A 72,089-nucleotide genomic window follows, 5' to 3' on the forward strand; every position below is an offset into this window, starting at 1 on the left:
ATGCTAAGTTCTCCAAGTGTGAGTTCTGGTTGCGCGAGGTGCAGTTTCTTAGGCACCTTGTCAACCAGAACGGGATTTCGGTAGATCCGGCCAAGGTAGAGGCCGTGATGAATTGGGAGGTTCCGAGGTCTCCATCTAAGATTCGGAGCTTTCTAGGATTGGTAGGCTACTATCGGAGATTCATTCAGAACTTCTCCAAGATAGCAGTTCCGCTCACCCGACTAACTAAGAAGTCGGTGGTGTATCGCTGGGGGCCTGAGCAGCAAGCCGCATTTGAGACGCTGAGACAGAGATTGTGCGAGGCGCCAATCTTAGCCCTGCCAGAGGGCATGGAAGATTTTGTTGTGTACTGCGATGCATCCATCGCAGGTTTCGGAGCGGTATTGATGCAGAGAGGGCATGTCATCGCCTACGCGTCGAGGCAGCTGAAGCCTCATGAGGCGAACTACCCGACGCATGATTTGGAGCTGGGGGCTATTCTGTTCGCCCTCAAGATTTGGCGTCATTACCTCTATGGGGTTCATTGTACGATTTACACGGACCATAAGAGTTTGATGTATCTCATGGACCAACCAAATCTAAATATGAGGCAGCGTCGGTGGCTTGATGTGGTGAAGGATTATGATTGTGAGATCCTCTACCATCCGGGGAAGGCCAATGTCGTGGCCGATGCGCATAGCCGCAAGGCAGCGCGATCAGGGATATCTGTCTAAGGATGACAGTGATGACTCCGCTTCTGGAGCAGATCCGGGAGGCTCAGCAGGAGGCTATGAAGGAGGAACATCGGAAGAGTGAGCGGATTGTGGGGCAGGTTTCCTCTTTCGACTATGATAGCCAAGGGTTATTGACTCTTCACCGTAGGGTGTGGGTCCCTTATCATGGAGGAGCGCGCCAGGTCCAGATGGAGGAGGTGCACAAATCCCGATTCTCCATTCATCCCGGGGCGACGAAGATGTATAAGGATCTTCGTATGGACTATTGGTGGCCCTGCATGAAGCGGGATGTGGCATGGTACGTGGAGCGGTGCTTGACCTACAGGAAGGTCAAGGTCGAGCATCAGAGACCTCATGGCAAGATGCAGCCATTGGATATCCCGTTGTGGAAATGGGAGGATATTACGATGGATTTTATCACGAAGCTTCCCAGGACCGCGCGGGGGATGGATTCGATATGGGTCATCGTGGATCGATTAACCAAGAGCGCCCACTTCATTTCGATTCAGGAAAGCATCTCGGCCGAGAAATTGGCCGATATCTATATCAGGGAGGTGGTGGCGTGGCACGGAGTGCCAGTTTCGGTGATTTCGGACAGAGACGTGCGGTTTACTTTCAGGTTTTGGAAGAGGTTTCATGACGAGCTGGGTACTCGTCTGCATTTTAGCACCGCTTTTCACCCGCAGACGGATGGCCAGAGCAAACGGACCATCCAGACTCTGGAGGATATGATGTGGGCATGCGTTTTAGATTTCGGAGGTAGTTGGGATACCTACCTCCTATTGGCGTTGTTCTCGTATAATAACAGCTATCATGCGAGTATCGATCGTCCTCCCTTCGAGATGTTGTATGGGAGGAGGTGTAGGACCCCGATATGTTGGGGCGAGGTTGCCCAGAGAGTCATGGGGAGCACCGAAGTAGTGCTCAAGACGACAGGGAAGATTCAGCAGGTCTGGAGCAGGCTTCAGACTGCTCAGAGTCGGCAGAAAAGTTACACCGATAAGCGTCGATCAGACCTGGAATTCCAGGTCGGGGATATGGTTCTCCTGAAGGTGTTGCCATGGAAGGGCGTCATCCGATTCAGGAAGCGGGGCAAGTTGGGCCCAACGATATCGAACCGTTCAGGGTTGTAGCCCGGGAGGGCAAGGTGGCGTACCGGCTGGATCTGCCAGCCGAACTCAGTCAGATCCACAACACTTTCCACGTCTCTCAGCTGTAGAAGTGCCTAGTAGACGATACGGCGGTGGTACCCTTGGAGGACATTCAGGTTGATGGCAGCCTGAATTACATCGAGCGGCCTGTGGCGATCCTTGACCGGAAGTCGAAGGATCTGAGGAACAAAAGAATAGAACTCGTGAAGGTGCAGTGGCAGCACTGGAAGGGGTCAGAGTGGACTTGGGAGCCGGTGAGTGAGATGATGGAGCACTACCCCGAGTTGTTTCAGGATCGAGCGGCAGACTTCGAGGACGAAGTCTAAAATAAGTGGGGGAGATTTGTAGCACCTGGTTCTTGGTATGTATTTTGTTATTAAATCTTCATTTATTTTTGCGTTTTAGGCCTTGGACTCGGCGAGTCGAAGGACTGACTCGCCGAGTAGAAGCGGGATAAGGCGCGGGGTTTAAGCTGCGGACTCGGCGAGTCGAGTCCCGGACTCAGCGAGTAGCCGCTGTTTGGACAAAAATCCTAATCCAGGGGTTTGCACCCTATTTAAACGACCTTATGCAACCTCCTTTCCCTTTTTATGCTCCCAAACACTCCTCATAGCAAACCCTAGCCGTTTTGTGAAGATCTAAGGCTTTTTGAGTGATTCTTGTGAGTTTTGGTCTCAATGAAGAAGGAAGAGCATAGAAGGATCAATAGGGGACTGAAGGATTCGAGTATGGTTCATCATTTGCAGTCTTTGGAAGGTATAAAGTCTAAACCTTGCTCATTCTTTTGTTAGATCCCTCTTTGGGGTGATTTAAGGCTTTTATAAGCCATTTTTGGTGGCCAGCCATGTTTGCAAACATGGTTGGGGGTTTGGGCTTCTGTATCCTGTCATTTTATGAGCCACAAGTCAGATTTAGGTTGCTTTTTGCACCAAGGAAGGCCCCATGCAACAAAAGAACCATTTTACAGCCTTTTAAGCTCTAATGTACCATGCATGCACGTAAAGTTTGTAACTTTACATGCTAGATCGAGTTTGGGGGCCCGGATCTATCATTTGGTTAAGTGTTGTACATCAGAAATCGAAGTTCTTAGTAAGGAATGTGATAGACTCGGCGAGTCCAAGGGTTTTGGTCCCATATCAGTGAGGATCATAAGGAACAGTTAAGTATGGAAGGGTTTTAGGAGTCCCGAGGAGTGACACAACGTTCTGGACTAAGCAAAGTGTTATGGGAATTCATGGTACTCGCTCGGCGAGTGCATGAACGGACTCGGCGAGTCCAAGACAATCTTCATGGAACTCAGCGAGTTGTTCATCAACTCGGCGAGTCGAGGATAGAATGTGTTCATAGGATGAAGAGTAACTTGATGAGTTGTTCATACAACTCGGCGAGTCAAGTCAGGACATGAGTAGTAGTTTATGATGAACTCGACGAGTTGTTCATACAACTCGGCGAGTCGAATGTGGATTCAGTCGGTGTTCATTTAGAAGGAAAACTCGTCGAGTCATCACCTAACTCGACGAGTAGAGACGGGTATGAGGTCTGATGGAAGGATAGGGACTCGGCGAGTTGATGAGTCAACTCAGCGAGTCAGGTCAACTGGAAATTGACTTTGACTTTGACTTGGTCAAGGGGTAAAATGGTCATTTTACCCTAAGGGTAGATGTCAGTTTTTGACTAAGTGTTTTGTGGGAATTTTAGCCGGAGGATTTCCGGAGCAGCCGTGGTAGCAGTCAGAGGATTCCCGCATAGTTCAGCAGATACGAGGTGAGTTACCTTCCAGTAGGGGTGGGTCTAAGGCCACAATGTCGGCCAACCATTGAGGAGTACTTAGAAGATAATTGTATTTGTGATAATTTATCTTGGTCTGTTTTGCGTTTGGTTATGAGTTATATCTGTATGATATGTTACATGATAGGGATAGTTTCCCTGATAGTGGTCCTTAGGACCAAGGGGTAGGTCAGTACCCGGATATGTCTGAATGTGTGCTTATATCTTGCTGTTGTATGCTAGTAGTAGGGGTGGAATAGTCCCCAGTTACCGGTTGAAAGATACCGATGACGATTATCGGTTGAATGATACCGATGACGATTACCGGTTGGAAGATACCGATGATGTTTACCGGTTGAAAGATACCGATGATGATTACCGGTTGAAAGATATCGATGGTATTGTATGGTATGTGTTATGATGGGGGAACTCACTAAGCTTTGTGCTTACGATTTCAGTTTTTGGTTTCAGGTACCTCTTCGTCGAAGGGGAAGGAGCCGGCGGCATAGCATGGCATCACACACATACATATAACTTTTCCACATGGTGTTTTCTCGGATTGTACTCTGATATGACATTTGTTCATGGTTGTGGGCTTCAAATATGATACTTGGTTTTGAGATGCCGTGTTTATACAATACTTTCTAATGAATTTTTTATGAATTAATTAATCAAAAATGAATTTTTGGGCTTGAATTTTGGGATGTTACAAAGCAAGTCATTTATGACTGTGCTTTATGGGCTGTATCATGGGATTACCTTGGACTATGGGACAGTCATATGACGACAACTGGTTCAAAGCTTGTATTCTTCATCACGACATTCAGAGAATTCCTGTGGTAGGTACTGGTCCATCATTACAAAGTGGGCGATGGATCGTCTCCACGTTCCAATCATGGCGGATTCTCTTATTTCCTCTGTCACAACCTTTCACACCACGAAGATCATCGTCACAGATTCTACAAAGTATTCCTTCATTGGATCGATCCCAGAAGCCATGTATGCCCGCGTGTCTGACGCAAGCAACGTTATTCAAGAATACAAGAAGCGTCCTTCTTCGGGCCCAAGGGAACTCACTCCAGCCATGATTCGCTCTATTGAGGAAGTTGACAAGCCAGCCAAGAGGGGAAAGAAACCATAAACACAGAAGGAGGTGAAAGTCACTAAACCAACCAAGGGTCAAACCCCCAAGAAGCGAAAGTCCGACAAGGCTGCTCCTTCACAACCTAAGAAGAAGAAGCTGAAGAAGCTAGCACGAAGACTCATTCTCCAATGTTCAAGCGATTCGGGACTCTGAGTATGTTCCTCCTATTACCAAACCTTCTACTCACTTAGACTCAAAGAGCGAAAGCTCTGAAAAGGAGGCTTCGGGTCGTGGTGGTACACCGCCTCGATTGCCTACCCCAAAGGTACATGTTCGCTCCCAAACCCCTTCTCCTCCACCTGTTTCTGTACCTGTCTCAATCCCTCCTTTTTTTCCCATCACTTCATCTCAACCATCAACTACTATTCCCATCCCTGATCCTATCTTTACTGAAGCGACAACAACCACCACTACTGGAGTTCAAACCAACGTATCTGATACGGGGGCTCGTTCTTCAGCACCCCCACCTCCACTTACAACCAAACCTCCAGTTACAACCGAACCACCAGTCGCAACCGAACCTCCTATAACCACCAAACCACTATCTCCTAGCCAATCCACTGAAACCAACACAGTTCTTGGCGGTGAGGACTTGGAGTTTGACTCCACTTACTTCAGTCCCTACCCGTGTCCAAAGTGATGATGACGAAGACGCTCCTGTAACCAAGCGTCATCTCAAGGTCGTTACTGAAAAGCTTGATCAGCTGCTTTCCTCCTCCTCCATTGGTGCTTATTCTGACGCTGCTCTCAAAGCTTAGTTCTCTTCGGTTGTCAAAGAACATGATGCTTCTCTCTTTGCTGCAGCAAAGGCCATTGATGCATCTACCTCCCAGTGCCAGAAGGCCTCTCTTACTGTTGAGGCTTCAACAAAGGAATGCAAAGAAGCGACCGCAAAAGTCGATAAACTAATTTTTGAGGCTCAATTGTTCCTTGATTCTTTGCAGGCTGCTGCTCAAAAGAACTCTCAAACAGTGAATGCTTCGGTTGATAATCTGCAGCGTTCTCTTCAAGCTGAAAGGTCTAATCTTGAAGTCGCTCATTAGGCCATTGAAGCTGCCAATGCCACCCTACATGATAATGTCAATGATCGTCTGACTTAACTGGAAGCAGAGTTGGCTGTCGAAAATCGCATAATGGATGAGTTGGACAAACGTACCTCTTAGCTGAAAATGCAAAACCTCAAGCTTCGCACTGCAACAAATGAGCTTAATGATTTAAAGTCTGAAAGGGAGGTAATTCGAAGCTCTGTCGGTGACGTTCATTCCATTCTTCTTCATCTTCTTGATGCCCATGATCCCATTATGACTATCACCATCAGACGACATTTGGCTGAAAAACTCAGACCTGCATTGGACATCCTTAGTCGAATTGAGGGTGTTTCATTGACTCCTGTCCAGCCGAAACAAGGGGGAGAAAAGGCGAAAACTCAACCTCCTCCTGAACCTAAGTCAACAGTTGAACCGAAGGATAATGAAGCTTCGGTCAGCAAAAGGAAAAAGAAGATTGGTGAAGATGATACAGATGATGAAGATGATTATGAAGACACTTTGGGTGAAATTCCCTCTAAGCCTTATCAGAAAACAAAACTTTCTGACAAAGAGTATGCAGAAAAGATCGAAAAGGAAATGGCTTAGCTGAAGAAGAAGCAAAAAGAAAAGGAGCTCTTGGAGAAAAAGAAGTCTATTTTTCCAGAGTGGGCTATTGATTCGCTTCAAAGAAGTGCTATAGATGAACCGAGTACCCATTGGCTCAAACCGGTCATGTCGTTCAGCCTTGAAAACTTGAAACATGCGCGATTTGACATGCCAAACACACGAAAGGCATTTATCTTTCATTGCTTCAACTCAATTGCCGCCATCCCCTCTCCGGACCTGATGGTGGATCGGGATTCGTTAGAGTTTTATTTGGAGTTCGCTCAGCCGCAGTACTTGACCTGGTGCTCACAGAAGATTACTACTGTCAAGGAACTGAAGCCTTATTCAGCCAAGAAATTCATCAATGTCAAATTCAAAGTGACTCGAGGCTCTGAAGGATCGGTTCATAACTTCTCTCTGGATGATCTACCGAACCTCAATCCTCACGACTGGATACTCAACAACATTTTGTTATTGAATCCTCAGGAGTATCAGCCGATTATAGATCACATCAAGCGAATGCTTGTTTGCTACATTCATGAAGTAGCAAAGATGGATCAAGAAATCGCCTCTACAATTCACAAGCGAGCCACGATCAAACCGATGGGTAGAGCAGGCGATGTGAATACAATGATCAAGGGCAAAATTGACACAAAATATCACACTGTGATGTTTATCAGGGGCGAAGGTCAAAAATGCTTGTTCGCTCTTGTTGACAAGCACCTGTTCTCAACTGCTTGCTTGGAGCATATTTTAGAGATCATTCAAAGGTGTAATCAGAACTTAGCAACCGACAAGAAGTTGTTTACTGACATGCTGAGATGGTACATTCAATTTCGGCAGACTCTTCTTGCTATCATTCCTCGATTGTTCAAGGTTGTGAAGACAGTGAAGCCTACTCAAAAGAAATAATCTCTCGCCTCATTTGACGCAAAGGGGGAGATTGTTGGGATTATTGTATTGCATCATGGGCTCGGTCCTTAGCCCAGTTTTGGTATCCGGTTTGGGCCTGTCCAATCGTGATCATTTTACTCTAGGGTTTTAGTACTTAAGGTGCATGCATGCATCCTTTGTTGGTAACGCTTTCATTATTTTTCTTATCAAGTATTGTAAACCCTAGCTCGCCTCTACAGTGATAGTTCTTCATTGAGCTCTGCTGAGGTATGACTATATTTGAATCATAAGCTTTACATTGATTCCATACTGTTTTCATAATCGTATTGTGTTTGAATTGTTTGATCTTCATCAATATACCTGTAAAAGATCTAAACGGTCTGAGATTTAATCTCATCAAAAAGGATATTTATTGTAACACCGTAAAAATTTAAACAATTTTTCGCATTTTAAAAACCATATAATTTCATTCACATCCAAATTTTAAAACATTGTATCATCATTATCTAAATACAAAACCCCAAGATCAAAACATATGAACTCCAGTGTGCGTGTGTACGAGTCATGCCGGCGCATTCCTGCGATCATCACTGGTACCTGAAACACCACACATAACACTGTAAGCATAAATGCTTAGTGAGTTCCCCAAAATACCACATATACACATATCATCCACTCAAGGTTGTAACTCTATTGACCCTCTGGTCGAATATTTCTGTGGGACCCTCTTGGTATCATAACTCTATGGACCCACTGGTCCTAACTCTACAAACTCTGAATCATGCATATCTCATATCACAAAAATCACAACACATAATAACATACAAATACACTGGAATATAACTCTAAAATACTCTGTCACATAACTTTGTTACCACACTAGGTAAAGTATAGTGAGAAGACTCACCTCAGATGTCTCAGTAAATCTCTGACTCGGTAGAAATACGATCTAGCCTCCGCCTAATCACACAAAGTAAATATTCTCATAAATATAACTCTTGGGACTAAACTCAACCCTCTCTAGGCGAAAGACCATTTTACCCCTCTATCAGCTCAAATGTCACATTGTTGACCAAACCCTAAAAGTCAACAAAAGTCAACGGTCAAACTTTGACCCGACTCGTCATGTACACTTGGGCGACTCGGAGAGTCTACACATGTCTACTAACTCTTTTAGTCCCGACTGGAACGTCGATTTCCTCCCTTTACTCGACGAGTCACACTTGGCATGAATCGCGGGGCCACCCCGACTCAACTCGCCGAGTCTCAAGAACAACTCGGCGAGTTCCGCCTTGAACTCCAATCCCCTAACTCTCTCTGACTCACTGAGTGATTTACGGGAAACCCTCACCCTACTCGCCGAGTCTGATCTTTGGACTCGGCGAGTTCATGCCATGTACAAACTCCATAGACCTCCTGAGGTCAGATCTGTTCCTTTAATCCATAGATCTGACCTTCCCAAGCATGATAATCACGTAAAGTTCAGACCTTGACACTCATAAAACATCTAGATGGTCTAACTTGGTGATTTAGCCCCAAAAATAACATCCTAAGTTCATGGCTCCCAAAATAACTCATAAAGCTCCAAGGGTTAAGGTCTCTGGACCTCTTTGGGTCCAGATCCAAATCATAGACTCGAGAGGGGACCAATTGCTCCATATATCCATCCTTTAAAGGGGTTAGAAAACCCTAACTCTAAGGATCAACACCAAATCTGAAGAAGGTCCGAATAAATACCTCAATATGAAGTCTATGAACTCTGAAATCACCAGAATCGCACCTCCTTCAGCCTCCTCTTGCCTTGGTCACCTCTTCCTTGCAAATACACCAACAAAATGATCAAGAATGGCCTCTCCTTCCTCACAAACGCTCCAGATCTCTTAGGGTTTCTCTCTGGGGTTTGGTAGCCGCAAATGACGGCCCTAAGGGCCTTTAAATAGGTCCCAAACCCAGGAAATTAGGGTTTCATTAAACAGCGTGGACTCGCCGAGTCCACTCATGAACTCGTCGAGTCCAGCTGTGAACCCGGATACGAATCCGCGACCATACTCGGCGAGTCTAAACACCAACTCGCCGAGTCCACTCTCAACCTCCAAAAAAATAAAGGAATAATTAATATACCTAGGAATCCGGGTGTTACATTTATGATTTGTTGAAATATTATAAGTTCTAATATATTTATATGAAATTATATTATTTAATTAGTATTGATCAAGAATTAATTTGGAATTAATTTTGTGATCAAAAGGAGACTAATTAAATATATGGGGATTGATTGTGTAAATCATTCATTCTTATATATGTAGGCTTATGATCCATAGTTCTTCTTAGGGGTGGAATTGGTACGGTACCAATTCGTTTTTCCTTAAACCGTGTACCGTACCAACTATACTTGGTATAAAAAAATTGCTACCAGTACCGTACCAAATATATTTGGTACCAATATATTTGGCTGCCAACAAGTTTGGTTGGTACAAATTGGTAATGGTATATACCGACTTATTTTATTTTTCTATTGTAAGATTTTAAAATAAGAAAATACATCGGGTAATTTTGATATTTAGTAAAGAAATAGGTTATGTAGTTCTTTTAATTTACAAAGTAATTCTATTAAAGTAACGTTAAAATAACATTTTAGTTTTGTGTTTTAACGTGTTAATAACTATCGACTAATGCAACCAAATAACTTATATAACGTTATTAAAACTCTAAACACTAAATACAATTGACAATTGAAAATTTGAAATATACGATTTTGTTTATATATATATATATATATATATATATATATATATATATATATATATATATATATATATATATATATATATGAATTGGTTGGTACCGAATTACCATGGTATTCAAAATTGTATACCATTACCGTACCAAGATTGTTCAATTGGTACGATACTACCAACCAAACATGTTGGCTACCAACTTTCTTGGTTCGGTTGGTAGCATGTTGGTTGGTTTTCCGTGGTACAATTTTGACAGCCCTAGTTCTTCTTGTTAGGCTAAACCCATGGAGTAAGTAACCCATTGATACTCCATGGAGGTTTTAACCCATGGAGCATGAAGAATATGGAAAGACATGAGTTACGTGGTGTAACCCTAATAGCCACAATATATAAGGACCCCATGGCTCAAGAAATTGGCACTAGTGTGTATACACATGAGGGCTAACCGATTTGAGAATATGAACCTTTTCTCTCAAGTTATTCCAAGATGTTGTTGATGTTGTGTGAACCATTTGAGGTGTCACACTTGAGGCAGTAGGCTCTTAAGCTTCATGGAATCAAGCTACAACAAAGAGGTATGTAATTCTACTATAATTTATATTATATGTACTTCATATTATGCTAGTTAGAACAATACCTTGGAAAATTGATATTTGCATGTATAATAGAGAAAACATAGATCCAAGGTATTTAGGGTTGCATGTACACCTTATGAGTGTTAGAATGCATAAAACCCTTCAGTTGTATCCCCTACAAATCTTCCAACCCAAAAATCATAAACCCTAAAACTCAAAAACCCAAAATCATAAACAATATATGATGTATGTATGAAGTTCGATTTTCAAAGCTCGATCTGGAGTTCTTGAGTTCATGAGAAAAGAGAAGAAATAAAGAGAAAGAGATAATACAAAACCTTGAATATGAAACAAATCTGATGTGTATATTCATCTTTGTTTGTGTATGTGTTCTTGAATCTAGAAGATATATGATGTGGGTGTTAATCTTTGTATCAAAGAAAGAGAGAAAATAAAACAAAGAGAGAGAGTGAGAGAATACTGCCAAATATGTCGGAAAAGTCATAAAAACCGGAGAAGATGACCATAGTCTTGTCGGAGCGGTCAAATACGTCGTAAATCGGCTAAACCAATGATATCAGACCATAAATAAGAATGTTTTCTTGAAGAGTTCAAACAAATTCAATGACACTTGTGGAAAAAAATCTCCATGACTAAATATACAAATCAAAAACATCTTACCATTTTAAGTAAGTTTCCTTGATATTCTTTTATGAAAATGTTCTTCTTAGACAATGGACATGTTGCATTTATTATGACGCGTGGCAGGTTTTTTGCAACACTCGTCTTGTCTGATCGAGACATGTTACTTGTAAACATGAATAGAATTACATAAAACTATTAAATTTCTGTTGTAACCAGGGTAACTTGATTCGTTCTAGAACAAAATACTACAAACATCTCTTTGAAATACGAATTGGAGAGTTGCTATGTTGTTTACCAAGAATTCAGACTTCTTGAATCTTTCAGGTTTGACAATTCACAGACATCAACATCGTCATCGCCATTTTAGAGGTTAGAATGCTTCCGCCGAAATGCATATCGTAACAAAGACGATTTCGTGGTAATTTCGATTGGTGAATTCTATACGCGTTTATTATCGCAATTACCCGTTTTCCCATTTCGATATCTAATATCTTAGATCAAATATCAGTTACCAGATCTCCCTGTTTCAAGAAATTCAGAGGTATTTCTCCGTTTCAAAATTCTGTTTGTTTGTTGGATTTGAGCTTTTTAAGCTTATTAGGTTCTGCTAGATTTATTGTAATTAAAAACCCTAAGTTTGATTCAGCTCTTCGCCTCTTCCCCAATGCTTTTGAAAATTTGGAACACAAAAGATCAGCGTTATTGAATGGATAATAATTATAATCATTCATCTCAATACAATCCATACCCTTATGGATATAATCCTAATTCTTCCCCATATCCACCACCTTCCAATTACCCTCAATACCCACCTTCAAATTCATCTCCATATCCACCTTATCCCCACCCATATCCACATGCATCACCACCACAAACCCCGCCGGAATACTCATACCCACATCCATCACCACCACAAACTCCATCGGAATACTCATATCCACATCCATCACCACCACAAACCCCACAGGAATACTGGTACCCTCCTCCACAACCATTTTCCGGTGCACCACCTCCATACCAACACCCTGGATATGGCTACCCTCCCCCACCACAATACAATCAAGAAACCTTTCCTCCTCCATTTCCACCTCCTGAAGCTCAACCGACTAATCACCACCACCACCACCACCAAGATAGTAGTGGTGGTGGTGGTGAAACACCACCACTCTCTGCTCCAATCTATTACCCGCCTATAGATCATCATTTATCTCAACTCTCTTTATCTGAATCTGCACCATCCGCCCCCGCATCACCACCTGCACCCGCCGCCACGTCAGCAGAAACACCGCCAGTCACCCCTCCAATCTATCCAAGTGTGATTACAAACGAATCTTTATCAAGTCATAGTTTTCATGGGCATTCTTCAAATCCTGAGGTGCCTCTTTTACATAGCAACTCTCTTGATCTATCTCAAACACCCTCTCTCAACAACGCCCCTTCATTCATAAACCCACAAAACAATCAACAATACCAAATAGTATCATTCGGGCCTTCAAAAAAGGCATTAAAAGTCCTCCTTCTACATGGGAATTTGGACATATGGATACACGAAGCAAAAAACCTTCCAAATATGGATATGTTTCATAAAACAATGGGGGATTTTTTCAATCGATTTCCTGGAACCCGAAGCAAAATCACCAGTGACCCTTATGTTTCCATAGCTGTGACAAGTGCTGTGATTGGAAGAACTTATGTGATTTCCAACAGTGAGAATCCAATTTGGAAGCAACATTTTAATGTACCTGTTGCACATCATGCAGCTGAAATTCATTTTCTTGTTAAAGATAGTGATGTTGTGGGGTCACAACTTATAGGAGTTGTTGCAATCCCAGTTGAAGATCTGTATTCAGGAACAAGAATCGAAGGGTTTTTTCCACTGATTGGAACAAATGGAAGACCTTGTAAGAATGGAGCTGGTTTAGGGCTTTCAATTCAATACATTTCAATGGAGAATTTGAGTTTTTATCATAATGGAGTTGGAGTGAATCCAGAAGGGGTACCAGGGACATATTTTCCATTAAGAAGAGGGGGGAGGGTGACTTTATATCAAGATGCACATGTGCATAATGGGAGTTTACCAGATTTTAGGCTTGATGAAGGAATGCATTATGTTCATGGGACTTGTTGGAATGATATATTTGAAGCAATAAGTAAAGCAAGACATCTGATTTATATAACAGGGTGGTCTGTGTGGCATGAAGTGAGACTTGTACGTGGGGTTGGTAGTTTTCCCGAATATACCCTTGGTGAGCTTTTGAAATTGAAGTCACAAGAAGGTGTTAGGGTTTTGCTTCTTGTTTGGGATGATCCTACTTCAAGGAACATTTTGGGGTTCAAAATGGTAAGTTTTTTTTTTCCTTATAATCTTCATTAACATGTGTTTGGATTTACATTTTGAAAGTGATAATTATGACCCGAATAATCAGAATCGGATAATCGGTTGTTTAAGCTATTATAGTTTTTGGGCTTAATGTTAATTTTGTAAATATGTTGATATAAAAGGACCTTTTAGTCATTTGGCCCCATAAGAATTGAAAATATGTACATCACAAAGATCAAAGCTTTATTTAATATACATAAAAAAAGTTCAAAGCTTTATTCAGTATACATCACTTATACTTTATTTTTTTTCAATAAAACTATAATTGATTCAGACATCTTTCCAATTTAACCAATGGTTAATTTTGAAAATTAGCATTAATATAGGACTTTTGAAATTTTTGGGCTTAATATATATTTTTTTTTTGTTTTTCAGGATGGATTTATGGCTACTCATGATGAAGAAACTCGGCATTTTTTTAAGCATTCTTCAGTGCAAGTGCTGCTTGTTCCTCGTATGGCTGGAAAAAGACACAGCTGGGTGAAGAAACAGGTGTGCAGGAATTCTTAAATGTAGAATATATTTAATATATTTAAAAATAAAAAAAAAGATTGTAAGTATAGAATGTATATTCTCTAAAGTATAAAGTATGCAACTTTGATAGCTTTATAAGTAGAAATCTTTTCGAAGATATAAAAAAGTTGCACCTTTTATAAAGCTCTGGCTGTTTGTACTTTGTACTTTTATAAACTTTTATTTTTTATAAAAAAAGTTTCAACTTTTTTATACTTAATGGAGAGATGACTTAATCTAATAAGCTGTATATGGGTGTTCCTTTTGACCTAATGCAGAAAGGACTTATTAATAAAGAAAGTTTTCCCATTAAATTCTCTTTTACAAACATATCCTCTTTTATTTTTATTTTATTTTTTGATTTTACCTAGTGTACCATCATTTTCTCAAAAAAAAAAATTCAAACAATATCCTTTATAATGTTCTCTTATTTTTTTTTACACAAAAAGTTGTACCTTTTATGGAAAAAGTTTCAACCTTTTTATATATTTTGCTTTTTTACTTAATGAGATATGACTTAATCCAGTAAGCTATATATAGGTTTTCTTTTTTAACCTAATGCAGAAAGAACTACTTAATACGCCCTCATTAAGTCCTAACTTTTTACAAATACGCCCTCATTTATCCGACTTTTTTCCACTTTCCCAGGTCTTCTTTCGTTTCTCAAATACTTTTTAAACATCGTTCATCTATTACAACACTTACAAAAGCTTCAAGTAAAGTGAAACTACTAATTCACACCCTTTTTTCTAAGATTGATTTTTTTTTTGAAATGTGTTTTAGGAAGTTGGAACTATTTATACACACCACCAAAAAACAGTGATTGTTGATACTGATGCTGGATATGGTAAAAGAAGAATTATGGCTTTTGTTGGAGGACTTGACTTATGTGATGGGAGATATGATACTCCACAGCATCCTTTGTTTAGAAGTCTTTCAACAGTTCATGCAGATGACTTTCATAACCCTACTTTCACGGTGATTAATCCAATATCTTTTTCATTTTTTCTTGACTTTTAGTTTGATTAATTCAATGAGTTATTTTAGATGAGAATTACATTTGAATCACTTATTGATATACTTCTATTTATAACGAAAAGGGCAACTTAAAAGTTTGACATTTTTCCAAATGAACCATTTTGACCTGTTATATTTCTATATTTCACAGGTAATTTTCCAGATTACCCATTTTGACAAGTTTATATTTATCAAGTCATAATGTTTAAATATCTGAAACTTTTATTGATTTATTGGAAAAATGAAACCGCATAATTGCCCAAAATATAATGGTTATATCTAATTTCACAAATAGAAAATTCAAAAATCGATTGTGGCCTTTTTTCTACTGCTATTCAAGAACTTTGATTTTAATTTTTTTTTTATTTTATTTTGTACAACCTTATCTGTTTAATAAGATACATCAATCTTACGTATATGTAAGAAACATTTTAAATTAACTATGTTTATTCCCATCCTCCCATCATTAGAGGTGGCAATTTCAACCCATACATGTAAAAATTGATATGTAACATTCTATTTCTAATGAATCCAATGTGTAAAATTGAACGAAAAAAGCTTAAAAGGAAGATAGCTTCAAGTTTTTCCATAAAAGATATATATTTTGTTTTTTCAAAAATGCAAAAATACTCGATATCACGGTTGCTTTCTTGCCATTTTCCCTTATTAATATTATCTTTTGCAAGATATTATTTATTTACGAGTTATGAGAAGATATATATATATATATATATATATATATATATATATATATATATATATATATATATTTATTTATTTATTTATTTTTATTTTTATAATCAGGGTAATTTTGCGGGTTGTCCAAGAGAACCATGGCATGACATGCATAGTAAAATCGATGGTCCAGCAGCATATGATGTGATGAGTAACTTTGAAGAAAGATGGCTAAAAGCTTCAAAGCCTCATGGTTTTAAAAAACTCAAAACTTCATATGATGATGCTTTACTTAGAATAGAAAGGGTACCCGAACTTTTGGGTGTACATGCTCAACCTTCCTTTAGTGATCAAGATCCCGAAGGCTGGCATGTACAGGTAAATAATTTTTTTATTTTATTTTTTCAAAATATATCAATTTAGCCCACATTTATAACCTTTTTCTTTATTTAATGTAGATTTTCCGTTCAATCGATTCAAATTCGGTTAAAGGGTTTCCAAAGGATGCGAGGTTAGCTGCAGAAAAGGTGTGAGATATACTGATTAAAATTTATTATCCTATATGAAAAAGAAAATATTAAATATGAAATATAAAATGAAAATGTTGTTGATGGATTTATAAACAGAATTTGGTTTGTGGGAAGAATGTGATGATTGATATGAGCATACATTCGGCATACGTGAAAGCTATTCGTTCTGCACAACATTTTATTTATATCGAGAATCAATACTTCATTGGATCATCATACAATTGGAGTTCCTATAAAGACTTGGGTAACAAACTTCTCTTTTATCTATGCATGTGCCTGATAATTCTTTTTTATCAGGCACATACTGTACTAGGCCTCGTACACACACTGTACCAAGCCTAATACATGTACCAGGCCTGGTAGAATGTATCAGGCCTGGTACATACCACACAATGTACCATCCTGGTTCTATTGTGTGTATCAGTGCCAGATAGATAGTTGCATGATATGGAGATGAAGATTTGGTAAATGAAGTTTTTCATATATACAATTGATTATGTTTGTTAGGTGCCAACAATTTGATACCAATGGAGATTGCGCTTAAAATCGCAAGTAAAATCAAAGCACACGAAAGGTTTGCAGTGTATATCATCATCCCTATGTGGCCAGAGGGCGTCCCTACGGGCTCTGCTACACAACGTATTCTTTTTTGGCAGGTATATTAAATGCAAGAAATAGCAACCTACTTGCTTACAAATGCAATTAAAAATGTTTCTTTTTTTTTTTTTAATAAAAAAAAATTGCAGAACAAGACGATGCAAATGATGTATGAGACGATTTACAAGGCTTTGGAGGAAGTTGGGCTTGAGGGGTCATTTTCAGCACAAGATTATTTGAATTTCTTTTGTCTTGGAAACCGTGAAGCTTCTGGTCCAGATGATAATTTAGGCGATGAGAGCCCTTCTACAGGAAATACTCCTCAGGTCTCGTTTGACTCTTTGACTTTTTCAAGAATTAGTAATCTACTTTCATTTTTTTGTAAACTACAAGATTATACTTTTATTTCTTCCTATTTACAGCATTATAATTTGAAAAATCTAACCAATTATAACAATGTCATCCAAATACAATGCAGTTTTTAAAGTACAATTTTTCCAATAAGAAAAATAAAAGTTATAAATACAATGTATAATTGGGTGGAGTTTTCAATCTACAATGCCTTAATAGGCAAAAAAAAAAATGAAAATACACTGTTGTAACTTGTAGCAGAAAGAAATAAAAGTAGGATACTATAATAAACAAATGAATTAGTACCTCCTATTAAAGGAAACTAAAACATTAAAATCCAAACTTTATTTTTAGATTCTGTTTATTCAGAAATTCTTTTTTTGTCTCATGAAATAAGGAGAATAAATGTGATTATTGGTCCCACTTTCAACAAATTTAATCCTAAATGACCAGAATCAGTATTTATTTACAAACATCCAAAACACCCCCTAACAATTACCTGTTTTGCAACATTGACCCTCACATATTTGTTATGTTTTCTCACATTTATTTTTCATAGCAAAGAAATGATTACATTTATTTTTAAAATAAATTATTATTATTATAGGGACTTTCTCGTAAAAGCCGGAGATTCATGATATATGTACATTCAAAAGGCATGATAGTTGATGATGAGTATGTAATTATCGGATCTGCAAACATAAATCAACGGTCTATGGAGGGAACAAGAGATACAGAAATTGCAATGGGAGCTTATCAACCTCATCATACTTGGGCAATAAAACACGCCAATCCACTAGGACAGGTAAAAAAAAATTAATTCTCAAATTGCCAAGGGAATGGAATCGCTCATTCCGTTGGAATGAGAAAAAACTCTTTGTTTTGTTTGATTGTTTGATGGAATGGAATCACATGACACGTGTTTTTTTGTAGGTATACGGATACCGAATGTCGCTATGGGCAGAACATCTTGGCCACGTGGACGATCGTTTTACACAACCGGAATCTCTGGAATGTGTGCGCCACGTCAGATCGTTATCCGAAGCTAATTGGAAACAATTTGCATCCGATCAAATATCAGAAATGAGGGGACATCTTTTGAAATACCCCGTTGAGGTTGACCGAAGAGGAAAAGTCAAATCTCTTCCCGGATTTGAAAATTTCCCCGATGTGGGTGGCCAAATCGTCGGCTCCTTCCTTGGGATTCAAGAGAATTTGACTATTTGATGATTTTTTTTTTTTGACAAGTTTGACTTTTCAAGATGTAGGGTTTCTTCATATTCCAATTTTTTGATAGAGTTTATGATGTGTATAGTTTTTTATTGTATGCAAATTAAATAGTTTGTTCTTTATGTTATATTTGTTGATTGTGTACATTTGAGTACCCTTTCTTTATATTTAAATAAATCTTTTGAATTTGTGCTTTTTGGTATATGTAGTTTCTAGGGATGGTTTGAGTTTCACCAGTTTATGATGCAAAATATCATTTTGAAGGTTTAGGATTTCGGGTTTATGGAAGTTTGAAATGGACATTTATTGGTTTATAGGCAAATCATTAAAACACATACTAGGTTTTATAAATTCTATGTTCTTGGAAGATTTCATATTTTCATATTGTGTGTAGTGATCAAACCATTACAATTTTATCATTTAAGAAAATCAATTTTATCCGTTTTGAAAAAAGAAAAATTGAAATAAATACAATCGTAATTTAGTTTCATCATTATGTATTTATGTTGATTTGATCACAAAACTATTACTTTCTTTATGGTTATTGAGTGGCTAACTAGACAAAAAGTAATAGTTGAGTAGATAAAAAAAAAGTAATAGTAATTGGTACGTTATGTATTATGCATTTTACCCTAATATCAAAACCTACTAACTAGATTTTTTTTTTGGAGTAAATTAAGTAATTAATAATATAACCAACTTTTTAATTATCATCGTACAATGAGTGAGATGACAAACGGGCAACAAGTTGTGCCGCTAAGCCTTTATGAATGGTAAAGTTAATTCTTTTAAAGACTACATCCGAAGATCTATGTGATATAACATTACTATGCATGATTCGTTGTACTCTTTTAAGAAGCTCTACGGCATCCGGTGCGAGGAAACCAAACGTATCAAATGCAAATGGTATGAACACGTGTTGATTTTCTAGGCACGATCTCTCATGTTTGGTGACTTTGCATGTGGCTGCTTTTAAAGCAGCATATCCCGCTGTGAAACCCCCATCCCTCAGACCCACGAGAGGAGATACCCCTGTAAGATCCACACATGCGTGTTTCCCTCCGACCCATCCAAAAATCAGAATGCCAGCCGGTCTGAGGGTTGACCTTCCTTCTGTCGGGTCAGTCAAGAAATTAACAGGTGTCTCTTTCTTAGCGGAAACCCCGGCACGCTTAAATATATCAAACAAGACATCCCTAACCATATCGTGCCTGTATTTAAACCCCGGGAGTTCTTTACAGTGAACTGCATGCTCCCCAAAAGAGTCCAAACATGCCTTGCGACACACAGGACATATCTCGTCAGCTGGGAAAATGGGAATCATGAGTCGATATTTGAGAATAGTACGATACTCCATGGGAGACATGTGTTGGCCAAGCCCATCTATAGGGATAGCTAGAAGAAAATCTTGAGCATGTGGTGCACGTAAGCACTGGAAAACCGCTTTCTGCCAAGCCGTCATGTCGAAATGCACTTCCATATCTTGGACAATTTTATGAAAAAAGACACTCACCATGAAACGACCCAAAAATCACGGCTAAAAAAAATTCTTTTAAAACATTACTAAAACCATATTTATAAAAATCGTATCATAAGTCATAACATAGTTTCCGAGTATCAATTCAAAACATAATCTTATTATCATAGTAAAACATTCCCAGGCTAACTGACTATGGTGTTTGCACTGCAATCTTCCCGAGCTCCTCTTTTGAAAACTGAGTACCTGAAACCAAAACTGAAAACCGTAAGCACGAAGCTTAGTGAGCTCCCCCAAACTACCACATACCATACAAACATATAAATCACATACTAGGCCTTGCCCACTACATCGGACCGAGGTCCGGACTAACTGGGGCCTTGCCCCCTGCATCGGACCGAAGTCCGGAAACTGACTGGGACCTTGTCCCCTGCATCGGACCGAAGTCCGTACTAACTGAGGCCTTGCCCCCTGCATCGGACCAAAGTCCGGAAACTGACTGGGACTTTGTCCCCTGCATCGGACCGAATTCCGGACTAACTGGGGCCTTGCCCCTGCATCGGACCAAAGTCCGGAACTAACTGAACAAAGCATAACATAAACATATCAACTAGCATGAACACACATATACTGCATACTGCATCGGGCCGTAGCCCGGAACACATAACACATAAATCCTGTCTGAGCCACGAAGGCATCAAACATACTAACTACTGCATCGGACCGAGTCCGGAAACTACTGCTAACTAATCAGGTCGACATTGTGGCCGTAGACCCGTTCCTACTGGAAGGAAACTCACCTCGTAGCCTAGCTTCTGAAAGAACTGCTTCGGAATCTGACTGCTGCGTCTTCGGTTTCACCCCGGCTACAATTTCCATAAGTACCATCAATCAAACACCGATAATAACACTGAGGTAAAATTGTTGGATTAATGTCTAAGTCCATAACTATATTTGGTAAGACTTGACCCGACCCGGCATGGTCCATTTGGGTTGCATACCATCATGCACTTGAATGAGAGAAATAAGACACTTATGGTTATTAATATATTATAAGTTCTAGTATATTAATAATAAGAATAATAAGATTATTTAATTAGTATTGATCAAGAATTAATCTAGGATTAATTAAGTGATCAAAAGAAGACTAATTAAATATATGGGTTGATTGTGTAAATCATCCATACTTGTATAGTGGGCTAATGCTCCATGGATAATCAAGTTGGGCTAAACCCATAGGATGGTCCATGGATGCTCCATGGTGTATTTGTACCCATGGATCCAAGGAAATGGAAGGCCATGACAATTAAGAGTTTATTCTAATTGTGTAACTATATAAGCATCTTATTATTGAGGAAAAATCGGCCACTAGTGTGTGTGAAGAAAGGGCTAGCCGATTTTGAAGAGTGTAGAATTCTCTCAAGTTATTCTAAGTGTTTTGATGATTGTGATTCCATTTGAGGTGTCACACTTGGGGCACTAGGCACTCAAGCTTCATGAAGACATTCTACACCAAAGAGGTATGTATTCTATCTTGCTATAGTTATTGTTTTGTATGCTAGATTAGGATAATACCTTGGAAGTTCTTATTTGCATGTATAATAGAGAAAACATAGATCCAAGGTATTTAGGGTTGCATGTACACTTAGGAAGTGTTAGAATGCTCAAAAACCCAACAGTGGTATCAGAGCCACGGGTTGTTTTCTGTTATATTGATGCAAATATTTTATTTTCAAACTTGAAAAAAAAAGGAAAAAAAACATGAAGTTTGTCAAATTTTAAAATAATTACTTGTTCTTGTGAAAAAACTAATTATTTGTAAAATTTGAATAATTTGCTTTATGAGTTGAATTAGGTCAAATTTAATAAAAGATAAAATAATATGATTATTTTATTAGTTTTAAAAGTTTGATCTAAAGAGTTTTATTTTTTTTGAAACCTCCATAAGTTATGGATATGAAAAGGTTTTAAAAAAAAAATTGATTCAAAGTTTTTTTTGGAGTTACAAAATTTGGTGTTAATGTTTTAAAGGATTCCATAACTTAAGAATAAGTTATGGATCACCAAAAGTTTTTTTGTGTTACCTTGTTTTATGAGTGAATTTAGATTAATGAATAAAATTATGTGATAGTTGGTTTTAATCCAAATTAATCTAAGAATTGATTCTAAAATGTGTTTTTGTAACTTGTCATCAAGTTATATGAAAAGTCACATTTAAGAATCATAAAACTCATAAAAAATTGGCAAAGGTTACAAAAATGAAGAGTCTAGTTCTAATTAAATGGTTTTATGACTCCATAACTTGTCCTCAAGTTATGGAGGACCAAGAGTCTCTTCATTTAATAAAATAAAATAAAAATAAAAAAAAGGTGTAACCTTAATTAATTCCATAAGTTATAAAATAAAGAAAAGTTAATTCTTTTATTAGTTTAAAGTCTTCCATAACTTGTCCTCAAGTTATGGAACTTGAAGAGTTTTTGGATTAAAACTACTTTAAACACATAAGTTATGGAATTAATTAGTTTTGAATAGTTTCAAAACTTGCCCTCAAGTTTTGGAATTTGTAAAGTTTTCTCTAATGAATACTTTAATTCCAAGTTAGCCCTTAGAATTTTAAAAGTTAAAATTCAACCCTTATACTTTATAATATTATAAGTTAATAATATATATATGTATAAGAGTAAAGTCAGTCTTACCGCTAGTACGCCTCATTCACGAAGCCGGTCTATAAGGTGGGTATAAGGTTGTTGCCTATAAAATGGCAACTTAATGGGTGTCCACTCTCACCCACCGCTTGCTTGACTGGTGGAGGGTCGTTAGCCGAACGGGTTTGATAGGACTTGAATTCTCCCTTCATTAAAAGTATTAATGAAAAAATACTAAGTAACTAAACTCGTAATAATACCCAATCTTAGTTACTTAGGAAAAATGTGAATAAGGTGCTAATCCATGAAATTACACTTTACACTTTGTCTAAGTCGTTAGTGGAGTGTGTGTGGTTAACCGGCACACTAACTTGGACTTAACAAGGTAGGTAAAGGGTGACTTAATATTTATCATAGTATCGATGGAGCGTGTGTGGTTAACCGGCACATCGATTGAGGGGTAATTTATTAAGGGTACCAAGTGATTTGCATGGTTACTTCACACCTTGTTTTGTGATCCTCGGCATCCCAGTCACAAAACCTGAAGGGCACACTCGAGATTGAAACATGCCTTTGAAAAGTTCAATGAATCTCAAAGATCTAGGAGTTTCAAAACCAATTAAAACCTAATAATACATTTCGTTTATCTTGGTGGAAATTGGTGAATCGTCATTCACCTACCTTCAAATATTTTATAGCTTGGATTACGGCATACCTCTTCTAAGTTATAAAATAGTTTGTTGGGTCCTAGCCTTAATATTTCATATTGGGTGTCATATTAAGGACTTTAAATCAATTATCTTGAATATCTCCCAAAAGATGTCTGTAATAGACACCTATGATCTTCCCAAATCTCTTGAAACAAGGTTTCCTAATGAAGATGATGTCCCATGGATATCATACTTATTTCTCCTCCTCCAATTATTCTCCCCAATCCACAAGTTTTTGAAAAAAGTTTAAGGTCACTCAAGCCCTATTGGCAAGGCAAGGTCTAGGTGTGGACACATCTTGGAGATGTAGTCACATATTGACAAGCCGGGAGAGTTGGGTGTCAAAGTCTTGAGAAAGTTGGTGGTTCAACTACTTTCTAAGTCACATAGTGAGTTCTTTTGGAACACCTATGAAACAGACTATGACAAGACCCTTAATGATCTTATCTATTTGTTAAGATCAACTTCCTTAAAACTTGATGGACATTGACAATAGTGACACAGGAAATCCAGAAAAGCATTCTCTTCCCAATGGAAAGGGATCGGCCATAGTCAACTCGGTTGACCAAATGGTAAAGAGAAAAGCTAAGTCTGTGATAGTCCTGTGTATCTTTATCAAAGGGTCCATATGTTTATATTGCCAAAGAAAGGGCATTGGTTGCGAAGCTGCCAAATTTACCTAAGGATGTTAAAGTCAATAAGTTTGACTCTACTTCAGGTAAAATCCACTATCTAACTCTGTTAAGTTTCTATTCTGAGATTCTTGATACATGATGTGACCGGGTCGCATGGTGATGGTTTAAGAATCAAAGGAAAGTGAAGAAACTTAAAGGAAGAATATGCTGAATCAGATCGCATAGATGGATTTCTATCGCATAGTTTGAAAAATCGGATTCTTGAGCTACTTCTTAGGAGTTATGAGATATTGCTTAGGAATAGATAACAACAAGTTTTCATATGGATTGTAAGGATAGTTTTTCCGCAAAGCTTTAAAATAAAAGGAAATTTTTGATTTTATTTATTTTAAAATATCCTTACAATGGCATCTGTGGAAATTTTTGTTGCTTATAAGATTCCATTAGTAGCAAGAGTGGAAGTATGAAATTGATTCTTTCATTTGTGGTAATGTCTAAATTTACCAAATAAGGAAAGATTCTCATCACCCAAGTTTCAATTGGACCGGAACTTGGAATCATGCAAGTTGTATAGCATGATGAATGAGAACTTTCAAGTTTTGGAAAATTAAGACTAATTACTTGTTCACATGGATGTGTGAGTCAAGTAAAGGACTTAGGGATCGAGTACACATTCTTGTGCACTGATTAAGTCCACCACTAAAGATCGATAAGAAGAATCAAATAAGGCAGAAGGATAAAAGTTTCTCAAATCTGAAAAGATGGGAGAGTACTTTAGTATCAGTTTTGTGATCATCTTAATGATTAAGAAACCATATCAAAATTAGTTCTCTAAGGAAATCTTAGTGCATTCTTATGACTAAGAAGAGGAACTTGAATTGTTGAAATGGTTAAATCAAGAAGATGAGTCATACTTCGTTCCAATACAAGTCTTAGAGTCATACTCCAAGATTGTCTTTTGAGTGACATGTCTTAAAGAAGGTTTAAAACACTTGTCAAATGTAAGAGTAAAAGTTTTCTACTCTTGTACATTTGAAATTGGTAAGTTGTGATGTTTTGGATAAAACAAAGACCAACTTAGGCCAATTGGGTAAAGTGTTTTTCTTGATTAGAATCCGCACTATCTCTTGGATGTTTGACAAGGGAGTCTTATATGTCAAGAGGACAGTGGGAGTCTTAAAGGTCTTGAAAGTCTCAAGAACTAATCAAGAATAAAACCTAAAGTTCTTCTCTAGCACACAATTTGAGGTTTATAATCTATTGTGTTGACATATCAGTGCCCATTCCAGTTAAAGTTGGCTTTGCATATGAGTTCTTAGAGTTCTCAGTTTGTTGCATAACAACTTGGAAGCAATGGCAGGCCCTTGAGCTGCCAGGTGGCAAGAAGTTAAGATTGAGTTCAATCCATATGGTTTTGGATTTGTCATTATCTTTGTCTTGTGATTATGGTTTGACAAATTCATATGGGTAGGAACTCATACACCATATAAATCTAAGTGTCATAAGGTTTCTCTCCGATTCATGAAAATGATGGTGAGGAAACACTTTCACTAAGTAGATTTTATCTAGATAGCAATTGTGATATTTGCATTCTCAAAGTCGTTAGTGGAGCGCGTGTGGTTAACCGGCACACTAACCTGGACTTGTGAGAAGTGGCAAAAAGGTCTAAACATTATGATTACGGCATCCCTCTTCATAATTGTTTAGATACACAAGTGTGCTATCTAAGGGAAGGTGTATGATTTTGATAAAGACTTATCAAAACAATCTAGTATCAGAAATCTGAACTTTGGTAAGAAAGTCAGCTGATTTCTGAGTACATGTCAAAGCTAGTGGGAGCATAAGTGTTATGCTAATAATCATCATGTTAGTGGGAGCATGATAATTATGATAAGTATTGCAAGTTAGCAATGTTAATTATAGAAAACAAAAAATTTCAATTGGGAAAAAGTTGTTTTGCTATAATTAAGGGAGAGGAAATTATACTTCATATCAAATCTATAAGGTTTAGATCTGAGGTTTTAATCATTTAGTCAAGGATATATATATGAATTTCATGTTGGAATGGCTCAACATAAGGAAATTCTGTATATGAGTCCATTATTTTCGTTCTAAAATTCGATTATGATTACGGCATCCCTTTTCATAATCTGAATTATGAGAACTTGGCAAATTGAAATGGAAATGTTATAGCAAAAGACTGGTTTAGTCTTTATGTGAGACATCATGAATCGTGTCCCATATGCTTCGGATATAGGATCGATTACATGTGCTATAATCATCCGTTCTAAAATTTTCCAAATGCCTGGGGCATTAAGAAGGGAAAAGGTTTAGAACTGGATATGACTAAAAGGATTAAACAATTGTCGAGGACAATCTAAGGTTTACCAAAGATTGGTTGCTCAAGGACAGTTGGAAGTATAGTGATAATTCTGGAAGGACCATATTGACATAATCTGTAAGGAGGCAACTCTTGTTCAGAAGTGATAGTCAAAATGGAATCTGGAAATGTTTCAAAGTTAGAATTTTCACTCTGTGTAAGATTAAGGAAACTTAATGCAAGAAGGATGGTTCCAAGGAGTTGATCTCCTTTGGAATGATCTGTAATGTTTGTTGTCAAGTCTTTATGACTTTGTGCATAATCATTACAAGAGGATCAATGCATATAAGTTTAGAATCTGACAGATTCCAGTAAATGGCATGAATTTGGAATTCTTGCATTTGCAGTAAGGATTTGGGAGTGTGAAAAGAGAACCATTGAAGTTATGTTCAATGGATCTAGTTCACAAAGTAAAGATCATAGACAAACATAGTATGCATACTTAGTGTGTGGCATGACTAGTGTTTTGAAAAAAAAAACATAGTGTACATGCTTGGAGCATGGGACAACTATTGTTTTAAATTCAAGAATAAAGTTGATAGCTGAAACAGTGTACAATGAATAATGTGTAATCATATGGTGATAAATAAAAGGTGTTTTATTTATGTTCAAAGGGTTGATACCATATTGGATTCAATTATTATTGTGTTTCACTTTGCATGTTTTGACTTCCCGAATAAACTAGGTTATTCTTCCGGAATGACTAAGTTATTCAAACCATCCACAGTCGGTCGTATTTTGGAAGTAGATATGAATTAAAACTGTCATGATGGGTTGTAGAGGTCTAAGGTGTTGGACAAGGCTACAACAATCATGAGTGCTCATAAGTTCTGAGTATTGGATTCAACCCGCGCTCATTGGAATCACTTCATGGATTTTATCACGAGTGATCATGAGACGATAATATCTTATATTCTTCAAACCTAGAGATATGAGTTGTTACTATGAGTTGATAGTACATTGATAGCACGAAAACGCATTTGGTAACTCGGTGCTATAAAACGTGCCTTTGTGTATGATTCAACAAGTAGTAGAACAAGCCATATGAGTCGAAGTTTATCCGTTCCTTTTACCTTCGGGATAAAAGCGATATCTGTGGGCCCCTCGATGATTTGATGATGACAAATGGAAGTGCTCGGCCGGGCCAGGACTGATTTGATTTGTTCAATTAGTCATTTGTCATAAATCGGAAATCGGGAAACAACAAATGGACAGAGAGAATGATTATAATCCATGTCTCAGTCCATATGATATCTAGAATGGAGGAATATATGATCCCTTATCTAATGGACAAGTCACTGACAAAGGTCAGAGTTCATCTACAAGGTCAGAGTTCGACAGAAGCTTTTGAGAGCTACGATTGCCAGTTGGTTCCTGAAGTCATACGCAATAATAGTTTTAGACTTATCCAAGTGGGAGACTGTTGGATTAATGTCTAAGTCCATAACTATATTTGGTAAGACTTGACCCGACCCGGCATGGTCCATTTGGGTTGCATACCATCATGCACTTGAATGAGAGAAATAAGACACTTATGGTTATTAATATATTATAAGTTCTAGTATATTAATAATAAGAATAATAAGATTATTTAATTAGTATTGATCAAGAATTAATCTAGGATTAATTAAGTGATCAAAAGAAGACTAATTAAATATATGGGTTGATTGTGTAAATCATCCATACTTGTATAGTGGGCTAATGCTCCATGGATAATCAAGTTGGGCTAAACCCATAGGATGGTCCATGGATGCTCCATGGTGTATTTGTACCCATGGATCCAAGGAAATGGAAGGCCATGACAATTAAGAGTTTATTCTAATTGTGTAACTATATAAGCATCTTATTATTGAGGAAAAATCGGCCACTAGTGTGTGTGAAGAAAGGGCTAGCCGATTTTGAAGAGTGTAGAATTCTCTCAAGTTATTCTAAGTGTTTTGATGATTGTGATTCCATTTGAGGTGTCACACTTGGGGCACTAGGCACTCAAGCTTCATGAAGACATTCTACACCAAAGAGGTATGTATTCTATCTTGCTATAGTTATTGTTTTGTATGCTAGATTAGGATAATACCTTGGAAGTTCTTATTTGCATGTATAATAGAGAAAACATAGATCCAAGGTATTTAGGGTTGCATGTACACTTAGGAAGTGTTAGAATGCTCAAAAACCCAACAAAAATGACTATCTTACCCCTGGCCAAAGTCAACCTATCGGTCAAAGTCGACATTCAGTTGACCTGAATCGTCGAGTTGGGCCACCAACTCGTCGAGTCCTTACTCTCACTTTCTTGCTTCTACTTGCTACTACTCGTCGAGTTTTGGCACAAACTCGGCGAGTTCCCCTTTGTTACTAACACTCCGACAATCTGCATCCGACTCACCGAGTTGTATGAACAACTCGACGAGTTCTCCTTCATCAGATGAACACTCTAGCTGTGACTCGCCGAGTTGTATGAACAACTCGCCGAGTTTGTTCCTGAGATAAGAAGATTGCCTTGGACTCACCGAGTCAGGGCATTGACTCGCCGAGTTCTTCCACGAATGAGTCTAACCCTCTAGCTCACCGAGTCCATCTCTCACTCAATGGTTCCACTCGGCATAACTCGAAAAAGGGGAAAACAGGGGACTCGCGACTCGATTCGCCGAGTCTGAAGAACGACTCGCCGAGTCGTATACATGCAAACACTATATACTCGATTCTGCTTGAAACCATTCCGTTCCATTCATATATCTGGGTTCTTGGGGGCTTGATCAACACGTAAAGTTTCCAACTTTACATGTAAATAACATCAAATGAAGGTTTTAGGGTTCAAAGCACACTATAAGAGTAGATCTAGAGCTTTCATGCAAAATGGCTCCATAAAGGTACTAGATCTAAGCTTCTAGAACTCAAACCTAGCCAGATCTGAAGGCTATTCATCTCAATGAGTCCTCTATGCTACTACCAAGCCAAGAAATGGTTCAAGAATAGCTTTAATGGCTTTAAAAAAAGGAATTTAAGCATAGAAACAGAAAAGGGCCAAGATATACCTTACTATATTCTGAAATTCCACAAGGATCTAGGATCTCCTTCTTCTCCTCTTGATCTACCTTCCTTTTTCTCTCAAAATCTTCCAAAGAAACACACCAAATCACACAAAATGCTAAGAGGGTTCTAGGGTTTCGAGAATGATGCTCTGAGGGGTGATGGGGGCTGACTTGAGGCCCCAAAAGTTGTTTAAATAGGGTGCAAACCCTTGAAATTAGGGTTTCATCCAGACTGGCGGACTCACCGAGTCCAGAATATGGACTCGTCGAGTTGCCAACTTACACGTGCTCAAAAACCCGACTCAACTCGACGAGTCTGGCTACTGACTCGTCGAGTTCCTTCTGAAAACTTGAAAAATAATCATTTCGATAACATACCAGAATTGGGGCGTTACACACCAGTGTATTATGGGATTTAGGGGGGGGGGGCAGTGTCTTTAGTAGTAAAATTGTTAAGGTCAAAATCTGGAAGCTTGTTGCGAAGGGATGTCAAGGCACAATCATAATCAGAATCCATACCATTTATACCGCTATCCCGTAAGATGTGGTCTTGCAATACCCAAGATTGGGCCCTTGAGGCAACAAAAGCATAAGAGGTAGCCTCTACTGCCGAGTATAAACCCAAAACCCCAAACCTAATAGGTAAGGAAGCAATTCGCCATTGTATGTCACCAAAGAAAGGGCCCCCACAAACCACAATGTCCCCAATCGCCCCGCACAATCCATTGTCAAAGAATATTGCCGCCTCCTCCATGTGAACGGGTTGGCACGTCCTCAACACAAAGAAAAGCTTATCAATACCCATACAAGACTGAAGAAGAAGGAGCTCACTCTGGGGGTCAAACAATTGTGGAAGAAGGTGCATCAAATTCACAGCGTTTTCGACTCTCTTTATGGCTAGGTTGCGAATGAAACTAGCATCTCTACTAATTGCTCCCCCAAGAAGTTTCACCCCCAAAGGCGGCCTCCCGATGTCCGCCGGAAATAGCCCCTCCCGTAACTTCCTACCATCACACAAGGTCCGAAAGAGCTCGGTTTTATTGATGTTAGGTCCAGCTTAGTGTTGCTTCTATTGGGCTCGTTAGCTAGGCCAATGTTTATCTCTGGAATGGGCCTGTCCATCCGTGAGTTTTGTAGGGTTTAATATAAATAGATGCTTGCATGCATCCTATAACGTAATGATTAGAAACGATTAGAGAAGTATTTTCAAGTATATTCGTCGTTCTTGTTTTGTAACCCTAGAAGTCCTCTACAACGGAAGTTCTTAGTCGAGCTCTGCTGAGGATTAAGTAATCTAATCATTCGACTCATTGTGATCCATACTTGTGTTTTATTTCCTTGCTTTTTACGTTCTTTACTTACCTGTTACGAAGATCTAATCGATCAAAGAGTTTTTATAACTCATCAATTGGTATCAGAGCAGGAGGCTGTGTAATCGATACACATCTTTTCTGTGAAAGAGTTTGCGATTAGGGTTATTCCGCATTAACTGATATTTATGAAGCCGTCATTCCATAATTGACGTAACTCAGCATTTATTTGTTTTGCCCTAATATTACATATTACAAGTCTGATCTTTCAAACAGGTTAAACGATCAAGCATGGACGAGTCACAATCTTATCCCATCAACATCTCAAACAGCATTGGATCAACGACAAAGATTCCTATTCTTTACACCCAGGATTACGAAGTTTGGGCGCATCATTTTGAAGATTATGTCATCGGATCTGAAGATAATGGATATCTTATTTGGGAAGCAATCGTGTTTGGACCATTCGCTCACTCAGGAACATCAAAGATCATCAAAACTCAGAAAGAATATAATGATCTGTTAAAAGATGTAAAAGACGTTGCTCAAGACGAAAAGGAAAAGTTTCAGTGCAATATCAAAGCATTGAGACTAATCTGATTCGCTCTTCAATCTGATACATTCAGGTTAGTGAGTTCCTGCAGTACCGCTAAAGAAATCTGGGATAGGTTGCGAGAGCTTTATTCCACAGATGAAGATTTGGAGCATTCCATTCAGACGTTGCTCTTGTCTGAGTTTGGTGAATTTAAGCAGAATTCTGATGAAACTGTTACTCAGACATTCGATCGCTTCAATCATCTACTTAGCAAGATGATCAAACATGATATAGAAAGGAAGCTGATTGAACAGAAAGTCACCTTTTTGAATGGCCTAAGATCCAAGTGGAGAGCTGTCGTGTCCACTGTTAAAGCTCATGAGCAGTTCAAGTCTTATTCACTGGCCAAGTTGGTGGGAATCTTGAAATCTCAAGAAAAGATTGTCATGCAAGAGAAGAATGTTGTCTCAAGTTTGGGATCCTTGGCCCTCCTGTCTAAAAGCAAAAATGTGGTAGAAGATGAAGATCTCAACCTAGAAGACTATGATCTTACTCCTGAAGAATATGGAATGATGGTGTCTAATACAAAGAGGTTTATCAAGAAAAGGTTCCCTACCAATAAGAACCGAAATTGGCAGGGAAGCTATAGTTCTGAAAAGGTCAGAGAGGAACCGAAGGCAGAAGAACTAAAGAAAGAGGCGAAGGTTGAAGGAGATTCTGGTGTGAACTGCTACTACTGTGGAGGAAAGAACCATTATGCCAAAGACTGTGTTCTGAAGAAAATGGCAGAGAAAGATGAAGAAAAAGATGAAGAGGCTATGTTGATGAAAAAGCTGGAAGAGATCAAGAGAAAGAAAGCTGCTACTAACCCTTCTATGAATGTTTTAATTGTACAGGGTTCGGCAGCGGATGATAAGTTCGGTGGCGTGCAGGTCTGGTCAACCGACTCAGAGGATGATGAAGTCAGGAAGCCATCTCATGGAAAGGCGTATGTTGCAAGAGGTGACGAAAGCAGTGGGAAGTGCTTGATGGTGACAGATGTATCTCACATGAGGGGATACAATACAGACGGTGGGAATGAGGACACCAAGGAGCGAGATGACTTATGCTTCACAGCAAAACCTCTCAGTGTGCAGATCAATGAGCTTGATGAATTGATCAAGAAGGTACAATCTCTTTTTATTTCATTTAAAGTCCCACAAAATTCATATGAAAAAGAATTAAATAGCTTAAATTCAAGAATCTCAAATCTAGATAGTTGTTTAACTCAAACACGGGTCACCAATTCTAACCTAACTGACCAAATAAGCAGGGTGTCATCCAAGAGTGAGGAACGGAGGATGTGGATAGAGCTGAAGGAGTCGGAGCTGATTAAATCTAAGGACGAAAACATTTATTTACAAAGAGACAATTTAAAACTTTTGAAACAGAGAAATGTTTTTTGTTTAATTGCTAACGTCTTTATGATAACATCACTCAACTTCATCTGAATTGTGAAATAGGGCAGAAAATTCATCGCATGATTTTGCCCTTCCTTGAGTTTAAGGAGGATGAAATCGATGTTGAAGCATATAATTGCGAAAGTGTAGTTTCGTCTGATGATGTGAATCCGACTTATATGTATGGTCTGGACAAAATTGAATCTTTCATAAAGTCCAAGGACCATAAGGACATGCTGAAAAACCTTTTAGATGAAAACGATAAGCTGAAACTAAGGACCGAAACCATACAAAAATTTGACTCGTTGAATGCCAATTTAAGTTCAGAAAACAAAATTGATGTTGAAAACATATCTTAACTTAATGAGGATGATGATATGAGCGTAATTTTTGTAGAGGATGAAGTCGACTGTTCTGAGTTTGTCAAGAGTGAACCCGAAAACCACAAAAATCTTATTTCTGAAAATTCTGTGGAGTTTGCTCGTTTGTCCCAAAATAAGTCCCCGATTCTTGAAGAAAAGGCTGTTGTGTACCAAAAGGTGAGAACAACACCAAATCAGGTGTATAAGGTCACATGAGTAACCGAACATCAGACAGCCGAACTCACCGCCATAGTGAACGAAGATAATGCAGATGGCTGTGATGAGTTTTTCTGGTCTGCTCCTATAGATAATGCTGACGAAACTGTTGGTCTGTCAGAGCGGACGTCCTGGAAAACCAAAGACAGATATGTGCCAGACCCACTAAACAAGCCTGACAACTTCGATGTGCCAAGCACTAGTGGTACAAAAGAAGTTCCTGTAGAAGAAGTCACTTCTACAAGCGAAACATCATCTGTTAAAAGTGAACTGGCTGACAGGAAGCAGAAGCAAAAGGCCAACATCCACCGACAGCCGAAACAAGTGAAGGATCAAAAGCAGCAAAGGAATCTGAGATACAAAAAGAATCTCTAAGAGCGAAGACAATTTTGGCAATCTCAAAACGCCCATTTCTCTTATCATGACAAAAATTCAAAATCAGAGAAAAGTGCTGTCAGGCTGCAAGAGAGTAACAACAACCGAAAGGACAGGTTCGGTTCTGAAAGTAATAACAGCCGAAGGGACAGGTTCGGTTCAGAGAGCACCAGCTACCGAAAGCATAGGTTCGGTTCCGAAAGCAAAAGCTACCAAAGTTCAAGGTTCGGTCCCACTAATGACCAAAAACAAAAGGGTCACTTAGAACCTCAAGTCAAGAAAACTTCTCAGTCCAAATTCTCTCGTTCTAATTCCTCTCAACCTCATTCTAAACCCAATTCTGTTCAAACTCAAAATCCAAAATCTTCAACAGATTTGAAAGGAAAATCGAAGGTTTCCTCAGTCAAGAATGATCAAAAGCAGTCCAAGGCCCAAACGCCAAAACCTGAATCCAAACCGAATGTAACAAATCCTAACAAAATTAAAGTATTCACTATTAAGAAGAAAGATGAAACAACTTTAATAAAAAGAACATATATTGCTGACATTTCTCTTACTATTCCTGTTCCTGTGAGAGGCTCACGTGGACCCAAGAAACTTTGGGTTCCTAAATCTGCTTAATTTTTGCAGGTTATTAGTGACGAGCAGTTCGACGAAGAATGGTATATTGACAGTGGCTGCTCACGTCACATGATAGGAAGGAAGGAAGAGCTGAGGGAATTCCGATCTCTTCCAAATGGTGGAAATGTTAAGTTCGGGAACAACTCATATGGAACGATAAAAGGTTATGGGATGATAACAAATGGAGACTTCACAATTAGAAAGGTTGTGTACGTTGAAGGGATACAGCATAACCTCATCAGTGTATCTCAGCTTGTTGGAGGTATCGGTCTTAAAGTTTCATTTGACGATGAGGGTTCGGAAATAATAGAGAAGAAAACAAAAAGGGTGATTCTCAAATCAGAACGCAAAGGCGAAATGTTTCCTCTCAATCTCAAACCTATCAAAGGAAATCCAGCTATATGTCTGTTATCCAAAGCTCATTCTGACGAAAGCTGGTTGTGGCACCGAAGGCTCTCCCATCTAAACTTCAAGGATATCAACAAGCTTGTCACCGGAGGGCATGTTCGAGGTCTTCCATTTCTCAAGTTTGATCGAGAAAATTTGTGTGTTGCGTGTGAAATGGGAAAGCAGAGTCGTCAAAGTCACCCATCCATTATAAACACTAAAGTTGTTGAACCACTTGAGTTACTTCACATTGACTTGTGTGGTCCGTCATCTATCGAAGCATTGGTGGTAGCAAGTATATTCTTGTTATCGTTGATGACTTTTCACGTTTTACATGGGTGTTTTTTCTGAAGCACAAATCTGAGGCCACTCTCAAGCTAAAGATGTTTATTAAGCAGGTTGAAATGCAACTGAGGAAAGTCGTTCGCAACATCAGGAGCGACAATGGACTGGAGTTCAAGAATAAAGAATTTGAAGACTTTTTGGCAGAAAAAGGAACCAGTCACAACTTTTCAGCACCCTACACCCCTCAACAAAATGGAATTGTCGAAAGACGAAACCGATCTTTGTGTGAGGCGGCCCGAACCATGCTAAGTTTCGCTTCTCTACCTTTATATTTCTGGGCTGATGCTATTGTTGCAGCATGTTTTACGCAGAACAGATCCTATCTCAATAAGCGATTCACTCTTACTCCTTATGAGATCATCAACAACAGGAAGCCGAACGTTAAATTCTTCCATGTATTCGGCTCACGATGATAGCCAATCTGAATTTGAAGAAATGGTGAATGTTGAATTGGATCCATCCTATGATCCAAATTACCCTCCTCTTGTTAAGTGGACCAGAGATCATCCCGTTTCACAGGCAGTGGGTAATGTCTCGGAAAAGGTCTTGACCCGATCTCAACTGAAGGCAAAGCAAGCATCTCTATTCTCAAAAGTAGAGTTCTGCATGTTTAACTCTTTCGTCTCAAAAGTTGAACCGAAGACAGTAAATACTGCTCTTGATCACTCTAACTGGGTTCAAGCTATGCAAGATGAACTCAACGAGTTCGAAAGAAATAAGGTTTGGTGGCTCATCCCCACTCCTAAAGACACCTCAGTTGTTGGTCTCAAATGGGTCTTCAGAAATAAAATGGACAAGGAAGGCAATGTGATTAGAAACAAAGTTCGTCTAGTGGTGAAAGGATACTGCCAGGAGGAAGGAATTGATTATGAGGAAACTTTTGCTCCAGTAGCAAGGCTAGAATTTGTTCGAATATTTCTGGCCTATGCTGCACATAAGAACTTTGAGGTCTACCAAATGGACGTGAAATGCGCCTTTCTGAACGGAGAACTTGAAGAAACCGTTTACGTGGAGAAACCTCCTGGGTTTGTCAATGAAAAGTACCCCAATCACTGTTATATTCTGGACAAAGCGGTTTACGGTCTGAAACAAGCACCTAGGGCATGGTATGAAACGCTAACCAAGCTTTTAAAGATGTCAAAATTCAAACAAGGTTCGGTTGACCCAACCTTCTTTCGTAAGAAGGAAGGTAACCACCTTATGATTGTTCAAATCTATGTCGATGACATCATCTTTGGCTCAACGAATCCTAGCTTAACAGCTAAATTCAGAAAGCTGATGGAGACTAAATTTGAAATGAGCTCAATGGGTCCGATTAACTTTTTCCTTGGTTTAAATATTAGACAGGGACCCGAAGGCCTTTATCAACCAGGAAGCTTACACCAACACTCTTCTTGCTAAATTTGGCATGATGGGAGACTCAAAAGTTAAAGTTCCAATGGCATTCGGCACCAAGCTCACACCATCCTTGGATAAACCGGCAGTTGATATTACGCTATATCGCCAGATGATCGGTTCTTTAATGTACCTTACTGCTAGCAGGCCTGATATAATGTTTTCTGTCTGTTACTGTGCTAGATTTCAGGCGAATCCTCGTGAACCTCATATGCTTGCAGTGAAGAACATACTCTGGTATCTGAAACGAACTACCTCTCTCGGTTTATGGTATCCATCAAACTCAGGTTTCTTCGTTCAAGCCTACTCAGATGCAGACCTTGCAGGTTGTGGACTAGACAGGAAAAGCACCACTGGAGGCTGCCAATTCCTTGACGGGAAGTTGGTTAGCTGGCAATCAAAGAAACAGACTTGTGTATCTCTGTCTACAGCTGAAGCAGAATACATCGCAGCTGCCTCCTGTACATCTCAAGTGATTTGGATCCAAAGCCAGCTCCGGGATTATGGACTCAACATGAAAAAGATCCCACTATATTGCGACTCAAAAAGTGAAATTAGGATCTGTCATAACCCAGTGCAACACTCCAAGACTAAGCACATAGCACTGAGGTATCACTTCATTAAGGATCATGTGGAAGATGGGAACGTCGAAATTCACTTTGTTTGAACCACTGATCAACTGGCTGACATCTTCACCAAAGCTCTTCCTGAAGCTTCTTTCAACAAAATTCTACAATGGCTAGGAATGATGGAATCGGAGTCAGTACCAAAGATTACTTCTCAAGATCAAAAGTTAGAAGCGAAATAGACCGAACGTTCGGGTTCGGGTCTCATGTATGCCGAAATGAACCGAACGCTCGGGTTCGGTCGTATCATCCGATCTTCGCTTATCACTCAAAGGTAGTTTCTTTGGTTGTAATTCTTTTGTATTATTTTCTCAAATTTATTTATCTTATTGTCAAAATTCTTTTCTTTTTCAAACTTATTTTTTTGGCAACCGAAATAGACCGAACGCTCGGGTTCGGTTCCAAAATTTTTCTCACCCGAAATAGACCGAACGCTAGGGTTCGGTTCCAAAATTTTTCTCAACCGAAATAGACTGAACGCTCGGGTTCAGTTCCAACATTTTTTTTTGTATTCATTTTTTTTATGTCTTATTTTTCTTTTTTATCAAAAATTCCAAAAATATTTTTTCTTTTTTCTTTTCGTAAATTCAAAAACTCCAAAAATAATTTTTTATTATTTGTTTTATTTATTTTATTTTGATTTTGGCTCTTATCTTTTTGTATGTCTATTTGTGGGAAAATCATTTCACTAGTTAAGTGTCCCTAGAAGCATGTTGTTGTATGTGTCCAAAGCCTCACCTGATTCTGAATAATAGCCTTACTGACTTGGTACAAACAAACCTTGTCTTCCCAATTAGGCTCTCATATTTATTCTAATCATGAGCTACCTAACTCTCTTCTCACATGCGATAAGAGTTTTCTGCTTGGTCCCTATTTTTCACAGTAGAGGTACTTTGGTTTCTTTACACCATCTACATTACTTTTCTCCATCTTATTCGATTCACAAACGTAACCCTTGAGACTCTCAGACATTACCGCTGAGGTTTATGGTTGCACAATTTCTGTGTTCATGATCTTAGCTTCGTGTCACTACGTGCTAAGTGAAACCCACAATTCAATACCTACTATGCATTGACGGTGAACAATAAACTTGCTCTAGCTTTCACTAATGAATTGACGGACTTATCAATGGGGATACAATGTGAAATCTCTATTTTTCTTTTGAGTGATTCCTATGAACTTGTTAAATCCCATAACATTTCTTCCCTTGGAATCCAGTTTTTTTTTTTTTTTTTTTGAGATTTTACATACATTAGTTTACCTTGCCACTTAAATTATCTCCAACCTACTTGTTCAACAGACTACACTGGTCTCACAAGTACTTCGTTCGATTTCTGTCTTATATCAAGATTAGGAATTCTGAATTGAAGCAAAAGCCACCTAAATAAGCCTAATTAAAAGAAGCCTTTCAACACTTCTTAATAAGTGTCTGATCGTTATTCAACGGGAAACCACACAAACACTTTAAGGTCTTTCCTGACTTTGAAGGAAGAGATTCGTGCCCGGGATCCATTGTTTTGTGTCTTTATTGACATCACATAATCCCTCAACAGTGTTGCTTTATTCCTTTTCTTTTACACACTCAGCACGAAAATCTTTTTGATTTTCCAAAATTCTGGTTTCATTAATTACAAGGCATTTTAACTGGATTGGCTGTTATAAAAGGGTTGTGGTTAATATTGATCCACGTGGGTGATTTTATTTTAAAGATGTCGTTAACTCTAAAAGGATAAGATGACAAAATGCTGACTCAGGAGGGAGTCCAATCGATTTGATTTCAAACGGCGCAAGAAGGCCACGCGTGCGAATTGGAACCGTTTCATCTCAAAATGGCGCCTGATGGGAAGGCGTGTAAATCAGGACTGACACTCTCTCTCATGCGTAATCATCGACAATAACAACTGTCACGCGTCAATCGCCTCCGAAAAACCCTTCGTTTTTCACTCGAAGATTTGGGAAAGATTCTTCTCTCTCCTTTACCCACAGTATAAAAGGTAACGTAAACCTTTGTTTACCTCTTTACTGCACCCATATTTCCAGAGAGCAAGAAAATCCTCCAACACTCTACTGTTCATCATCTCTCCCATCTTCTTCACAACAATGGCGAATTCTTCATCAGTTCACGCTACTTCACACATCTTGTCGATTCGTCCCCAGCATAGTTTGATCTTTGATCTTACTCCTCAAGCATACGACGCTTTCATGTTCCCAATTATCGAATGCCTGAAGTACTCGCCGATCGCTCCTGCTCTTACCAGAGCTGAAGCAGTTCCCATGGAGTTCTTGTCCTAGATTTTTGCCACTGCTCACTACGACAAGGTCGTCGACCGGATTTTCTTCGACGTGTTCGAGCACAAGGCGTCGATTTCCAAGCAGAGATTCTGCTCATTGTTAGGGTTTGAACTTGATTCGTCGAGGGTTAACCCTGAAACCATTCCAATGGGTCATCTTTTCAACATGTTCTACAACATGGGGTATACTGAGGTGTTGACCACAGTCACGAAGTTCAAGAAATCGTGCCTGCCCCCTCAGTGGAATGGGATGTTTACAGTGCTTTTCAAGGGGCTGTCTGAAAGAAATGCTGGATCAGACGGGGCAAGTCGTCTGTTCATTTCGATCATGTACGGGATCTACAACGGTATCAATATGGACTACGGGTCAGTCCTTTGGCAACAGCTCATTTAGAGCCTGTCTTCCACTTCTCGACATTCCGAGATTTCATACGCCTGTTTCTGGACTCTCGTCACTAAATGGGTGATGGACAAGTACCACATCCCCATTTTTGCTGGTGCTCCAATGTCTTCGATTGGTACTTTCCATACCACGAAGATCATTGTTTCCGATGCCTCTAAATTTTCGTTCAACGGTTCAATTCCGGAAACAATGTATGGTGATGTTCCTGCCGACAGCCGGATTATTAAAATGTACAAGGAGTTCCGACGCTCTGGTCCGAGAGAGCTTACTCCAGAGATGCTCAAGTCAATTCACGATGCTGACAAGCCTGCCCCAAGAGGAAAGAAGGGTGACAAGAGCAAAGAAAAACAGGTTGCAAAGGGAGTCAAAGGCCCATCTCCCAAGAAAAGAAAAACCACCAAGATTGTTCAATCCCCACCGCAGAAGAGGAGAAAAAACCCAACCGAGGCGTAAGCTGATCATCGCTTCATCCTCAAGCGAATCTGAGGAAGAGAGTTCTGCTTCTGAAGACTCTCCTCGTGGTAACACTCCACCACGATCTCCTACCCCTGAAGTTCACTTCTCTACTTCTCCTATCTCCTCTCCACCAGTTACAATTCCTGTTTCTATTCCCCCCATAACTTCCACCACTCAAATACCATCCACCTCCATCCCAATACCACCTCCCATATTTACCGAAGCAACCACCACCATTGTAGAAGTAAGAACCAACGTATCTGATACGGGGGTTCATACTGACGCACCCAAATCCACCTCAGCACCCGAACCCACACCAACAACCGAACATACCACCCAACCCGAACCTACTACTACTACCGAGCCTCCAACTTCACCACCACCATCTTCTCTTGCTCATGCAGCAGAGAGTGAAGAACCACTCCTTGGCGGGGAGGACATGACCTTCGATTCGGTCTATTACAGTCCGTTTCAAGTTCAGAGTGACGATGATGACGATGCTCCAGTCACAAAGAGGCATCTCAAGGAGCTACACGATAAAATCGATTCACTCATCACCTCATTTTCTACATCTCAGTCCTCCATCTCTGAAGCTGCCATTCAGAAAATTGTTGATGCTTTTTCCAAAGCTCATCAAGTTTCCCTTGATTTCCGCCACTGCAGCCATTGATGCCTCAACCAAAGCCTGTGAGGCAGCGATCGAAAAAGTCGATAAACTATTTACTGATGCTTCTTCCTTGTTGCAATCTTTACAGGAAAATGCTGACGCCGCCAGGACAAAGCTGGAACCCATTGTCAACCAGCTAGCTAGATTAGTCGCATCAGAGCTGAAGTCGTTCACTTCACTTCGTCAAACTATTTCTAACAACAACTCAGCTTTCAGAACAACCATTGAGGTGCACCTCTCCAAGCTTCAAAAAGAATTAGCTGCTGAGAACTCCCTCATGGATGCTCTCGCAAGGAAGACTACCGCTCTGAAGGTCAAGAGTATTCAACTCTCCAACTCTCAATAGGAGATTGAGTCTCTTCGATCTGAAAGAGAGGTGGTTAAATTGTGTGTTTCGGATGTCCACTCATCTATCTCAAACATCCTTGAAGCACATGACCCGATCCTCAATTATTCTGTGAGGCGTGACCTTGCAGAGAAGCTTGCTCCCGCCCTCTCTCTACTGAGCAAAATTGAAGGGCTCCTTGATTTCGTGTCCATTCTGAAACAAGGGGGAGAAAAAGAGAATGTGTCTCAACTGCCTCCTACTTCAACAGCAACACACACAACCGAACCTCCTCCAGTAGGCCAAGCCTCAGGTTCCGGTGTAAAAGACAAGGGCAAGAAAATTGCTGATGAGAGCGATGAAGATGATAAGGAGACAATTGCCGACCTTCTGAAGAAGCAAGGTCGAGATAAAGAGGATGACATCAACGCTCGTGTAGCTAGAGAGGCTGAAGAAGCCGAAAGGAGACAGAAAGAAGCCCACGACCTTCTTGAGAGCAGGAAAACTCTTTTTCCTCCTTGGACTCTTGAGAAACTGATTAAAGAAGCCATCGAAACACCCAGTATCTTGTGGCTAGAACCCGTGATCTCTTTAGATCGTTCTAACACTATCGACTCTCAGTTCGATATGTCACTGACCCGAAAGGCGTTTATTTTTCATGCCTTTGCCAACATTGTTGAGTTCCCTCATCCTCATCCAAAGGTTGATCGGGACTTAGTCGAATTTTATCGGAGGGCAGCTCAACCACAATACCAAACTTGGAGCGCTCAGAAAATCGTCAATGTTCGGGTCCTAAAGCCGTACAGGGAAGGCAACTTCACCAACGTTCGGTTCAAGATACTACAGGGATCTGCCAAGACCGAACATGCCATTTCACTTGCAGATCTTCCCAACCTTAATCCCCATGACTGGATTATCTTGCACAACATCCTTCTTACAAATGAAGCAGAATATGGTCCGATCATCGACCACTTTAAGAGGATGCTTGTATGCTATGTCATGGAAGTTGCCCTGATGGATCAGGAGATAGCGAGCGTATTCAAGAAAAAGCCTACCTATCTCCTGTTGGCTCTGCCAGTGATCTCAACATGATGCAGATGGGGAAGATTGACCCAAAGAGAAACTCCGTCATGTTTACCAGAAACGAAGGACAGAAATGTCTTTTCGCCTTGGCAGACAAACATCTCTACACCACTGCTTGTTTGGAACACGTCTTAGGGATCATCCATCGGTGCAAGCAGAACACAGCGGATGATAAAAAGTACTTTGATGATATGATTCAATGGTACATTCGCTTCAGACAGACTATCCTTGCACTTATCTCACGTCTGTTTGATACAACAAAGAAGGTTCCCACTGCTGGACCAAGCAAGAAGAAATAATAGTCTCGCTCCAAATTGACGCAAAGGGGGAGATTGTTAGGTCCAGCTTAGTGTTGCGTCTATTGGGCTCGTTAGCTAGTCCAATGTTTATCTCCGGAATGGGCCTGTCCATCCGTGAGTTTTGTAGGGTTTAATATAAATAGATGCTTGCATGCATCCTAGAACGTAATGATTAGAGACGATTAGAGAAGTATTTTCAAGTATATTCGTCATTCTTGTTTTGTAACCCTAGAAGTCCTCTACAGCGGAAGTTCTTAGTCGAGCTCTACTGAGGATTGAGTAATCCAATCATTCGACTCATTGTGATCCATACTTGTGTTTTATTTCCTTACTTTTTATGTTCTTTACTTACCCTAGTTACGAAGATCTAATCGATCAAAGAGTTTTTATAGCTCATCAATTAATATTCAGTTGAAGGCCCAATTTTGGGTCAGTCACCGTAATGATGCCCAATTCTTTGGCCACCTACTTCGAATCTCCGATAAGTGTGCCATCATCAAAGTACCATGCATGGAGCAGAAGCTTGTAATTGTCTCTAATCTTATACAAGAGCGGGTGCAACACAATGACAAAGAGAAGTGGTCCCAAGGGGTCTCCTTGTTGAACCCTAGTAGAAGACCTGATATGTGTGTTGCCTAGATATAACCTTGCTGCTTGACCATATAGGAATTCTACCCACAAGGAAATAGAGGGACACCTCCGTCTAACCTCATGAAGTAATGCGGATCTGTCAACAAGGTTAAAGGCATTAGAGAAGTCCACGGTAAGCATGGAGAGAGATTTGTCATCGTGGCGCTCACTCAACAACCTATTGGCGTTATGTAAAATGGCCTCAACGCCACCCGACACCCCGACTTCGAATTGAAAATCATTGAGATATTGGCCATTTCTTTACCAACCCCTTTCATGGCCAACTTGGAAACCAAAAGTCTCCATATAGTACCTACTGCAATAGGTCATATTCCCTTGTCAGGTTTTAAGAGCGGCGTGAGAGGAGCAGAGGCAACAAATTCTGCCAAGCTCGAAGGGCATCTTTCCCCTAACCATAGATTAACCACAGAAGTAATAGCACGCAGGAGGTATTTGGCTATAGCCGAACCTTCTCCACAAAGGGCATCTAAAATGTGTTGAGCTCTCAACCCGTCCCTCCCACACGAGGTACCTTTAGGGAAGGATTTAATTCCCCCAAGGACATTGTCAACATCCACAACCAGGGGAGGTTCTGAAAATATGGTGTTGGGCATGGAAGGCGGTGGCTTGTATGGATGCTTATCCTCCAATGCCTTCGTGGTATCACCCCCAAATGGAGCAACCCCCGAAGAACAAAAAACTTTCACCGCTGGTGTAAAATGTTCATCGGCAACCTTACGAAGACATTGTCTGACATTGGTGCTGCCCGGTGTTCTTTTCTCCTGAATGTACTCTTCTTTTTTATCTTGTTGCTCCAGTCTTGCATTGTCAACTAAATTTTTAACTAGCTTGGCGATACCGTCTTCAGTCCCCCAAGTAGCTAGAAGAAATGGCTTTTCTAACTGTCAAAAATTATAATAGTTTTATCGCTACAAAAATATTTGATATGTAATTAAATCGATAAAATGATGAAAGTGTGTATATTAATCTAAATTTTGTACCAAAACAATCGTTTTTGCATAAAAAAAACACCATGTTCTTACAAAGATGGACACTTTTAAATAATTGGTGTCAAACGAAACAACTCTTTTCCATATATTGCATTTTTATAACTTGCATAAAATCACCATTTCCATTGAATAGCATTTTTAAAGCATTTTCACAAGAAAAATTACATACACATCAAACTCTCTTTTAGGCATCATGTTTTATTACCATAGATTATTTTCAGTATTGTGTTGTTGGATAGACTGCCTACTCGGGTAAACTTAGTAGAGAGAAATGTTGACATTTCTTCATTGTTATGCCCTTCTTGCCCCTCTCAAGTAGAAGATTCCAATCATGTGTTTGTACACTGTGAAGTGGAAAAAGAAGTTTGGAGAGAGTGTTTAAGTGGATTGATCCTCCTTTCCCTCTGTTCAATAGTGTTGCAGATTTATTTTTGTGGGCGGATTCCTTTACTTCCTCCCACGTGAAGAAGAAGGCGCGACGCTTGAGGTCATTATGCTTACGTCAATTTGGATGATATGGATGTTCAGAAACAGTGTTGTGTTTCAAAACACTAAGATGAAGAGGAGCTCAATTTTTGATAGTATTTTTTTACATTCTTATGATTGGTTTTCTATTAGAAGTAGTCATAGTAGTATAACTTGGATGTGTTTTATGAAATTTATCAATTTAATTATTGTGACTTGAAGTCCTAATAATGAACTTCTAGTGTTTTCATTAAATCATTATGATTACTAGATTCTATAAAGTCAAATAATCAGTAATTTCGTATCAATTACAATAAAGTGAAGTATTAAATAAAAATGTAATCACTTAATTAGCTTTCTGCATCAAGTTTCATTACAAGTAATTATCTGATTCTGATTATCTAATAACACGATAAGTCTTTCAAAATGCACCTCCAAATACCAAAATGAAATTCTCAAACTTAGGGAGTAATTTGGCATGATTACGTTCTCAACGTGATTGTTTTGTAAAACTAAAAATAAATAAAAAATGAAAATCCATTTTTTTTAAAGCATTATTACATTCTTAAGGTGATTGTTTGTAAAAAAAATTAAAAATTACATCTAAACACCACACAAAAGTCTTAACTGAAGGACTAGTCTATAAGTAGAAAAAACGAAAAGAAAAAGGAATGTTGACAGTGGGATTTGAACCCACGCCCTTTCGGACCAGAACCTTAATCTGGCGCCTTAGACCAACTCGGCCATATCAACTCATGTCTTATAGATCAAATGTATAACTTAAATAATTAGATACTAAATATGTAACAATGTGTAACCTCTTGATTTCAATTAAGATCATGGCTTTTATGTCATCTCAATTTTCTACAAAAACGTCCACGCAAAATATAATGCTTATGCCACATAAAAAATTAACGCTTTCACACTTAAAATTTTGTACTGTTTTTCTTTTAATTATAGCATGAAAGTTCATATTTTAACGCTTTCACACTTAAAATTCCTTCTTTCTTTTCAGAAATTTCTCCATAAAAGCAAAAGAGATTTTATATCCAGCTTTTAACTTTGAAAAAAAATCAAATCGAATGAAAAAGATTTATTTTGAAAATATGAGTTTAACTTATTTATTTTAGAATAAAATTTTCATAATTAAGATATATTTTGAAAGTTTTTATTATTATTTTTTTTATGTAATTTTACACCTTTCAAGCATATAATTACTTTTGCCAATTATTTTTATAGTTTAAGCTTCATCTATGCACACTAATTTTGCGAAACATACTCTTGGTTTGGAGAATCATCCACTTCATCATGAGATTTTTTTTTTTTTTTTTTTTTTTTTTTTTTTTTTTGCAAACATACTTAATTGAATGTACAATTTCTAAAAATGTTAAAAAGCATAAAATAAACAAAAAATACAATGTCTTAAAATACATTTCTATTTCTTGCATTTTATTCAAAGGTCGTGATCCCAAACCAGACAATTTTTCCATGACTTTTTTACCATCTACTTTCAATAATTAATCTAAACCATAAAAAAAACACCACAAATAGATCTAACAAAACAAAAATCAAATAAAATTATACAAAAATCACATCCAAATAAAATAAAACTCTTGTTCTCTCATATCATAACATTTTAATTCCTCAACTGTTGATAGGTTTTTTCCCTTTTCTTGCCCTTTCTAATTCTGATTCGGCTTCTTTAAGTTGCTCTTGAAGCCTTGAAACTCGTATCTCTATCTCTTCTAGTGTCCCTCGAATAAACAAAGGTTTATATGGTTTCAAGAAATGTTGTGAAAAATCTTTTAATGCTTCCACTCCACAAACCTGTCAAAAACACAAGGGTAGATCAGTCAATTCCCTTTTTCGTTTATCAAATACTACAAAAAAGAAAATAGGGTCAACTTTTGAAAGTCTTGTAATCATAGGTTGTACCCTTTAATGTTAATAAATAAGTTGTCCATCAACCCTCAAAAGTCAAACATTTGATCTTTTTTCAACAGAGTAGTAGTACATTATATTATATATTGTGTTATTAATTAAAAAAAATAAAATAAAAATCCAAACACATAATTAGTAAAGAAATATTTACCTCTTGAGGAAGCAATGGCAACTTTGTAATATTGAAATCATCATATAACATGTAGAATTGATCAAGGTATTTTTGCTGCATTTTCATTCGAGCTTTCAGCAATTTAGATTCAACACCTGAAATAAAATCCAATGTAAGCTTCATGAGTATACAACAACATGAACAATATAACAAAAAATCTTTTAAGATATTTAAATTACTCTTGCATCATTTAAATTCCTTTTGTTGTGTGAAAAAAAAAAACATTGAAACAACATCAACTTGCTACAACTTGTAGGTTGACCCTTGTTTCAAGATTCTAATTAGGATATGTCATTTTATGTGTCTCATTTACACAAGTAAAAAGATAAATAAAACCATAACTTTTTTTTTTTAAATAAAATTGTACCTTCTTCATCAAAAAGCACTTGATTGATGATAATATTATGTGTATCGATTTCAAATTTAGTGAGTTCTTGAACCAATCTCTCAGTTTCATATAATGAGAGGAATTCAGGGATGCAAACGCATACAAAAGTTGTCAAATCCTGCAATAGAGAAAGTAAAGATATGTTAAATTACCTATTTGCCCATGGTCAGTAATTACTACATTATGCTCCTGTTCTTGTTGCTTCTAATAGGAATCTTGCAACACATCCATTTTGGGAGTTTTCATGTTAAATTTTATTCAACCATTACAAGATTCTCCTATTGTTGTTACTACTCAAGGGTATTTTAGACATTTGACTAAAATATATGCAGATTACCGGATCTTTGAACTGTCTGTTGACTTGTTCAATAACTTCTTTCATACCCTCGAGCCTTCCCAATATTGCATCCTCACCAAACTCTTCTCCAACACCAAACATACGAGTCATCTGCCATTATTTTTTTCACCAATTCGTTAATTAAAAAAGACCAAAAAGGACATTAATATGTTTGTTGAATAACTTCATTTAGAAACACAAAAGTTTATTCCTTGATAAGAAAATTTACTTTCTACCGATTATAATATCATCTTTTCACATACTACTTACCAAAAATCTTTATAAAAATTGCCATCTATATTCCAGATTTCCAGATACAACATATTATTAGTCTTCCACAAGAACTCTTGAACTCATAGTTACAAAGAGGGGTAATATAGTACTTTTCCATTGGATAATCAATTTTTTAAATTTGAGCCCCGAATAATCAGAAACTTTTCAAATCATAATAACCAAATAATCAAGTAGAAAACATGCATCCAAACACGACTTTAAACACTTATTATCATATCTTTATTATTTTCCCACGATTTAGCAAAACAAAAATGCTAAATTTTTAAAAATGAAAAATAAATAATACCTGACCCAATAATCCACCAAATTTACTCTTTAAAGTCATCATTTTGGCAAGACCTTTCTCTAATGTTGATGGGAATTGCAACAACCGAAGTGTATGACCAGTTGGAGCAGTATCAAACACTATCACTGAGTAATCCATCGTTTGCACCAACCTAAAATTAATATATATAGATATTTTTTTTTTTTTTAAAAAAAAAAAAAAGTATTTCTTTTTTAGAACAATAAAGATAAATACTAGTAACATTTAAGTCACATAACAAATGGAAGATTTTTTGTTCCTTGCGAAATATGAAGAGAAGAGCACCTAATTGGTTGATTAGAAATCGATTACGATAGAAGGTTCTTCTACTTTATTGTCTTGGAGGGTATTTTAGTCATTTTATTTTTAACAACAAACAGACACTTCAGTAAAGCCGATTGTTGCAGTTTGACAAGATTTAATATCATAATTTATGACGTGAGTCTCTGCAACTGAAGTTGAAAAACCATTTTTGTTCTGAATGCCATGGTAAATGCAAAATGACCAAACTATCCCTAACTTTAATCAACAGATAGATAATCTTATTTTCATTCTCTAAGTTCCAATAACCACTTTGAAAAATGCATATCAAAACACATTCTTGAATCTTGACAATGTAGTAATTTACATCCACTAAAGCTAAATCATAAGTCCAACCTAATAGCCTAATGTTCTCAAGGGCTATATAGCCTATGTACAAGAAATAGCAATGCACTATGACATCATATTTACATTTCTTTCTATTATACAATATTGTAATTTAAGTTTTTTTAATTTTTTTATTAGAACATTATATTTTGAAAAATCTATCCAACTATAGCAATGAAAACTGCTTTGTAAGTTTGTATATGAATGATATTGCTATAATGTGTGATGTTGTATTAGGAAGACATTAAAGTAGGATGTTATTAATTTATAATAAATTAATCAGTGAAAGTACATTTCCATTTTTTGATTGTTATATTTCTGAATTATATTAAAAGTATAAAAAAAAACAATACTCACTTTAGCATCTCAGCAAAACTCATAGCCTCATCAATTCCAGGAATTGAATTTGCTAAATCAGATAGAAAACCATCCATTCCATCTGAACTACCGGTTTCTTCAGGCTCCACAGTGGGATCCACCTCCTGTAAAAGACCAAAATACCCTCATTTAGCAAATAAAAAATACTTAAATATAATTAAACTGGCAAATTACAGAAAAAAACCATTATATTTTGGGCAGTTTTGAGGTTTAGCCACTTATACTTTACTTTTTTTCCAATCAAACCATAAATGTTTCAGACATTTTTTATTTTTCCAAATTAACCATTTTGAACCAAAACAGGTCAAAAGGGTTAAAAATGTGTGAAAATTTCATGGTTGAATTGAAAAGATAAAGTATAAGTAGTTAAATCGCAAGATTTTTTAAAATGTAATGGTTCTTTCTGTAATTTTCCCTAAATAAAAATTTAAAAATTATTATAAGTAGTTGAATTTTATTTTGAAGTCCATTCCTTTTCCTACAAACCAAACGTGTCACAGATTCCTATTTGTTTGACAGATTTCATTCCTTCCAAAAACATTCTATGAACCCTTAATTCAACCTAGATCACATAACCCTAATCCCAAATATCAAAATCAATCAAGAAACATGAACCCATTAACTAAAGATGAAGTCTTGGGAGAAGGAGCATTAAAAAAGATATGGTTATAACCATTGTTGTAGCTTATATTAATAACCATTTGTTGAAAATAGATGTCATGTAGATGCTAAATCCAATCAACTTTTACATACACTCTAAATATTCTAATCGATCATGAAACTTGAAACTAATTACCAAAGACTCATCATAGCATACAAAATGCTGAAGTTTTGTTGGATAAACAAAATCAACAAGTTATAATCGTAAATATTGTCATCATAGCATATAAACTTCTACTAAACCATATATCATCCAAGTTCAAATGATCCCAAAACACTAGAATTAACCGATAAATGTGAAACTAGTCTAAAGAGTTATCTACAAACTATGATTTTCTCAATCTTTGTAAACAGGCTTGAATTTTCTACCTTCTTTTAAAAATTGAGCAACCAAGTTCACATACATCTCAAGTCAGTGAATAAACACAATGAAGCATTGTAAACAAGATTGAATCTCTTTTACCCCTTTCTGATAATTGACTAATCAAAGTTCACATAAACCCTAGATTCCCCCATATAAACTCCAAATACTAAAATCAATCAGGAAAAGCAAAATTAACCAGCAAAGACGCATCATAGCATACAAGATTGCGAACCCATCAACCAATATAACGGTTCTTCAATGAATAACCAAAATACAGCATATCGATTTTTAGAATTCGGGCAACCTAGTTGATATAATTCAAACAATTATTGAATCAATAACTTTAAAAAAATGGAAATTGAGTAGCATAAGACTAACCATAGCATACAAATTGGTGAAACCATTAACCAAAGTAGGAGATTTTGTGAATCTTTGTTGGAAAGCATCGCTGAGATTATGAGCTGGGTCAGTTGAGATGATAAGAACAGAGGATCTAACAGAAGCCAAAAGGATTGAAAGAATTGAGCTGCACGTAGTTTTCCCAACACCTCCTTTGCCACCAACAAATACCCACTTCAAACTCTCTTGTTCCAATACATTGCGAATCGTCCCTTCTGGTATCTCTTCTTGTCCAGCCATCTCTACCCCTTATTTTCTCTCTGTTTTATTATTGAGTTTCAGTAATTTTACAGAAACCCTTAAAATCGGAGAGGGAGAGAGAGAAAGCGGTGGTGATTTTGGACTTTTGGTGATGGGTTTTTGATGATTCTGATGTGATTAGTTTAGTTCGGGGATAGATCTACACTGATGGGCTCTACGGGATAAATGATAATTAAGAAAGTTCTATACGGAAGGTCAATAGTGGGATAGGTTAACTATAATAAGGTTTTACATTAACATTTTTTTTTTTTCACTTTTTATTTTTTATTTTCTTTTACATACATCAAGATAGTTCTTATAATCGTTTAAAAAATATAATAAAATTTTAATTTTGTTCATATTAGGTCTTTAAAGTCTTTTTTTTATATATTACACAAACATGGTTGTAATTTAAAGAGGGGTAATAAGGTTTTAATTTTGTCCACATAATAGGTTGTTATTTTTAATATTTTTATCATTTCATCTAACTTTTTTACAATTTATATTAATATCTAGTTAAATGGTTTCATTATTTCATCTTCTCATTTTAGTCGCTCATTCACTACAACCACCGTTTCAATTGAAAAGTTACATAACGATACATAACATACAAATACTCTGTCACATAACTCTGGTTACCTACTCAAGGTAAAGTATAGTGAGAAGACTCACCTGGCAAGCAGAAAGCAGATATCTCCATACTTGAATCTCGAACTCGCCACCGCCTAACACGTAAGGCAAAACTCTCATGACTGTAACTCTCGAGACTAGAATCAATCCTCTCAATGCACCTTCTTAAGGGTAAAAGAATATTTTACCCCTCTCTTGGCCCAAAGGCCACATCGCTGACCAAACCCTAAAAGTCAATGGTCAACCCTTGGTCAAAATCAAAGTCCTCAGTCAAAGTCAACCCCTGACTGACCCTACTCGCCGAGTCAACCCTATGACTCGCCGAGTTCCTATAATCAGAACTTCACTCAATCCGCGACCTAACTCGCCGAGTCACTCCGAGACTCGCCGAGTCCAACAACTCTGAGTCCACTCGCACACAACTCACCGAGTCATCCCTTGACTCACCGATTCTCGACTCAACCAGGGAATATCGGGACTCTTCGACAAGACTCGCCGAGTCCAAGAACAGACTCGCCGAGTCTAAGACTATCATCAACTTACTCGCCGAGTTGTTCATACAACTCGCCGAGCTCCAGCTCATCTTCAAGCAACTCGTCGAGTCCACTCATGTGACTCGCCGAGTACCACCGGTCTGAATCCACTCAGAAGCATTCCAGGCCATGCAAATGATCCAAAACATAGGTCTAGTCTCATACAACTCATCCACCACGTAAAGTGGCCAACTTTACGTGAATCCAAAGAGATCTAGGCCTTATTCACTTATAACTAGGGTTTGGGACATGCAAGCTTCACTAAACAGTCCAACATAGGGACTTTCATGCTCTCTGATTCTTCTCCATTTCAGATCTGAGGTAGCAACCTCAGATCTAACCTCTAGACTTCCAATTTCACCCATAGACTAGATCCCACAAACCCCAAAATGAAGAAACAACATACAATCAATCCAAGAACGAGATGTTACCTCCAATGGACGCCCCAACTGCAATGAAATTCGAATCCAAGCAAAGCCCCTTGCCCCAAGCCTTTAATCTCACAAGATTCCTTCAACAAACTCCTCCAATGCTCCAAATACACTCCAATCTTCTTCAATCACAATTTCTAGGGTTTCTGGACTTCAAGAGGGAATAAAGAGGCTGGGGGAAGGATATAATGTTCTTTAAATAGGGCTCAACCCCGAGAATTAGGGCTTTCTCCACTCAGCGCCTACTCGCCGAGTCCATCTCATCGACTCGCCGAGTCGGCTACTTAACACGCGACCAAGCCGCGACTCTACTCGCCGAGTCCATCCATGGACTCGCCGAGTCGCTCTTTCCCAAATAACACTTTTAGCCCTTCAACTCTACTCTTGCTATTTCGGGATGTTACAATTCTCCCCCACTTATATTAGGCTTCGCCCTCGAAGCCTACAGCAACTCAACTCCAAGGGTATTCCCACAACGCTCCACCGGGCCTTAACCGGCCCAGGTCTCTTAAGGCATAAATATCGAAACTCGAACATACTTTCTCCCTCCTTCACGGTGTCCTGATCACCATCTCGAACCGAGCATCGACTGTACCCCTGATCATCACTCTCAATAACCGAGAATTACCCAAGATGCAACTCTGCTCTAAATCTCAACGATCACTCGACCCATAAGGGTTAGGAAACCATGAACCACCGGATCCCCGATGCAAAACCCACTCTATCCATTCCGGAACGACTGAGAGACCCATTCTCACTCTCAGAGAAACTCTCACGAGTTCTCCTCTTGCAATCACATACACATGCTGAACTAGCCCCAACACCCACAGGTTGGAAGACCCGATACACTGATGATATCCTCAAACATCCCCCCAGGATGAACCACTGATACATACCCAATACCCTGATCAGAATCACACTGAGAGTCCAGGATTCTCTCCCTGGATCCCTTCCGAGCCTCCTGGCTCTACACCCGTGGAATCCCTTCCGCGTCCTCAGCAGACATCTCATCACGATGTCATTCCATACCACTGTAACGGACACCACGTTCAACCCTCATACTCTAAATCATCCATTCACACTACTACCTTCACTTCCGTGAACCAACACTTCCCCCCCCCCCCCCTTCTGGGGTTACATACCTTTCTCTTCCCTTACCTAGAGAAATCCACTTGACAACCTTGTCACTACTCCATGTATCGCACATGCTCTGGATCTGCTCGCAAGGACTCTCGGGTCCATGCGTTACCTCTCCTCAGCAAATGAGGGTCCGACACCACCTCCTATACAACAGCTCAAAGGGCGGCATACCAATGCACTAATGATGGCTGTTGATATAGGACAACTCAACCAAGGATAATTACGTGCCGCAGCTTCCTCCGAAATCTAATACACATGCCCGAAGCATGACTTCGAGCGTCTGAATCGCTCACTCGCTCTGGGGTGTCCTCAGACAACCTCATGATAAGCTCTAGCTCATTTCTCATATCCCTCTTCGAGACTAAGCACCAGGTCAGCTTTTGACTCCACAGCTGAGCCTCCAAAGGTCTCCCATAACATGATCCAAACATCTCACTAACCTTTCCCCCGTGACCACTCTCCTTGCCCAGTGACACGCAAGTCACGAAATCCTCGTTTCCTCATGCGAGAAGAATACGATCCAATCGAGGATCGTCTCAGCCCTGATCTCTGGTTTCTGCTGCGCATATCCCTTGCGCATCTCACCGCATCTCCCGACAGAGACGGAGACCCCAGTCTCGCCCCCGATTCAACATCCAGGCTCCAAAGACTCAATACTAGGGCTACTCAAACCCAAAAATCTTCCACTTCATACACTGCTCGGAAAACATTCCAACATCACATTCTCTTGCCATCTAGTGAGTACTGCGACTCCACGCAGTATCACAACACCCTCTGAATAGTGAGTACTACGGCTCCCCGCAGTATCACAACACCCTCTGACTAGTGAGTACTACGGCTCCCCACAGTATCACACACCCTCTGACTAGTGAGTACTACGGCTCCCCGCAGTATCACAACACCCTCTGAATAGTGAGTACTACGACTCGAATATCCATCACAGACTCTGGAGGCAATCAACATAACAAATGCCCACCCTTGCGAAAATCCACTCTCTCAAATAATCTCCCTGGATGCCCATACTCGAAGGGCTCCCACTAGATCCATAGATACCTGATATACCACAAGTCGATTCAATTCAAGATTCACGAGTAACTCCTGAAATAAAGATATCATACCCGAATATCTCAGAATACCCCAACAGATCATCACAAGATCCTGCCACAACCACTGATCTCCTGCCCCAAGCATCATATAGACACAATAATACATTTCCTCTGAATCCCAAAATTAGATCTGCATTTTCCAAATTGCAATCTTGGTGTATCCAATTTCTCAATTGGAATACAAGAAAACGCTAACGCTACTAAATACGCTGATAATTCTCCGAACTCATTTCCACCGCTCAAAATTCAAACAAGGATACACATACCGAACCGGGAGTTGGCTGCCCAATCATTCTCTATCTACTTGCAACAACACCAAACACCTGCCGTGGAGACATTCATCCTTCTCATCAAGTACTTCCCGCATTAACTCACTCTGACCCCTTTCCTCGATCACCGACATCTCTGGTCTCATGATTTCTTACAGAAGATCTCTATACTCCACTTATAACTACTCTTGACAAATCTCTGCTTTCTTACATACTGTACCCGGTTCTCCCCCACTTAGGGTTCGAACCATCACCAATTAGCACACAACCAACCCACAACTATTTTTCACCAGCGAAATCGCACCTGCCCCAGGAAAGTACTACACAACGCCCGATAATTCCCCCTTAAGGAAATCAATCAACCTCATGTACTCTGAACCTCTGATGAACTACTCAAGAACTTCTCATCACGACTGCCTCTAGTCGTTCCAAATCTCATACCAATCTAGCACTAACCATCTCAATTGCTCAATAACATCCCTGGCTCATAGACTGAACCGCAAAATCATCGTACCTCTCACCTCAACTCATCAACCAACGCTCCAACACCGGAATCGTCCCAAGGACAGGGACCCACTCCCAACATAGATGAAAACTCTCTGCACTGCAAAACTCGACTGAACTCCCCACTGATACCACTACAACACATCCTACTATTCTCGAATAGGTGTGGTGTGGTCCTCGACTACCTCAGTCCCAACTGACTGTCTGCTCATGATAAGTCACTGCCTCGTGGCACACATGCTGCCTGATACTCTGGGAGAAATCATCACCAATAACGACCTGCAGGGTTTACCCCCAAACCCAAAACTAAAACATCAGGCCTCTCATGTCTTGCACACAACATAAATAGCACCACCCACATAGAAGGTGACCTCTCCTCTATCGACTGATTGCTCAACTCAGACCGAAATTCTCCTCTCCCTCTAACTCCTTACCAAAATACTCTGATAGGCACTCGACTTCCCTCTCGAGGGACGCCTCTCCAACTCAATCATGGCCTACAGGCCTAAAACCCATAGCGTCCAATCTCTACCTCATCAATCGTGACCAGATAACAAGATAATCACAAGCATCATTCACTACGAACCATGGTACTCATCCCATGACATCCCTTCTCAATATGCTCCGGTGTATGGTACCCGAACCATAGCATCACTCCTCCATCTGCTCCGATGTATGATACTCGAACCATAAAATCACTCTTCAATCTGCTCCGATGTATGGTACTCAACCATAACATCACTCCTCAATCTGCTCCGCTGTATGGTACTCAACCATAACATCACTCCTCAATACGCTCATTAGAATCTTCAGAATACTCCCTGTATCAAGTATGGGTCCTCTGCTTTCAGTAGTACGGGCCCATACTACCTGCCACATCTACCCATACTTTCCACACGGACTATCCCGGAGCTCCTAAGTAGCTGCTCGACCTTCTAGTTCACCAACTCCGTCGCGCGCTCGCTCCCTAGAGAAATTCTCTACCCTGCCAGTGCACTCATCTGGCTAAGGTTACTCCCTAGGCTCTTCCCAGATTCCCACACTTCTCTGCCATCAGCTGCTGAAGAGCTCCTAATGATGCCAGCCATCTACCTCCTGAATATCGTCATATTCGCTTGGTAGCTGACTCCCATCATCGAGAGTTCCACAAAGCACGAAGCAAGCAGCATTCGAGCATCGAAGAATATATATGACTCACTCTGGGTGATAACTCCGCTTGCTCTGCTCCTCCTCGGAAGTACCGCCGAACTCTGCAACTCTTCCCCTCGCGGGCTCTGACTATTCTTTCTCCAAGTACCACAGTACTCATCTAGGTATCTCCCCTAGATTACTCCTCTACTCAAATCCCTTAAAGGATTCCAATCAAATATTCTCACTCATCACATACTCAAAAGCACATCACATATCATAGAAATTCCTAGGCTAAGGCATCACAAATCAGGCCACTCTAGTCCTAATATATGGAATACCTAGCCTGTCTCTAGCATGCAATAATATCTCATAAAGTGCATCATAAATATCTCATAACACAAAAGTAAGGGTATTTTGGGAAATCACCGTTCGGGCTCTGGCTGATTGTACACACTGCTCTTTCTCGTTTTCTCTTTGAACTCTTATTCGCTTTAGAAAATTATTTCTTTGAAAACCTTTCTCACTTCCTCAGTTTGAGTTCAGAATTACCCGAAGGCGCATCCGAATCCCTCAAACCAAGGCTCTGATACCAACTTGTAACACCGTAAATTTCATGATAAAATTTTCATTTAAAATAATCATTTTAATGTTAAAACACTTGTTTAAAATCTCATTCATAATTGAATTACAAAACATAGCTTCATTTTCACTTGCATAGAAAACCAGGATCCTCCAAAATATGACTCTTTCTCTGATGTGTACAATCAAGCCGGTGCCGTCCCGTGATACTGAAAGAAACCTGAAAACAACATAACACAAAACACTGTAAGCACGAAGCTTAGTGAGTTCCCCAAAATACCACACACATATCACATATAAGCCACTCGAGGCTATAACTCTATGGGTCCGTGCACCCAAACTCTGTGAACCCTCAGGTTCTAACTCTGTGAACCTTCCGGTTCTAACTCTAGGAACCCTTCGGTTCCAACTCTGCAAACATGTACAACATAAATCACATAGAAATAATGCAGTACAACACATAACATACATAACATACAAATACTCTGTCACATAACTCTGGTTACCTACTCAAGGTAAAGTATAGTGAGAAGACTCACCTGGCAAGCAGAAAGCAGATATCTCCATACTTGAATCTCGAACTCGCCACCGCCTAACACGTAAGGCAAAACTCTCATGACTGTAACTCTCGAGACTAGAATCAATCCTCTCAATGCACCTTCTTAAGGGTAAAAGAATATTTTACCCCTCTCTTGGCCCAAAGGCCACATCGCTGACCAAACCCTAAAAGTCAACGGTCAACCCTTGGTCAAAATCAAAGTCCTCAGTCAAAGTCAACCCCTGACTGACCCTACTCGCCGAGTCAACCCTATGACTCGCCGAGTTCCTATAATCAGAACTTCACTCAATCCGCGACCTAACTCGCCGAGTCACTCCGAGACTCGCCGAGTCCAACAACTCTGAGTCCACTCGCACACAACTCACCGAGTCATCCCTTGACTCACCGATTCTCGACTCAACCAGGGAATATCAGGACTCTTCGACAAGACTCGCCGAGTCCAAGAACAGACTCGCCGAGTCTAAGACTATCATCAACTTACTCGCCGAGTTGTTCATACAACTCGCCGAGCTCCAGCTCATCTTCAAGTAACTCGTCGAGTCCACTCATGTGACTCGCCGAGTACCACCGGTCTGAATCCACTCAGAAGCATTCCAGGCCATGCAAATGATCCAAAACATAGGTCTAGTCTCATACAACTCATCCACCACGTAAAGTGGCCAACTTTACGCGAATCCAAAGAGATCTAGGCCTTATTCACTTATAACTAGGGTTTGGGACATGCAAGCTTCACTAAACAGTCCAACACAGGGACTTTCATGCTCTCTGATTCTTCTCCATTTCAGATCTGAGGTAGCAACCTCAGATCTAACCTCTAGACTTCCAATTTCACCCATAGACTAGATCCCACAAACCCCAAAATGAAGAAACAACATACAATCAATCCAAGAACGAGATGTTACCTCCAATGGACGCCCCAACTGCAATGAAATTCGAATCCAAGCAAAGCCCCTTGCCCCAAGCCTTCAATCTCACAAGATTCCTTCAACAAACTCCTCCAATGCTACAAATACACTCCAATCTTCTTCAATCACACTTTCTAGGGTTTCTGGACTTCAAGAGGGAATAAAGAGGCTGGGGGAAGGATATAATGTTCTTTAAATAGGGCTCAACCCCGAGAATTAGGGCTTTCTCCACTCAGCGCCTACTCGCCGAGTCCATCTCATCGACTCGCCGAGTCGGCTACTTAACACGCGACCAAGCTGCGACTCTACTCGCCGAGTCCATCCATGGACTCGCCGAGTCGCTCTTTCCCAAATAACACTTTTAGCCCTTCAACTCTACTCTTGCTATTCTGGGATGTTACAATAATCCATCCTCATCATTTTCTGGTAATCACGTCTCTATCTTGGCTATTAGTTCACTAGATCTCCTTATGTCCATTTATGAGGGTTTTGGTTCAAGAATCTTGATCTATGGGACATGGACGTCCCAAGAAAGGATCCTTTTAGATTTGGAATCATTAACGGTTGTTATGGCATAAAGGTGCAAACTTTATGCCATTGGAGTCCCCATGCAAGCTCTAATATGTCATCTTGACCCTTTTGAGCCCAAAGGGTCATGCATGGAAGAAAAGGCAGAAGCTTTACATGTCCAAACGATGCCTAAGGCATAGATCCATGTTAGTATGCTTTAGTTTGGAATACTATGGCTTTTGGAGAAGAATCTATGTCTTAAGGAGTTAGGGTTTGAGCTTAATATGTGACATCCCCATTTTTATGGTCAGAAAAGACCGATTTTGTTTATGCTTTTTAATAAAAATCAGAGTAACCTCTGTGACATCCCCAAAATCTCGGCCAGAAAAGATCGATTTTCATTTATGCTTTTAAAATAATTTCAGAGTAAATCCTTTTGATTTGAAAGAGTTGCGGAATTTGTTCCCAAAAACAAAGTATGATAAAATAATATTTACCAAAGCATTTCATAAAAGAAATGTATTTTCATTATATAATCAAAACTCGGGATGTCATGTTCCGATACAGACCATAAAGCATAAACGATAACATTACAAGTCATTCAACAAATATATACATATACAGACTTGTAAACAAAACCACTTGATGGTTCATACATCTTATGCCCTTGCGCCACTTCCTGTAATACAAATAAACTGAGTGGGTCAGGCTTGGGAGCCTGGTGAGCATATAGGGTTTTCAACCCACAATAAATAATTATATTTAATTTCCACCAACCAATAATAACCCAATTACCCATTCCCGTTATTCTCACTTTACGTCCCTAAGACAACTAACATAAGGGACCTAGTCTAAGAATATTTCATCGGGGCGACAACACATGCTTCGGGGGTTCCTCAGCAATATAAGTCAAATAAGGCAACCATGAGGGGGATGGAATACAGCAAATGAACACCCAAATTCATTAACACCTACAGGTTATGAGCTTGCTAGCGTTCCACTAGGCTATCTAGAAAAGTCCGTGGTCGTCATCTAAATTCCGCTAGATGACTGGATCAAAACAACATCGAGGCCTCTCATCTGTTTATTACACACCAACTATCTACCCATGTTCTACCCAACATATTAGTAGATAAAATATACATTTTTATACATAGTTTTAAAACCTGTATAGCATGCTCAATCAATACATTTTCCACATAACAGATGGGGCACACGCACATAACACGTGTTTCATAGAGAAATAATCAGATCTATAAGATAGAAGAAAGTGAATATACATTCACACACATAACAACAAAATATATACACATAGCACGTATTTCGTATAAAATACTTCATAATAACGTGTTGGAAGAAAGTAACCACACACTCACTTGATCAGAAGATGATCGGACAACACTACGACTTGCAGAAGTAGTATTCTTCGGTAGATCTGGAAGATCTTCACAAAAACCGGGCTCCTCACGGGCAGAGCTTCGGCTCGGGAATCGCACTTCTCTGGATCTCGGGAGCGTAAAACTTCATTCTTAACTTGGATATGAGATCCGGGGTGTCGGGATGGCTTCGGGGGTTTACACGCAGAGCTTCGGCACGAAAAAGAAAAGGATTAAGCAAATATGCCCGGAACCCTCGCATCCTATTTATAAGAGGCTGAAGCCTCGCAGTACGTTGGGCGTACAGCCGTACGCGGGGCGTACGCATCCGAATTCGTCACTGCATGCGTCATCCGAAGACCTCGAGTGCAAGGCGTGTCATGCTCTGCTGTACGCTGGGCGTACTTCGGATCAGATCGGTGACTCCTTCGGATATACATCCGAATTAAAGATTATATTTAAATATTAATTATTTAATAAACTTCATAAATTCATATCTTCTTCATACGAACTCCGTTTTCGACGTTCTTTATATCCACGCGTAGGTGAGACTACGCTCTACAACTTTCGTTTAGACTCCGTCGGCTAATTTTGAATTTATTTTTATTATTTATTTTTAGTAGGCCGGGACAGGAAAACTTCGTTATAAATTCATAACTTCTTCGTCCGACGTCCGTTCTCGCATATATTTTCATCGTTTCACTCCTAACAACGAGATCTTCGATTCTCGTTTAGATTGTTTCGGCTAAAAACCGCTCGATCTCAAATCGAGTATTCGGGCTGCATACCTCTAAGTCGAAACTTCAGAAAATCATAACTTCCTCATACGAAGTCAGATTTGGGCGTTCTATATATATTCGGAAACCTCGTTTCGGTCATTACAACTTCATGTAAAGATATCGAGTTTATTTTACACTTAAATTTTGACGATTATTTTTATTCTTAATTAATCAAATCACAAAATTAAGCAATTAAGCACAAAACACATAATACTCAAATAATACACTTCTATTATTTCAAAATGGGTTACAAAGGTTAACCTAGACTATTATATCAACACTAATGACAAGCCCAGAAACACAGGCGTTACAACCTTTAAAGAAAAGTACTGCGGAATTTGTTCCCAAAACAAAATATGATATAAATTTATCAAAGCATTTCTTAAAGAAATGTATTTCCATTACATTACAAAAACTCGGGATGTCAATAATCGATACAGACCATAAGCATAAACTAAAAAGAAATAAACATCTTAGGCCACAAAACACTATCTGGCCTCAAATCCGTAATCTCTCGTCAAAATCATCCAACTATGCTTTTGCCTCAAATCCGTAATCTCTCGTCAAAATATCCAACTATGCTTTTGCCACTACCTGTAATACAAGAAACTAAGTGGGTCAGACTGGGGAGCCTGGTGAGCATATAGGGTTTTCAACCCATAATATATAAGTTTATTATTGTTTTCATCAAATCCTTAACCCGATTACCCGTTCCCGTTATCCTCACTTTACATTCCAAGAGCATCTATTATAAGGGACTTATCCTAAGGAATTTCATCAGGATGGACACTACCGCTAAGGGGATTCCTCAGCCATAGGGTCCGTAAGGCAACCATGGGGGGATGGAGTACATCTGGTGAACACTTAGTTCAAAAACACCTACAATTTGTGAGCCTGCTAGCGGTCCACTGGACTTCCTAGAAAAGTCTGTGGTCATCATCTATACTCCGCTAGATGACTGGATCATCTTTAACATAGAGGCCTCTCATCATTTTATCACACATCAACTATTTCATCTACCCATGTTCTACCCAACATATTTGTAGATATAAAAATACATACACATTCCAGATTTGAAAAAAAACAAGTTTACATCTTTCATCTTGCACATTTTCAAGCATAAAATACTTAAACAGTCTAGATCTAGAAAATAAAGTGTACATCTTTCATCCAGCGTAACTTTCAAAGCATGAAACATGTTAGGTTCAATATTGTGTTGCGTCTATTGGGCTCGTTAGCTAGTCCAATGTTTATCTCCGGTATGGGTCTGTCCATCCGTGAGTTTAGTAGGGTTTATTATAAATAGATGCTTGCATGCATCCTAGAATGTAATGATTAGAAACGATTAGATAAGTATTTTCAAGCATATTCATCCTTCCTGTTTTGTAACCCTAGAATCCTCTACAACGGAAGTTCTTAGTCGAGCTCTGCTAAGGATTGAGTAATCGAATCATTCGACTCATTGAGATCCATACTTGTGTTTTATTTCACTGTTTTTACGTTCTTTATTTACCTGTTACAAAGATCTAATCGATCAAAGAGTTTTTATAACTCATCAATTGGTATCAGAGCAGGAGGCTGTGTAATCGATACACATCTTTTCTGTGAAAGAGTTTACGATTAGGGTTATTCCGCATTAACTGATATTTATTGAGTCGTCATTCCATAATTGACGTAACTCAACATTTATTTGTTTTGCCCTAATATCACGTATTACAAGTCTGATCTTTCAAACAGGTTAAACGATCAAGCATGGATGAGTCTCAATCTAATCCTATCAACATATCAAACAGCATTGGTTCAACGACGAAGATTCCTATTCTATACACCCAAGATTATGAAGTCTGGGCGCATCATTTTGAAGATTATGTCATTGGATCTGAAGATAATGGATATCTTATTTGGGAAGCAATCGTGTCTGGACCATTCGCTCACTCAGGAACATCAAAGATCATCAAAACTCAGAAAGAATATAATGATCTGTTAAAAGATGTAAAAGACGTCGCTCAAGACGAAAAGGAAAAGTTTCAGTGCAATATCAAAGCATTGAGACTAATCTGATTCGCTCTTCAATCTGATACATTCAGGTTAGTGAGTTCCTGTAGTACCGCTAAAGAAATCTAGGATAGGTTGCGAGAGCTTTATTCCATAGATGAAGATTTGGAGCATTCCATTCAGACGTTGCTTTTATCTGAGTTCGGTGAATTTAAGCAGAATACCGATGAAACTGTTACTCAGACGTTCGATCGCTTCTATCATCTTCTTAGCAAGATGATCAAACATGATATAGAAAGGAAGTTGATTGAACAGAAGGTTATCTTTTTGAATGGCCTAAGATCTGAGTGGAGAGCTGTCGTGTCCACAGTCAAAGCTCATGAGCAGTTCGAATCTTATTTGCTGGCAAAGCTGGTGGGAATCTTGAAATCTCAAGAAAAGATTGTCATGCAAGAGAAGAATGTTGTTTCAAGTTTGGGGTCCTTGGCCCTCCTGTCTAAAAGCAAAAATGTGGTAGAAGATGAAGATCTGAACCTAGAAGACTATGATCTTACTTCTGAAGATTATGAAATGATGGTGTCTAATCCAAAGAGGTTTATCAAGAAAAGGTTCCCTACCAATAAGAACCGAAATTGGCAGGAAGCTATAGTTCTGAAAGGTTAGAGAGGAGCCGAAGACAGAAGAACCAAAGAAAGAGGCGAAGGTTGAAGGAGATTCTGGTGTCAATTGCTACTACTGTGGAGGAAAGAACCATTATGCCAAAGACTGTGTTCTGAAGAAAATGGCAGAAAAGGATGAGGAGAAAGATGAAGAGGCTATGTTGATGAAAAAGCTGGAAGAGATCAAGAGGAAGAAAGCTGCTACTAACCCTTCTATGAATGCTCTTATTGTACAGGGTTCGGCAGAGGATGACGAGTTCGGTGGCGTGCAGGTGTGGTCAACCGACTTAGAGGATGATGAAGTCAGGAAGCCATCTCATGGAAAGGCATATGTTGCGAGAGGTGACGAAAGCAGTGGGAAGTGTTTGATGGTGACCGATGTGTCTCACATGAGGGGATACAATACAGACGGTGGGAATGAGGACACCAAGGAGCGAGAGGACTTATGCTTCACAGCAAAACCTCTCAGTGTGCAGATCAATGAGCTTGATGAATTAATCAAGAAGGTACAATCTCTTTTTATTTCATTTAAAGTCCCACAGAAATCATATGAAAGAGAATTAAATAGCTTAAATTCAAGAATCTCAAATCTGGATAGTTGTTTAACTCAAACAAGGGTCACCAATTCTAACCTGACTGACCAAATAAGCAGGGTATCACCCAAGAGTGAGGAACGAAGGATGTGGATAGAGCTGAAGGAGTTAGAGCTGATTAAGTCTAAGGACGAAAACATTTATTTACAAAGAGACAATTTAAAACTTTTGAAACAGAGAAATGTTTTTTGTTTAATTGCTAAACGTCTTTATACTAACATCACTCAACTGCATCTAAACTGTGAAATAGAGCAGAAAATTCATCGTATGATTTTACCTTTTCTTGAGTTTAAGGAGGATGAAATCGATGCTGAAGCATATAACTGCGAAAGTGTTGTATCGTCTGATGATGTGAATCCCACCTATATGTATGGTATGGACAAAATCGAATCTTTTATAAAGTCCAAGGACCATAAGGACATGCTGAAAAGCCTTTTGGATGAAAATGATAAGCTGAAACTAAGGACCGAAACTATACAAATATTTGACTCATTGAATGCCAATTTAAGTTCTTAAAACAAAATTGATGTTGAAAACACATCTTAACTTAATGAGGATGATGATATGAGCGTAATTTCTGTAGAGGATGAAGTCGACTGTTCTGAGTTTGTCAAGAGCGAACCCGAAAACCACAAAAATCTTATTTCTGAAAATTCTGTGGAGTTTGCTCGTTTGTCCCAAAATAAGTCCCCGATTCTTGAAGAAAAGGCTGTTGTGTACCAAAAGGTGAGAACAACACCAAATCAGGTGTATAAGGTCACATGAGTAACCGAATATTAGACAGCCGAACTCACCGCCATAGTGGACGAAGATAATGCAGATGGCTGTGATGAGTTTTTCTGGTCTGCTCCTATAGATAATGCTGACGAAACTGTTGGTCTGTCAGAGCGGACGTCCTAGAAAACCAAAGGCAGATATGTGCCAGAGCCACTAAACAAGCCTGACAACTTCGATGTGCCAAACACTAATGGTACAAACGAAGTTCCTGTAGAAGAAGTCACTTCCACAAGCGAAACATCATCAGTGAAAAGTGAACCGGCTGACAAGAAGCAGAAGCAAAAGGCTAACATTCACAAACAACCAAAACAAGTGAAGGATCAAAAGCAGCAAAGGAATCTGAGATACAAAAAGAATCACTCAGAGCGAAAGCAGTTTTGGCGATCTCAAAACGCCCATTTCTCTTATGATAACAAAAATTCAAAGTCAGAGAAAAATGTTGTCAGGCCGCAAGAGGGCAACAACAACCGAAAGGACAAGTTCAGTTCAGAGAGCACCAGCAACCGAAAGCATAGGTTCGGTTCCGAAAGCAAAAGCTACCAAAGTTCAAGGTTCGGTCCCTCTAATGATAAAAAACAAAAGGTTCACTTAGAACCTCACGTCAGGAAACATTCTCAATCCAAATTCTCTCATTCTAATTCTGTTCCTGCTCAAAGTTTAAATTCTTCAAAGGATTTGAAAGGAAAATCGAAGGTTTCCACAGTCAAGAATGACTGAAAGCAGTCCAAGGCCCAAATGCCAAAACCTGAAACCAAAACGACTGTAACTAATCCTAACAAAATCAAAGTATACACCATTAAGAAGAAAGATGAAACAACATTAATAAAAAGAACATATCTTGTTGATGTTTCTCTTGCTATTCCTGTTCCTGTGAAAGGCTCACGTGGACCCTAGAAACTTTGGGTTCCTAAACCTGCTTAATTTTTGTAGGTTATTAGTGACGAGCAGTTCGACGAAGAATGGTATATTGACAGTGGCTGCTCACGTCACATGACGGGAAGGAAGGAAGAGCTAAGGGAATTTCGATCTCTTCAGAATGGTGGGAATGTCAAGTTTGGGAACAACTCATATGGAATGATAAAGGGATATGGGATGATAACAAATGGAGATTTCACTATAAGAAAGGTGGTGTACGTTGAAGGGCTACAACATAACCTCATCAGTGTATCTCAGCTTGTTGGAGGTACCGGTCTTAAAGTTTCATTTGACGATGAGGGTTCGGAAATAATAGAGACGAAAACAAAAAGGGTGATTCTCAAATCAGAACGCAAAGGCGAAATGTTTCCTCTCAATCTCAAACCTATCAATGGAAATCCAGCTATCTGTCTGTTATCCAAAGCTCATTCTGATGAAAGCTGGTTGTGGCACCGAAGGCTCTCCCATCTCAACTTCAAGGATATCAACAAGCTTGTAACTGGAGGTCATGTTCGGGGTCTTCCATTGCTCAAGTTTGATCGAGAACATTTGTGTGCTGCATGTGAAATGGGGAAGCAGAGTCGTCAAAGTCACCCATCTATTATAAGCACTAAAGTTGTCGAACCACTTGAGTTACTTCACATCGACTTATGTAGTCCATCATCTATCGAGAGCATTGGCGGTAGCAAGTATATTCTTGTTATTGTTGATGACTTTTCACGTTTTACATGGGTGTTCTTTCTGAAGCACAAATCTGAGGCCACTCTCAAGCTAAAGATGTTTATTAAGCAGGTTGAAGTGCAACTGAGGAAAGTCGTTCGCAACATCAGGAGCGACAATGGACTGGAATTCAAAAACAAAGAATTTGAAGACTTTTTGGCAGAAAAAGGAACCAGTCACAACTTCTCAGCCGCTACACCCCTCAACAGAACAGTATTGTCGAAAGACGAAACCGCTCCTTGTGTGAGGCGGCCCGAACAATGCTAAGTTTCGCTTCTCTACCGTTATATTTCTGGGCTGATGCTATTGCTGCAACATGTTTTACGCAGAACAGGTCCTATCTCAACAAGCGTTTTTCTCTTACTCCTTATGAGATCATCAACAACAGGAAGCCGAACGTTAAATTCTTCCATGTATTCGGCTCACGATGCTTCATCTTCAACTCTAAAGAACACCGTAACAAGTTCGACGTTAAAGCTGATGAAGGAATTTTTCTGGGATACTCACTCACTTCAAAAGTGTACCGGGTTTTAAATAAGCGTTCGAGAAAGATCGAAGAAACGTATTATGTAACTTTCGATGACAGCTACGTCAAGAAGCTAAAGGCCACTGAAGATGCAATTGGAGAGATTTTCACTCAAATAGGTCAACTCACGGCCTCAATTGCTAATTTTTTTGAATAGTTTGTAGAACTATTCGATGAACCGGAGAAAGTTGTTCTCTCGGAAGCCAAGGCAGCAGACAACAAAGTCGACCATCTAAAGCAAATCGTCGAAGATGCCGCCAAACGAATGGGTGAAGGAGAAGATGTTCCAAACGAACCTCCAAAGCATGGTGATTCAGTTGAGGGGGAGAATCCACCTTCTTCAAAACAACCAAGCTCACAAATTGAGGGGGAGATTTCCATTCCATTTCCACCCGAAAGCTCAACACCACCCGAAAGTCATGTAGCACCAGAAAGTCCAGCTACACCGGAAAGCTCATCAGTCGAGAGGGAGAATGACGATGATAGCCAATCTGAATTAGAAGAAATGGTGAATGCTGAATTGGATCCATCCTATGATCCAAATTACCCTCCTCTTGTTAAGTGGACCAGAGATCATCCTGTTTCACAGGTAGTGCGTAATGTCTCTGAAAAGGTCCTGACCCGATCTCAATTGAAGGCAAAGCAAACTTCTCTATTCTCCAAAGTCTAGTTCTGTATGTACAATTCTTTTGTCTCAAAAGTTGAACCAAAGACAGTTAATACTGCTCTTGATCACTCTGACTGGGTTCAAGCTATGCAAGACGAACTCAACGAGTTCGAAAGAAACAAGGTTTGACGCCTCATTTCAACTCCTAAAGACGCCTTAGTTGTTGGTCTCAAATGGGTATTCAGAAATAAAATGGACAAGGAAGGAAATGTGATTCGAAACAAAGCTCGTCTCGTGGTGAAAGGATACTGCCAGGAGGAAGGAATTGACTATGAGGAAACTTTTGCTCTGGTAGTGAGGCTGGAATCTGTTCGAATATTTCTGGCCAATGTTGCACATAAGAACTTTGATGTCTACCAAATCGACGTGAAATGCGCCTTTCTGAATGGAGAACTTGAAGAAACCGTTTATGTGGAGCAACCTCCTGGGTTTGTCAATGAAAAGTACCCCAATCACTGCTATATTCTGGACAAAGCGGTTTACGGTCTGAAACAAGCACCTAGGGCATGGTATGAAACGCTAACCAAGTTTTTAAAGATGTCAAAATTCAAACAAGGATCGGTTGACCCAACCTTCTTTCGTAAGAAGGAAGGTAACCACCTTATGATTGTTCAAATCTATGTCGATGATATCATCTTTGGCTCAACGAATCCTAGCTTAATAGCTGAATTCAGAAAGCTGATGGAGACTAAATATGAAATGAGCTCAATGGGTCCAATTAACTTTTTCCTTGGTTTAAATATTAGATAGGGACCCGAAGGCATCTTTATCAACCAGGAAGCTTACACCAAGACTCTTCTTGCTAAATTTGGCATGATGGGAGACTCAAAGGTTAAAGTTCCAATGGCATTCGGCACCAAGCTCACACCATCCTTAGAAAAACCGGCAGTTGATATTACGTTATATCGCCAGATGATGGGTTCTCTAATGTACCTTACTGCTAGCAGACCTGATATAATGTTTTCTGTTTGTTACTGTGCTAGATTCCAGGCAAATCCTCGTGAACCCCATATGCTTGCAGTGAAGAACATACTCAGGTATCTGAAACGAACCACCTCTCTCGGTTTATGGTATCCATCAAACTCAGGCTTCTTCGTTCAAGCCTACTCAGATGCAGACCTTGGAGGTTGTGGACTAGACAGGAAAAGCACCACTGGAGGCTGCCAATTCCTTGATGGGAAGTTGGTTAGCTGGCAATCAAAGAAACAGACTTGTGTATCTCTGTCTACAGTTGAAGCAGAATACATCGCAGCTGCCTCCTATACATCTCAAGTGATTTGGATCCAAAGCCAGCTCCGGGATTATGGACTCAATATGAAAAAGATCCCATTATATTGTGACTCAGAAAGTGCAATTAGGATCTGTCATAACCCCGTGCAACATTCCAAGACCAAGCATATAGCACTGAGGTATCACTTCATAAAGGATCATGTGGAAGATGGGAACGTCGAAATTCACTTTGTTCGAACCACTGATCAACTGGCTGACATCTTCACCAAAGCTCTTCCTGAAGCTTCTTTCAACAAAATTCTACAAGGGCTAGGAATGATGGAATCGGAGTCAGTACCAAAGATTACTTCGCAAGATCAAAAGTTGGAAGCGAAATAGACCGAACGTTCGGGTTTGGTTCTCATGTATGCCGAAATAAACCGAACGCTCGGATTCAAGTTTTGTTCTGGTGTACCGAAATGAACCGAACGCTCGGGTTTGATCGTATCATCTACTCTTTGCTTATCACTCAAAGGTAGTTTCTTTGGTTATAAATTTGTTGTATTATTTTCTCGAATTCATTTATCTTATTATCAATGTTCTTTTCTTTTTCAAACTTATTTTTTTGGCACCCGAAATAGACCGAACGCTCGGGTTCGGTTCCAATTTTTTTAAAAACCCGAAATAGACCGAACGCTCGGGTTCGGTTCCAATTTTTTTCAAAGTCTTTCAATTTTTTTAAAGTTTTTTTTAAATCAAAAATTCCAAAAATTATTTTTTACTCTTTTTCTTGTTTTCTTTTCGTTACTTCAAAAACTCCAAAAAAAATTTTATTTATTTTTTTCATTTTTATTTTATATTTTTATGTCTTATCTTTTTGTATGTCTATTTGTGGGGAAATCATTTCACTAGTTAAGTGTCCCTAGAAGCATGCTGCTGTATGTGTCCAAAGCCTCACCTGATTCTGAATAATAGCCTTACTGACTTGGTACAAACAAACCTTGTCTTCCCAATTAGGCTTTCATATTTATTCTAATCATGAGCTACCTAACTCTCTTCTCACCTGAGATAAGAGTTTTCTGCTTGGTCCCTATTTTAACAGCAGAGGTACTTTGGTTTCTTTACACCATCTACACTACTTTTCTTCATCTTATTCGCTTCACAAACGTAACCCTTGAGACTCTCAGCAATTACCACTGAGGTTTATGGTTACACAATTTTTGTGTTCATGATCTTAGCCTCGTGTCACTACGTGCTAAGTGAAACCCACAATTCAATTCCTACTATGCATTGACGGTGAACAATAAATTTGCTCTAGCTTTCACTAATGACTTGACGGACTTATCCATGGGGATACAAAGTAAAATCTCTAATTTCCTTTTGAGTGATTTCTATGAAATTGTTACAACCAATAACATTTCTTCCCCTGGAATCCGCTTTTCGTTTTTTTGAGATTTTACATACATTATTTTACCTTGCCATTTAAATTATCTCCAACCTACTTGTTCAACAGACTACACTGGTCTCACAAGTACTTCGTTCGATTTCTGTCTTATATCAAGATCAGGAATTCTGAATTGAAGCGAAAGCCACCCAAATAAGCCTAATTAAAAGAAGCCTTTCAACACTTCTTAATAAGTGTCTGATCGTTATTCAACGGGAAACCACACACACACACTTTAAGGTCTCTCTTGACTTTGAAGGAAGAGATTCGTGCCCTGGATCCATTGTTTCGTGTCTTTTTTGACATCACATAATCCCTCAAATGTGTTGTTTTATTTCTTTTTCTTTTACACACTAAGCACGAAAATCTTTTTGCTTTTCCAAAATTCTGATTTCATTAGTTACAAGGCATTTTAATGGGATTGGCAGTTATAAACGGGTTGTGTTAATATTAATCCACGTGGGTAATTTTGCTTTAAAGATGCCGTTAAAAAGATAAGATGATAAAATGTTGACTCAGGCGGGAGTCCAATCAATTTGATTTCAAACGGCGCTAGAAGGCCAGGCATGTGAATTAGAAACGTTTCATATAAAAATGGCGCCTGATGGGAAGGCGTGTAAATCGGTACTGACACTCTCTCTCATGCGTAATCATCGGCAATACCAACTGTCATGCGTCAATCGCCTCCGAAAAACTCTTCGCATTTCCCTCGAAGATTTGGGACAAATTCTTCTCTCTCCTCTACTCACAGTATAAAAGGTAACGTAAACCATTGTTTACCTCTTTACTGCACCCATATTTCCAGAGAGCAAGAAAACCCTCAAACACTCTCCTGTTCATCATCTCTCCCATCTTCTTCACAACAATGGCAGATTCTTCGTCAGTTCACACTACTTCACACATCTTGCCGATTCTTCTCCAGCAGAGTTTGATTATTGATCTTACTCCTTAGGTGTACTACGCTTTCATGTTCCCGATAATCGAGTGTCTCAAGTACTCGCCAATTGCTCCTACTCTTACCAAGGTTGAAACAGTTCCTATGAAGTTCTTATCTCAGATCTTCGCCACTACTCATTACGACAAGGCAGTCGACAGGATTTTCTTCGACGTGCTCGATCACAAGGCGTCGATCTCCAAACAACGTTTCTACTCGATTTTGGGGTTTGAACCTGATTCAACTAGGGTTAACCCTAAATCGATTCCGGTGGGTCACCTGTTTTCAATGTTCTACAACATGGGGTACACCGAGGTGCTGACTACGGTCACGAAATTCAAGAAATCGTGCCTGCCTCCTCAGTGGAATGAGTTATTTACGGTACTGTTCAAGGGGCTGTCTG

General features: G+C 39.1%; 2 protein-coding genes and 1 non-coding gene across 5 annotated transcripts; 1 reads left to right on the plus strand and 2 right to left on the minus strand.

Annotated features, from left to right (window-relative positions):
* Positions 1–11,406: 11,406 nt before the first annotated feature.
* LOC111880789 (phospholipase D gamma 1-like) lies at positions 11,407–18,742 on the plus strand. 2 transcript variants are annotated; one of them, XM_052769603.1, is made up of 11 exons: positions 11,407–11,802; positions 11,908–13,602; positions 14,017–14,133; positions 14,938–15,132; positions 15,976–16,224; positions 16,305–16,373; positions 16,473–16,620; positions 16,884–17,032; positions 17,123–17,299; positions 17,932–18,129; positions 18,258–18,742. In XM_052769603.1, the coding sequence occupies exons 2-11, from the start codon at positions 11,968–11,970 to the stop codon at positions 18,549–18,551; spliced, it is 3,231 nt and encodes a 1,076-aa protein (XP_052625563.1). In that variant the 5' UTR covers positions 11,407–11,802; positions 11,908–11,967; the 3' UTR covers positions 18,552–18,742. The 2 variants fall into 2 exon arrangements, with proteins under 2 accessions (XP_052625563.1, XP_023732972.3); XM_023877204.3 differs by having other exon boundaries at positions 11,407–13,602.
* A 26,600-nt stretch (positions 18,743–45,342) lies between these two features.
* Positions 45,343–45,423, minus strand: TRNAL-AAG (transfer RNA leucine (anticodon AAG)). The gene has a single exon. It is a non-coding gene; the product is annotated as a tRNA-Leu (tRNA).
* A 665-nt stretch (positions 45,424–46,088) lies between these two features.
* Positions 46,089–50,962, minus strand: LOC111880799 (ATPase GET3A). 2 transcript variants are annotated; one of them, XM_023877215.2, is made up of 7 exons: positions 50,535–50,962; positions 49,112–49,236; positions 48,089–48,239; positions 47,509–47,619; positions 47,151–47,289; positions 46,763–46,878; positions 46,089–46,497 (listed from the first exon to the last, which is right to left on the minus strand). In XM_023877215.2, exons 1-7 carry the CDS (start codon positions 50,793–50,795, stop codon positions 46,315–46,317), a joined length of 1,086 nt encoding a protein of 361 aa, XP_023732983.1. In that variant the 5' UTR covers positions 50,796–50,962; the 3' UTR covers positions 46,089–46,314. The 2 variants fall into 2 exon arrangements, with proteins under 2 accessions (XP_023732983.1, XP_052625564.1); XM_052769604.1 differs by lacking the exon at positions 50,535–50,962 and adding an exon at positions 49,940–49,946.
* Positions 50,963–72,089: the final 21,127 nt, after the last annotated feature.

This window comes from Lactuca sativa, chromosome 3 (assembly GCF_002870075.4).
Source record: "Lactuca sativa cultivar Salinas chromosome 3, Lsat_Salinas_v11, whole genome shotgun sequence".
Lineage (NCBI taxonomy): Eukaryota > Viridiplantae > Streptophyta > Magnoliopsida > Asterales > Asteraceae > Lactuca > Lactuca sativa.

Coding starts and splice junctions, on each gene's coding strand:
- LOC111880789 (XM_023877204.3), top strand. CDS start 11,968: ATGGATAATAATTATAATCATTCATCTCAATACAATCCATACCCTTAT. Junction 15,133..15,975: donor TTCATAACCCTACTTTCACG/GTGATTAATCCA, acceptor TTTTATAATCAG/GGTAATTTTGCGGGTTGTCC. Junction 17,033..17,122: donor AACGTATTCTTTTTTGGCAG/GTATATTAAATG, acceptor AAAAAATTGCAG/AACAAGACGATGCAAATGAT.
- LOC111880799 (XM_023877215.2), bottom strand. CDS start 50,795: ATGGCTGGACAAGAAGAGATACCAGAAGGGACGATTCGCAATGTATTG. Junction 46,879..47,150: donor AGTGCTTTTTGATGAAGAAG/GTACAATTTTAT, acceptor ATTTTATTTCAG/GTGTTGAATCTAAATTGCTG. Junction 46,498..46,762: donor TGCCATTGCTTCCTCAAGAG/GTAAATATTTCT, acceptor TGTTTTTGACAG/GTTTGTGGAGTGGAAGCATT.